Source organism: Mesoplodon mirus (assembly GCF_964341445.2).
Source record: "Mesoplodon mirus genome assembly, chromosome: 14".
NCBI lineage: Eukaryota > Metazoa > Chordata > Mammalia > Artiodactyla > Ziphiidae > Mesoplodon > Mesoplodon mirus.
The window spans coordinates 73,391,558-73,463,646 of record NC_138990.1 but is presented as its reverse complement, the minus strand read 5'-3'; positions in this window follow the sequence as shown (position 1 = coordinate 73,463,646).

The following is a 72,089-nucleotide window of genomic DNA, read 5'->3' as shown; positions in this document are numbered from 1 at the left end:
TTTACTCAGGTCGGTGCATCAGTGCTTGTGGACAATGGCCCTGTCCATTTCCTCACAGTTATAATTCTGAAATGCTACATCCCACTCCTTTATCCTCAATCAATGCCTCTCATGTGTACATCCAATTCAAGATTCCACTTCTGGGTTTCAATCCTCCGTGGACCCGCAGCAGTCTACTCCACATCCTTTCTCTCTTGCTAGTCTCTTCAAACCACCTTCCTCTCCTGCTCTTTCCACAGAAACTTGTTCCCTTCCTTTCTTACCTTTTGAACAGTTTTCCAATAAGTCTCCATTTATCACCATTTCTCAGTTGCCCATCCCCCAAATATTGTTCCACACTAAAGATTTCCAGTGATAATTATTGGAGATGTTTTAGAAAATAGTTGTATAATACTATTCATTTGCCACCTGTAGTTAGCTGTTGAAAAAGCCACATTGGAAATGAATAGCATTGTGCTTTTTTTCCCCTCAGACATGTGAAAATGTGATTTTGTGACAGTTTTGTGAGGGGTGAGAATTTTGCCTTCTTTTCCCCTTCATGAAATGGTCTCTGGTGTCAACATTGCCTATGAAGTGAGTAAAGGCCCTTGAGTTACAGCAGCCATATCAATTCTTTTTTAATCAAGGAAAGAAGGATAAGATGAAATCTCCCTCAGGTGCTAAAAAGATACCAGTTTATTTAAAGAAAGTATTTATACCCTTTGCTAATTACTTAGGTGTGCTCACACTGATACCAGCACAGAACTTTATACCCTTCAAGCATCTTCAATATATCATTAAATTAAATTCATAAAGAAATGTGGGTTTAAATCAGAAACATGCTTCAGCAATCGGGACTATAATATCTTTCGACTTTCTCACATTTTTTTAACAGAAGAAAAGAAAACTAATAGAGTTCTCCTGAGAGGCAAAGAACATTTATCAACTGGGCATATATTCTCAGCATAAATATAGCATGACTGCCCTCCTTTGACTGGAGTTTTGAAGCAGAGAAAGTATCCCATTATCCCACCTATTTTACTCAGTAAAAAAGAATTTGATTAACAGAAAAATACAGACTGACCAATATAGAGAAAGAACTTTAATCTACCCTTCTCAGATTTAGTAATGGACTATTTCTTGCCCAGATTCTTTTCTGAATTTTCTACATCCCCAAGGAAATCTCTATTTTCTCCTTCTTTCTTTCAGGGAATATTTACTGAGTGCCTTCTATGTGTAAAGAACTATAGTAGGGCATGGAGGTAAAAGCAGAGCACAATAGAGATAGGACCTCTACCTTGATGGGATATTATATGACTGTCTCCCCAGTTCACTATTTAGTTACACTTTGTGATGAGTGTTGGATAAAGGAGGATGGTAGGGTATAATAAGGGCATATAGCAGAAGGACCTGGAAGGTTGGCAAATGCTTTCTTTAGGAAATGAAAAGGCAGAAATTAATTATTAAGCATGTGGAGCCGGATGGGGATTTCCAGGATAAGGGAACAGAACATGAGAAGGCTCTGGGTCAGGAAGGAGCATGGGCACTAAAGGGTCTGGGATTCAGAGTGAGCAGGAGAGAGGTTCAAGCCCTGTCATTCAGGATTTGAGACTGTGTTAAGGATTTTTGATATTTAACTTTAGAGCAGTGGGAAGTTAATTAGAAAAAATTAGAAGTTAATTGGAAAATAGTTTGGAAGAGGAAATATCAATTAAGAGGCCATGTGGTCAAGGGGAAGAGATCATGGTAGCTTCATCTAGAACAATGAGACTGTCGGAGGAAAGAAGTGGAGAGCCAAAAGAAATTTAGGAGGTAAGACCACCAGGAAGTGGTAAACACTTGGAGATGGGAGGTGAGAGACAGAATGCACGGTTGCCCTAGGGAAAAGTAGAAGATTCTGTTTGGGGTGGGAGGGATGATGAGTTCAGCTTTTGAGAAATAGACTTTGCCTGTGAAATTGGAGGGGGGTTGGGGTGAGGGTGTCCCATATGAGTCTGAAGGGGCTTCCACGCTAGAGAAATACAATTACAAGTCATCACTGTAGTCATTCTATAATGCAGACCGTACTTAAAGCCAGGGGCGTAAGTAACATTTCCTGGGGGAAGAAACATAGCCTGCGAAGAGAAGAGGGATAGGACAAAGCTTTGAAACTCAAACATCTAAAGATTAGGGGGAAAAGAGTGAGTTGATAAAGGCAATTGAATAGAAGTATCCAGACTCATAGAAAAAAAAAATCCAGAAGATATCGTGTCATAAACCAAGGGAAGAATATGTTGTTCATTTAGGAGAGAGGAATACCATGTCAGAAGAGGCTGAGGGGGTCACAAAAAATGAAGACCAAGAATTCATGTAGGTTATTGTCGGCCCTTCTGAGAGCTGAATTGATTCAATGATGAAACTCAGGTAGAGTGGGTTGAAGGGTAAGGAAATAAAGACAATGTCAAAAAACTTTTAGAGAGATGAGTAACTAACCTTCCCATAATATTCTGGCCATGTCTGGGAGTGTCCTAAGCTCCGAATCCTCAGGGAAAAACAAAAGTACCATTTCACACACTGTCATAGCCACCTAGTCCCCCAGCCTCTGTCTCCCCCTCCATACTCCATCACCTCTCCCACTCCGCAGAAATTCCTGTTCCAACCCTGCCTTCTAACTTCGTGCCCACTCACCTCTCTCGCCTACACTTTACTCCTTAGACTCTGAGCGTCTGAGTAAGAGTAGACTCCGTTGGCAATTTCATAGGCAGGGGACACTGTTATAATGTGATTGTTCAGACGTATTCTGCAGACACATTTAACTCATGAGCCTCACAGTTCAAACGACTGATGGCTGATAATTTCTTAAGAAAAGGCGGAAGGACTTGATTTTTTAATGTAATAGGGAGTTAAAGAAAAAATGTCACCGTTCACTTGTGCTACCTCAACCATAACTGTACTGCATTGAAATTGTCCTTATCTATTCAATAACTAACTGTATCTTGTCATGTAAAGGCTCTGACATGACAATTAACATCTCTGTTATTCTGCAAGTAAAATTAAATCGCTCACTAGTAAAATAGAATAAAGACAACCAGAAAAGGCAGATATGTCACCTATCTTTTTACCCCCATTCTATCCCCGTGTGCCTTTTTCCTCTATAACTTACAGAGAGAATGGGGGGAAAGACTTTAGACATTTGTCCCATTAGGTAATAGAGGATTCGCCCACCAAAGCATATTCAGACCTATCAAGTTACCCTGCTTATTGTAAGGAGACAAGGGTAGGCAAAATGCTACACATGGAGCCCAACACAGTTCACCTTTCCAAAAGCCCCTCCTGTGTCCTTCCCAGTATGTCTTCAAGGATTAAGTAAAGTGTATTCAGGACCTACCTGTGCCAGGCACTATAATAGGTGTATTATGTACATTCCCTCCATGGGTGATCGGTTGGTATTTCTGTTCTCGTTTTTCAGATATGGCTAAACTAAAGAAGTTAAACAATTTGCCCAGGGTCAGCCAACCGTTAAACAGATAATGGCTAAATGTCTCCAAAAGTGACAGTCTTTCTACCCCACCATGCTGCCTTCCTAAGGGAAAGTTATTTTCAAACTGAAGAACTAAATCAATGTGAATTATTAAATTATATATACATATATATATATATATATATATATATATATATATTCTAGGATATATATATCCTAGTATGTATATATACACATTAGTGTATAGTGTGTATACACACACACACACACACACACACATACACACACACTAGAATCCATGGGTGGGCTGTATAGTGTCAGGTTTAGGAGACTAGACTCTGGAACCATATTCCTTGGGTTCAAATCCCAGCTTTACTTCTTACTAGCTGTGTGACTGTGTGACCTTGACATTGAGTGAGTTACTCAACTTCTTTGTACCTCAATTTCTTCATCTGTTAAATGGTGATACCAATGTTCCAAACTCAAAGAGCTTCTGAGGATTTTATATATATCTTTAAATACAGCAAATTAATAGTAAATATCATAAAAGTATTTGCTAATATCACCATATTATGAACCCAAATTAGTAGTCAGTACCTCTAGCTCCAATGGTCATAGGTTAAGATTCCTAGAAAGGTCCATTAGATTTGCAAAAAGAAAACAAAAACAAAACTTTCCATTCTATGCAGGTAAAATAACCATGTAGGCCAGAAACCTGCAACTCCAGCTGTGCATCCAAATCACTTCCAAAGCTGGGAATGTTGGCCCTAATTCTAAAATATCTGATTGAGTTGGTGTGAAGTAGGGCTTTGAAAGGTAGATTTTAGCACTCTCCACCTGCTGTACCACCATGGCTGAGAACTACCAATATAACATTGAAAAATATCCACTTTCATTGTAATCAGGAAAAAATCAGATTAAAATAGCATGCTTCCTTTCTTTTTTTAAAAAAATCAAGAATGTGATCCACTAAAATGTTAACAGCATTTACCTTAGGGTGGTAGAAGCATGGGCAATGTTTACCTTCTATTTTATTTTTTATGAAGTTTTAAAAATTTTACCATTCACTTATATATTCATTCCACATATCTGTTTTGGTACTACAAGCTTGGCACATTTTAGGCACTGAAGACGTGACCCATAACAAAACAGTCTCTGCACTTGTGGGCTTACAATGTTGGGATGGGGGAACGGATTAAATAAAGAAAAATAGAATATAAGGTCAGCCTGTGGTATATGCAATGAAGGAACAGAGAAAGATGATTGAGAGTAACTCCTGGGCTATGATATTTAGGATGGCCAAAGATCTCTCAGAGAGGTGATATTTGAGCAGGGACCTGAATGAAACTAAGGCCCCAGCCATGAGCATCACAGGGAGAAGAGAATGAATATTCCAAGGCCCTGAGTGTTGTAAACATACATTTCTTTTATAATCAGATTAAAAAACATAGGTTATTTCATTTTGCTGAAAAAGGAAAAAAAAATTTCAAGACCCTAGAATGTTCCCAAGCCCTGGATGGACCTCCATCATCAAACTGACCTCCCTGACACCCTGAGTATCAACTATGAAATAAGGGGGTGGCCCTGAACATCCACCCTTGGTTTTATAGCACTAGTTTCAAAAGCAAATTATGCAAGGGACTAGGGTGGTTTCCTTCACTCACCAACATCTAAGAGGAAAACGTGAGTCAGCGCCATTACCTTTCCACGTCAAGGAATAGCTGCTGGATGCTTGCACGGTGCCCAGCAACTGAGGGGTGTGTGGTGTGTAAGAGAAGCATGAAACATATTGCTGGCTATTGTTTAAGCAATCCCAACAAAAATGCTACATGTCTGGAATTAGACATGTAGAGACTGCGAAACTGAGTGCAGTTCAGGTCTAAACTGCTACATGTGCAGATGACCGCGAGAGAAAGGGTACTCGGACGGCGGGCTCCAGAGGCCATGAACTGTGATGGACACTAAGGAGGAAGGACAGTCACTGACCAACCCCTCTAGCCCCCTTTTACCTAAATACATTGTTTTTATTTAGTCCAGGAAAAGCAATAGAAGTGTCATGGTCATGAAAATCCCAACAAGGACAAGTATCAGGCATTTTCCATTGCTAGGAATAGAGAACCCTCTCAAGGTCATGAAAGGAGACTGATGTCATGGACATTAGGAATCCAAGGACAGGAAAAACAGCAGAGCTGACCCTCGACTTGGAAACCAGGATGCAGTCACAAAGACCACTCCTTCAAACCTTTAGGGCCTGTAGGGTTTCATCTTTACTTCTCAGCTCATTTGACCTAGCCCCGTGGCTCAGCTGTTTCCTCAGCCCTTTATGACTTCAGTGTGGGTGTGATATTGGGAAAGCAGTCCCAGCACTAATTCTATACAGCCCTGACCTTTCCTCTCAAGAGTACATCCTAGATGGCAAATTCTTTCTGTTCCTGCTTCAATTCTCTAAGAGAAAAAGTATGATTGACTTGGCCAGGCCTTGTTGTAGACCACTAAGCTGCCCAGGGTCAGGAGGCCACCTGTGTTCTAGTCAGCTGTGACAGAGGGTGGGCCCTGAGTAGGGGTACCTGGGTGTGGCAGTCTAAGAATCCTGCCTAGTTCTGATTAAAACAGGACCACAGCTTTTAGAATGTGTGAAAAGATCCACTGGGCCTACCAGGTATTTCTAAGAAAGATGAAGAAGGTCATAGTTTATGCTGTCAGTCACCATCTGCTCTGGTCTAAAGGGGTACATATTTGCTGGTAAAGGATTTTGAGGGACAGATTTTAGGGATTCAAGGGACTTGCATGGAGAAGTTAAAGAAACAATCTCAGAGTACTAAAAAGTTCCCTTACCAGAGTTTAAACCAAATTTCCTCTATCCAGATGGCTTCCAAGGCCAAGAGGGAGGGAAGTCCTGCTGGCTTTTTATGTTGGTCTTGATTGTTGTTAATGATCCCCAGCTGTAAGGCTCCCACATCTCTTTAACCTCTCTCTGGTTAGCCTCACATCTCTGCATCTCTTGCAGGGAAAATGGAACACAAAACATAGCACCCATTTCCCCAGCAGAGCATGTACTGTACAACACAGGAGGTCAGCTCCCAAATGGACCCCGAGTACTGCTCAGTTAGCATTGCCAGGACCTTTCATTCATCCTAGAAGAAGCCAACCTCAGCATTCTCATTCCTGGAGGCAGCGTGGAGCCATGCCAACTGCCAGCAGGAGAGCAGGGGCATGCGGTCACCTGAGGCCCATGCAAAGAGCGTTCTCTTTTGGATGAATAGGAATCACTGCCAGGCAAGAGCAAAATTTTCAGGGATGAGCTATGCATCAGGGATTCTGCTTCTGAAATGGGACCCTTGGCCACATAAATTTTCTGCACAGGAGTGTGCAGCTAAAGTAGCAATGTATTCTCTTATTCACTCATAAAAAAACCTTTTCCTCAGTTGGCTATGGCCTGCCAACACTGTAGAGGCAGTGAACACAGAGCTGAAACAAGTCACTGTGTGAAGGAGTTCAGAGTCTGGTCAGGGACACACAGTTTGCCTTCACTGCACTGTATGGAAGGTATGCATAGGTGTGAGTGTAACACGGAAGAGGAACACTCTGCTCAGGCTGGGGGCAGCTCTCTGGGAAGGCTTCCTGGAGGAGGTGACATATAAAATGCATTTTGATAGATAAGTAGGATCCAACCAGATTATATATGCACAAACAATCAAAGGAATAAAGGAAAGGAGAGAGGAGACTTCCAGGCAGAGGGAGCATATATGCAAAGATGAGAGGCATGAGAAAATGTGGCACAGGAGAAGAACTGTGAACCCTTCTTAGGGCACATATGACGACCTAAGAAGGATGGGTCAAGAACTGTGGAGAGGCGCCATCATGTATGCCATCCTAGGGAGCAACGCTTTATCCTGGTGTGAAATCCACTTCCAAGAACCTGTTTCTGACTGTTCAAATAAGTGCTGGTCATTGACCTCTCTGACTACCCCCATACCAGACTGTTTACTGAGACTTATAGGCTAGTTAATTATTAAGTGCTTTATTCTGTTTTGTTTTGTTTTTAACTGTTTCCCATGTAAGTTGGTTCTGCCTAACCATAACACCAAATCCAGGAGAGAAGGGAACCCTTTGCTCTCATCCCCAAATAGTAGGCAATGGACAAATAGTTGTTGAAATGAATTGAAAATGTCCCTGAGGGGAGACTGCTGCCTCCGTAGCAATGACCAGCAGAAGCTTTGAACTTCTTTATTGAAAACACTTCCTTCATCCTCCCAACACGTACACGCTTTATAACACATCCACTAAATCTGCACAGTAGCATTCCACTGGTCTCTCTGAGGGTCTTAAGCCCAGTCCAAATGAAATGCCCCCAGGTCCAGGTGAATCTTTTATTCTAGGATTTTAAGAATGGACCCAATAAAGAAAATTTGATTTGCAGGCATGGAAGCAAGTTTCCTTTGTTCTTTCATCTTATTCTGGGCCAGAGGGAGCAAGATCCTCCTGGTGCATTTATTAGAGTTCTCAAGAGGAAGAGAAGAAGGGATGTGAATCTTAACTCTGAAGACCCCAGTCAAGAGGGAGCAGCCCTGGTGGCAACCAGGCCGTTGGAAAAGGAGGCTGGCTTGCAAGCAGGCAGTGATGTTTCCTTCCACCCGGTGTGACAACGGGTCTGTACTGCTTGCCAAAGCATCACCCACGTGGCCTTGCTCGTCTCTTCTCCCAGCCCAACACCTTGGTTCTTCTTCCCCTAATTTCCTACGTCCCGATACCTCTCCAGTATTCTATTTAACATAGTTTTTCTGTCCCTCTTTTGTTAGAGACATAAATATACCTTTAAGTACAAACAATAGAAAAAACAGGATATCTCTGACTGTAGGTACAGGGATGGTTATGTAACTAATATATCTTACTTTGGGCAGTGCTTGTGTCCTGATTCTTGTTTTTTTAGTCAAGCCCTCTATAAAAAGGAGAATGGATTTTGTGTCTATCTGATTCCAATGCCCTTTTTCTTCCCTATTTATCACAAAGAAATTTCAAAAGAAAGGTCATAAAATTCATGTAAAAGTTGTGGTGAGGTTGCTCTATATTTCTAGCATATCTAGCATTTATCTACCAAAAGGCAGAAGCAACTAAAAGAGGAAAGGTAACTAACCTATTTCAGGAACTTCATACATGCTAGCACTTTACACATAGGCTAATTCACTTCCTTCTAACACCTCTAGGAAGAAGGTCTTTCAATAACCAGGATAAAGATGAGGACACTGATATCAATTCAATAAGTGACATTCCGGATTGACACCCAGACCTATCTGACTTCCAAAGTCTGCTCCTTTTCCTGTACCACACAGCAAATAAAAGGCAGATCCCACCCCCATATAAACATGTACCTCCTCTCGGAAAACACTGATTACAAACCTATTGTACACACCACTATTTTAGAGGCCACAGATACAAAGTGGGGAAGACAAGAAAGGAAGAGGGAAAAGTCCCCATTTCCAGGCCTCAGGAAACAGACCATTTGTATACAAAAGCCAGAGCATATAAAGTAAAATAGGAGTACTATTTCAAGTCACACATCAGCCCTGCCGAATGGACAGTTATAAAAATTCTGTCCCAAGAGTTGCTGAGATTTTCCTCAAATGCCAAAAGTCAGTCTGTTAAAAAATCACACCCCTGAGACAGATCTACAATCCCTCCCTGACTCCATGTCATGTTTCCTCAGTTTACTTCCAGTCAAAATGCATATTTTTTCCCCACTGCTCCTAGGGCTGGGGGTCAGCCCAACTAATGAACATCAAGCTGTCTTTTTTCCCTGCCATCAACAATGGACAGATAACAAAATGCAGGTTCTGATCCTGGCATGTTTATTGTTGGTGATGATATATAAACTGATGGCCGACAGCTTCATTTTCTCTAACCTGGGAAGGCCCTGCTGGGAGAATTGGGGAAGAAAAAAACTTTTGATTTTGACTAGGAGTAAAACAGTTGGATAAACATGACATGACATGGGTGTCAGAGTGCATAATGTAACCGCGTGAGCCCAGATGGGACTAGAGAACACACAGGCAGGGATAGAATGCATGGAACAGAGATTCAGGCATGGATTTATAACCCTCTGTATTCTTACGAGATTGTGACATATTAGAATGGAGTTTTGACTGAAAGGCAAAAGTGGGAAAAGCCTTGAAAATGAACAGTCTTTCAAACTTTACTATGTTTTGATAAAATAAAGCGAGATAAAAACTAAAAATGACTAAGTAATTTTGGCTCTAAGGATGTAAGCCAAGGACATGTAGCACTCAGGGTCATGACGGAAGATGTGGACTTGAAAGAGGAAACTGGGCTAGTGCGTGTTTTTGACACAGTGACAGCTGAATTAGAACATGAGGTGAAGTGCAAATGGACACTGGATTAAGGCTTTCACTGTAGTTCTGCCAGAACACGTGGGTGAGTTACTTCAACTGTTCTAGGCTTCAGTTTCCTTTAGATGTAAGTGGTCCTTCCTCACACTTAGCTCAGATGGCTCATCCCAGGCAAGCAAACCAGTGTCAGCCTTAGCTCTTGCTATTGGAGGAGCTGGGTTCCACCTTCTTCATTTATTATAAAGTAATTTCTGATCAAGTTTGGAATATAGAGTAATGTACTAGATAGCACAGGCTATAGCCAAAATTTTCTTCTCGCCACAGTTCCTTAGAGCAGTGTTTTTATTTAGCCTTTTATAGATTGCAAACAACTTTGATATCCTGATCAAAGAAAGGGAACTTATTCCAGGGGAAAAAAAAATGCTCCTATGTACAAAATGCCAGATATAATTACGAAGTTCAAGGATTCCTGGAAACTAAGGGAATATAGGACCTAGAAGCAGTAAAAATTCACTGAGTTTCATGGGTACCATCAGCTAATAGCTCCCTCTTAGCCCCATATACCTGTTACTGAATTTATTTCCATATTCTACATTACTACTACTTAGAACAGGATTCCATGGCTTTGGTTGTTGCTTTGCAACCTCTAATAAACATAGTGAATGAGGAAGGCTCCTTTCCTCCTCCCATTTTGGAGTCCTTGTGTTTCTGCTGGCTACAGCCTTTATACTCCATGAGGGAAATGTACACATTAGGAGAGGTTTCAAATATTCTCAAACCCACAGTGACTATTTTCTTCTGTTTTTCATTCTCTGGCCTTCACCAGTCCTTGTTCTTCACTCTCTGACCAGACATCCTAGTCCCATCTGCCTTCACCTAAGGTCTACCCACCTTAATCAATACCCATCTCACCCCTCCTCTGTCGTGCAGTGGTCCCAAACCATTGGCCAGCAGCATCAATGAAGACAGAGAAGAAAGAAGAGGGCTGCAGCACCTCGGCAGGAGAGCGAGGCTCTCCCTCAGGAATGTGAAGCTGTGGCCAGTGGAATAGTTTGAGACCAATTAAATCAATGTTGCTTTGGCTCCAAGACAGCATTTATTGCTGGAAGAAACTGTCAGCTTAATTTGTGGATGAAGTCAGCTGGCTCAGAGCCAGAAATACTAGCTCCCCAAGTGGAGGGTCAATACGGAAAGAGGTGAAATTAATCCCCTTTGCTGGGTGGTTTTCCTGCAGTTGTGGCTCAGGGTTCAGAATGTGCTGAAGCCTTTCATTTAGGGATGAAGTGTGACCCTCAAGGCTGGTTAGATCAATAATGAGGCTCAGTACCTGTTAATGGAAATAAGAAGGACACATGCTACAGTAAACAGTTTTCTAACTGGAATCTGAACAGCCCTGGACTCCTCAGTATGTTCAACTCAGGGACAGGCACAGACCATCTTCAGCCATACACTTCCATGAGTTGTTTTTCGGACCTTGCTCTTCAAAGTGTGGCTTTGTTAGAAATTTAGAATCTTGAGCCCAGTCCCAGATCTACTGAGTCAGAATCTGCATTTTGAAAAAAACATCAGATAATTCACATGCACGTTGAAAGCTAAGAAGCACTTTATAGAACCCAAAGAAGATAAGACTGTGTTTTCAGAGAACTCTCTAGCAACCCAGACTAAGTCATTTTCTCATTTGATGGGTGAAAACAAATGTAATTAGTTTGTTTCAGTGGTGAGAATATGGCTTTTCAATGAGGAGAACAGAGCCAGAAAAAATGTGGCACCTGGATGTTTCATCTAAGCACTGGATGCATGGGTGCAGGTAGTTGTCTCAGCTGCACAGAGAAGGCAAGAGGGTTCCTAGCTGCAAGCAGAAGAAGAATAAAACAGTAGCAGATCTCTCTGAAAGTGAAGCTTGTTGGGAGGTTGGGATTCAATTACTTCAATTATTTTCATCCCACTTTAGGCCTTCAGAAAACTCTCCTCTAATTAGTGTCTGTGAAGGGTTTCTACATATGATCAACGGTGATGGAGCTGCATGATCAAGGACCCTGCTCTCCATTCATCACAAGGCCCATAGATTATAGCAGATCTAATAGACAGTCAGGCATGATATGTTGTCCATGGAACTGTCACTTGTGATAGATGAATTACATAAGTCTCGATGTTTTAGGGACTCTGGTGAAGTGTCAGATCAAACAAAGCCATCAAAAACTTAGAGAAAGGGGCAAAAAGAAATATATTAAGAACTTCCCAGCACTCATACAATTCTGATATATGAAGCAAAAAAATCCCAATTGTCAAGTTACTACACTTATACTAGGAAAATACTGTAAGATATGGGATCCAATTACAAAAATTCTTCTGAAATGTCTTGGAAGTCTTTATTCTCCTCATAATAACAGCTATAAGAATCAATGAAAATTTCAATCTCCCTAGTAGTTTAGAATTTTCTCCAAGCCCTTTCATTGTTCATAGCCTTGCAGTTATGTGAGCATCTCTAAATTAATTCATATTCAGTTGTTCAACAAGACAACTATTTATAGTTACAAGGCAAACGTCCGTGGGCAGAAACAAACAAAGGGCAAAAAAAAAAAAAAACAATTCATCAGACTCTGGTTTTTAACGCCACAGATAATCTTAGGGAAAGCAACATAAGGAAAATGATAGATAGACATCACTATAACAAGTGTAAACCTCAAATAAGAGAAAAACATCAGGCTGAACACAGCACCAGACTCACAACTAGACACTATCGAAAAAACAGTTGGTCAAATGCCAACTACTCAAACGACCCAAGGTTTTCATACTCTGCACTTATTTGGAGGGTCAACAGTCTCTCACGCAGACCTGCCCAGAGCATTGTGTACGTGAGCAGAAACACAAAGGAGAGTTGCTTTCCTAGTGCTCTTTCACTATATGTGTTTTAAGGCCTAAACACTTTGTAATTCACTTATTATTTTATGTATTTGTGATGCAGCAGAATGTTAAGATTGATATAAATACATTAGGGGCCTTCCCGAGTCCTGGTGGATGAGAGGAGGAGCTAGCCCTGCTCAGATCTATGCAGAGGGTTCCAGACTTGGGGTAATGAGCAAGTGGGGATTGGAAGGAGTGAGCTCAGGGGGCGGGCAGGCCCAGATGATGAAGAGTGTGTTGGCCATGGAAGCGGGTTTTAATTTTATTCCGAGTGGAATGGGAAGACTTTGGAGGTTTATTGTTGTTGTCGTTTGTTTGTTTAATGAGGAGAGAAATGGTTATATTAAAAATGTTCACTCTAGGGGGCTTCCCTGGTGGCGCAGTGGTTGAGAGTCCACCTGCCGATGCAGGGGACATGGGTTCGTGCCCCGGTCCGGGAAGATCCCACATGCCGCGGAGCGGCTAGGCCCGTGAGCCATGGCCGCTGAGCCTGCGCGTCCGGAGCCTGTGCTCCGCAACGGGAGAGGCCACAACAGTGAGAGGCCCGCGAACCACAAAAAAAAAAAAAAAAAAAAAAAGTTCACTCTAAAAAAAAATAAATAAATAAGTACATTAGGGGCCAATTATCTCTAAGATGAGGCCACAGCTAGAGTTCTTCCTTAAGTTTCATGTGTATCAGAGGTTCCCCTTTACTATTTTTTTTTTTTTTTTTTTTTTGCGGCACGCAGGCCTCTCACTGCTGTGGCCCCTCCCGCTGAGGAGCACAGGCTCCAGACGCGCAGGCTCAGCGGCCGTGGCCCACGGGCCCAGCTGCTCCACGTCATGCGGGATCCTCCCGGACCAGGGCACGAACCCGCGTCCCCTGTATCGGCAGGCGGACTCCCAACCACTGCGCCACCAGGGAAGCCCCCCCTTTACTATTTTAATCATTAAATTTTCATTCTTAAATTGCTTTATACCAGTTAATCCATGAGGAACTCTTGCCCTAATGAAGGTCTATTTTGAAGGCCTGCTCTTCTCTCATCTGCTTGCTGATACACATACAGGAAATCCTCTCATGTCAATATTAGAACATGGTTTAAAAAACAAAGTGGTAGCCAACGTTTGTGTAAGAACTTAACACAGCCCTCACCCGAGGTCTTAAGAAAGTTTTAAAATAGACACATGGAGACATAACGACGTGTCTGTCGCCAGTCTTCCAGCTCTCAAAGATTCCAGTGATGAGCAGCATTCTTTTTCCCTGAAGCAAACTGAATAGAATGTACAAAAAAAGGCAGAATATATTCCCGATGCTTGACTAAGTATAAACACATGCTGTAATAAGATATGACCCTAATAATAATGTCTCCAATGGATCCTGCTTCACTCAATATTAAGGTATTCATTAAGTTTGAAGACTCATTAAAGAAGCACTCGAATACCCCTTTTCCAACGGAGTATCCAGGAAATAGGTACAGGAATCCAATGGGATACAATCATTTTTAATACTGAAGCCCAGTAGTAAGAAAAGACACTATGGAGAGCACAGGAACACTGGGAATAAAGAACTTATGAAACATACAAATCCAATACTAGCATTTACCCACTCTCTTGCTATTCTTACTGAGGAAGGTCACAGGAAAACCTGGCCTTTTCCAAGCTTATCAAAAGCTCCTCATTAAGGACGGATGCTAACACAGACACTGGGTTAACCGCTCATTGCAAAATACATCGAATTAATCCTTTAGTTAGGATTCCAGATTTCTATTCATCATCAGCTAGACATGGAAATTTTGCCTTCCTACCCTGTATGGGTGGTAGCTTAACTGAAATATGATAATGTATGAACTACCAGAAAAAACTTCAGGAAATGTTCATGTGTCCATAAGTCAGAAGATTAGAAGAAAAAGAAATAATGTGAAATTTCGACCCTCTAGCTACTATATCAGAGTTGCTGGTAGTGACCTTTCAGGATAAGATGGCAAGTCATCAGCTGATGCCCCTCAAATCCAGAGCAAGGCATTCCAGAATAATTTTACTACATCTTTCTTCTACAGAGGCCATCAATCCTAAACTACTTCAACAGCTTCTATAACAACATATTCTATAGCTCTGGAATTACTAGACACTGTCTGAATTCTTAGTGATTTATTCTACAAACATTTGTTGATTGTCTATAATGGGTTAGACACCGTTCTAAGAGCTGAGATTGATGTAAGGTATTAGCTTCAAAAAACATATAGTTTTGCTAGGGGATACAGGTCTATAACAAAGGAATTAGTGATGAGTATTATAAAAAAATTTAAAGTTAGTTAAGATGGAAAGGCAGGAGTTTCACTAGCAACAAAGAAAGGGGAAAAACACCCTCAACAGAAGGAACAGAACCATAAAAGAGCCCCCCCCAAAAAAAGAAAAAGAAATATCCAGAGACTGGCAAGCCATTCAACTGGTCTGTAGTACACGATGTGTTGGAGACAGGAGAGGGGAACATAAGGCTGGAGGTAAAGGTTGGGACCAACCTGTGTGAAGCACAGAGAAGAGCCAACCCAGGTTTTCTGAGCAGAGGAGCAACATGGTATACTTGGTGTTACATATACGAGAAGCCGTGCTATTCCATTCAGTTTTTCTTTCCTTTAAAACTTGGACTAGTGATTTGTTTCAATTGCTGTATGCTATATTGCTTGAAAGGAGTGGAGCCCAAAGGAGGTTTTGTTCAATAAGATCTGTTATGAAAAATAATAGGGGAAGGGTAAGGTGGGACGAAGTGAGAGAGTGGCATGGACATATATACACCACCAAATGTAAAATAGATAGCTAGTGGGAAGCAGCCGCATAGCACAGGGAGATCAGCTCGGTGCTTTGTGACCACTTAGAGGGGTGGGATAGGGAGGGTGGGAGGGAGGGAGATGCAAGAGGGAAGAAATATGGGAACATATGTATATGTATAACTGATTCACTTTGTTATAAAGCAGAAACGAACACACCATTGTAAAGCAATTATACTCCAATAAAGATGTTAAAAATAAAATAAAATAAAAGTAAGACAAAAAATAACAATAATAATAAACAATACCAACAACAAAAAACCTCCCCAGAATTATAGAATTTTAGAAATGATAAACACTTCAGAAAGTATCTCTATATTTTCCCAAATGAAGAAACAGAGAACCAAAGAAGCTAAGGAACTTGCAGAAAGTGAATCTGAAAATTAGTAGCAGAAAAGATCATAATCCAGGTCTTCCAACTGCAGTCCTGTAGTACTTTCTAGTACGCTAAAGATGCTTCGTCTCTTTAATAGTTCCCTAATGTAACACTGGTCCCTTACAAAGCCAAATCCTGGACAACCTTAGCCTAAAATAGATAGGCTTGAAAAAAAATTTTTTTTAAACAGAAAATTATTAGGAGTGTTCATTTCGATTTAAAAAATGCATAGATTGGAATTTTTGTTAGTCAGTGGTTCTATGTACCCAAAAGTAATTTGGACTTTTATGACTTTATGTGCAAGAAAAGCCGCAGTCTCGCCAGTACACCATAAAGGAGACTGTAGGCAATAAAACTTGTACTAAAGCACAGAAGTATAAAACAAGTCAATCATTCCAAAGTGCCAGTTTTGAATGAACAAAACGTATATTTTAAAAAGGGGGTGGGGGAGGTGTGCGAAAGGCAAATTATTTTTTCAGAACAAAAATGAAAACAGGTACTGCCCAGATTTAGAACTCTTTTTTAATCCCAGCATGTCAATGCAGCGGGGTTTCCTCCACTCCCAATCAAAACTTTTGCTTGTATTGCACTTTGCCTTTAGAGACCATGGGATAGATAAGTATATTTTTGGCAATGTCCACAAGGGCTGTGTGTATATGTATTCCTGCTTGAATTATTTGGGAAGAACTACCTAGTTTATAATCCACTGGACAATCTGTGGAGAACATTAGAAATGTAATACATACTGGGTTCAACAGGGGTCTAGTCAGCCTGGCATTCTGCTTCTAGAACCAGCCTGGCAAGGTCTCAAAAGTGCTTCTTCACCACATTCTACTCGTAGTTCTTATCCTCATGCCCGCAGCCACTACCCCACTTGAACCCCCCATTTAAGATGACCCCCTAATCTGGTTAAATGCCAGTTGCTTGACTTTATGAAATCTGAAACCCCTGAAATGAGTTCAAAACTTTAAATTAGCTTCGAAATATACTATCTTTTAGGGTAAAGTTACACCATTTTAATAGCTATTATGCAAAATATCTTCAATCCTCTTCCCCTAAATTTATTTTTTCAAGCTTTGAGAAGTCTCTCCAGGTTAACTTCTGGCATTTGTCAAGAAGTCCACTTTCTTGAATCTCATTATAATGTCCTTTTCCCCTTTACTCACTCTGGTTGCCTCCATTATACTTTTTTAGTTGTAGAAGTTTACTGACATGGGATGTGAGTAGAAACCAAAAATGAGATAATGGTTTCTTACCTTTCGTGATCACATACTTAACAACATGGTATTGTCAAACCTGAGTTCTTTCTTACCTAAAACACGCACATACCAAAAAGAAAACAAAAACAACAACAGAAACTTTCAAGAGAGAGATTGGTTAAAGAAGGAAAGAAAATTAGCAAGCTAGATAATGCAAATTGGTAAGTTCTAAAATATGTAAATGATGACCATCCTAGAAGCCACCCCTTCTTGAATCTTTACTATGTGCCCCTAATGAGTTAATCACTTTCCAAATATTCACAAAACACTGATTGTAACCCAATGAGTGAGTTCTTATTAACCTTATTTTTCAGAAAAGAAACCGAAACTCATTGCTGTCAAGTAACTGACTCAAGGCAGACAGCAGGTAAGTGGCACTTTAGCAGGTTTGTCTGATGGCAAAGTCTGTGTGCATAACCTTTACTGTATACCAAGACCTTGGGCTCCAGACACCCTAACATCTCAGCTCCACTGTTACAGCAGAAGGCAGGATTCCATAACCCATAAATTTTGTGGATGCTACTGTTTATGACAAAGAGTGTTCATCATCACCCAGCCTTCTAGGTATATGATGGGATCACAAAAGATCAGTTAGCAACAATTTGTTAGGAAGGGTGACAACAATGCTCTGGCAGGTAAGTGGCTCAGCACCATTCATCCCCTCCCCTCAGAGCAGAGGAAGTTTTGATATGAAGAGAGAGAGAGCTGCAAGGAGGAAGATAATAATTCTCTCCATTTAGAAAACAATTTTAGTACATCTAGATTTTTTTTTTTTTTTTTTTTGCGGTTCACGGGCCTCTCACTGTTGTGGCCTCTCCCATTGCAGAGCACAGGCTCCGGATGCACAGGCTCAGCGGCCATGGCTCACGGGCCCAGCCGCTCCGCGGCATGTGGGATCTTCCCGGACCGGGGCACGAACCCGCGTCCCCTGCATCGGCAGGTGGACTCCCAAATACTGCGCCACCAGGGAAGCCCCTAGATTTTTTAAAGCATGCGATCTCCTTAATTAGATGGGATGACCTCCTCTAGGCCTCTGCTGTGGACACCAAGAGGAATCACAAATTCTTATGAGACACATCCTGAACACTAAGAATCAAACCCATGCCTTGTAAACCTCAACAGAGATGCCAAGGATTCTCATGTAGATCAGAAGCGGTTGAGTCTGCCCCATACTTTCCCTTTTAAAGTTCATGGAACCTACATGATTTTTTTCTAGCAACCGCAATATCGAACTTTCAGTTAGTTCTTTCTCTGGGTTTAATATAGGGTATTAGTTATTATTCCTGCTACGATATGCCTCCCCCCTGCCCAGCACAACATTATCTATCTCATTATCTGCTCTGTACAATATTATCTGTCTGCCTCAATCATCCCATCTATAAAATGGGGTTAATAATATTGGCCCTCATTCACCTTGAACAAATACTGCTGGGAAAAATGAGAATATAAATTAGATTGCTTGCTGCTCTTTGGAAGAAAGTTGCCTTAGAAACACAGGCTTATTATTTCTCCATAGAAAAAGAAAATATATTAGAGTTTGCACAATGTTGCTAGCTCTTTGCACAATGTTGATTTTGCTCTTTTTTAACCCTAGGCAGAAGGACTACATTAATTCCAGTCCCTAGGTGAACCTTTTATTCCATTTTCCACTGGAGGAAAAAAAAAAGTTACTTTGCAAAGAAAGGAAAGAAAGAAAAAAATGTAGTATTCCCAAACCTCATTTACAGAACATTCTGTTCTCCAAATTACAGCACAGCAAGCAGGCAAGTGGGAACTTTTAGAACCCTGCATCCAAGCCAGTTCCACACAGCACCCACTAATACAAAATGGCTTTAATTACTTTAATATAAATCCTGGAAATGTGCAGATGGATTGTAATAATTATGCAAAACTGCGATGGTCCTTTATAGAAACACAGATCTTGCTAGCTTAAAAGAGAATGAAAGGAACACAAGTTCAACACAATATGTCAGGAAGCATATCTACTAAGAAGTCCTGTATTTCAAATGCCAAGCTGTACGTTTCATCTGATGTGGCAGTTGTTATGGAAACTATGCTTTTTGATTGAATAGCAGAATAAATACCTACCTAAAATCAGCATGATGAGCTAGTGCATAAATTAAGAACTCCCCAAGACAACAATTATTTGGAGTTCTTCCTTGAGATAAATTTGGAAAAAAATATTTATGCAATCTATTATAAGTTTAAATTTTTCTGACCTGAATGCTCTTCCTTACCTAGAACAGTTAAACCTGCTTCACTCTGTGTGTGAGTGTGACTGTGTGTTTATTCCCCAAACACACTCACTCACACCCTTGTACATTTAAGGCTTAGTGAGTGAAAAGATCTGATGTTTTGCCAAAGAGACAAAATTTTTTTAAAAATCACATTTCTTCACTTTCCTTCTAAATTAGTACAGGAGAAGCCTTGGGAAACGAAGGTTGAGTTATTATCATTGTCATTTTAAAATCAAGTGCGTCATATATAAATGTGGAAAAATCCCCAGGCATGAGAGAAAGGTCAGTTAAACATGGTTTCATATTTTCACGGGTCTGATATTAGACTGTTGCTGATTCCTATTGATATTAGCAACCTTTCATAAATCATAATACAGATACTTGTAACTTTCTGTGGAGATATAATTCACCCATTTGCTGACTTAATTAAAGGCTCACTGTATAAAGTACGAAATAAATATATTGAGGTTTGTTTTCCTCTCCTACATTTTACATGGAATGATATGGCAAGGAAAAAGTGAGTGCAACAGGCACCCATATCACAAACTTCTCCATAATGGGCATGCATTCGCCCATTGGATCAACATCTTTCAATTTATTAGCATGACAAAGGACACAATTATTTTGGATATGCCTGAATGCAGTTTTCATTAACTTTGCAATGATTTATTAACAAAAGTGTCAGGAATGTAATAAAAGCAGCAGGACTCCTCAAAATGCCAAAATAAAAAAAAAAAATGAAGAATACAGCAGAATTTCCCAACACGCCTTACGGCATCAGGTCAATAAGGTTGCCTGATTCCATCAAAAGCATCACCATGGTGAGTGAACTCTGCAATTAACAAAGAGTAAGCACAAAAAATGCTAATATCTCATTTGAATGTAATTATGCACAGATTACTGTTCACTGGAACAAGAAAAGGGATTTTAATTGTCATCCAAAGTTACATGCAAACCCTGGATTCTAGTTAACTTTTTTTTTTTTTTTTTTGGTTGAGGGGTTCATGTACGAATAAAGCATGCAGTTCACAAATTCTTATGTTCAGGGACATTGTAAAAGGCATTGCCTTTGTTAAAGGGATAGAACTTGCAAAGTTTTAAAATAACATAATTCCATGTATGTTGGCAAGGTTAGTTTGTAATAAGTTTCACCATCGTTTGCATTTTAATACTATTTGATCTCATTTACATGTTTAAATTTGTTCCTGTAATAAAATTCATTAGTATGTTTATCATAACCACATAATGAATATAGCCCTTATGTAAAATAAAAAATTGAAAGTACATTAGAGACATTACAAGCTGTTTGAAATTACTGTGCTTTGCATATTATACCTTATTAATTAAATTATAAATTATTTATTTATGTATTTCTTTAATCAGGGGCAAGCACTAGAACAATACTATATTAGTATAAGAAACAAAATACAACTCAAAGCTAATTCACACGTGGACCACTTTTACGTGGAGGCGCGCAGATCCATTTTGCCATGGGGTGGCGAATGCCACCCTTCCTGCTGAGCATCCAGGGGTGCAAAATCGCTGCTTAAGGGAGAGTGGAAGGCAACGGATTAGAAATGTTTCTTGGGCCAGTTAAAAACTTAACTTGTCAGTTTATCTCCCTTTGCCTTCTTATTATACTAGTATGATTCGATCAGCTATGCAGATGGAAGCGAAGAGCAAATCATCATAGGAGTTGACACCTTGTCCATTTTACGTCGAGTCCATGGAAAGGAAAATGTAATCTATTCTTTTCTTTATTCTTTTGGTTTCCTTTGTCAGCCATAATAGACAAATGAATGAGACAGAGGAGAAAAAAGGAGGGGAAAAAATAGTGGAAAACAAACCAAGTATCTGGGAAAACAGCACTAAGTTCATTTATCTTATTCATCTTTTAAAATTATTTTTAAAAAGCATATGCAGAATATCTGTGTTCTCTTTCTCATTATGTTTAAATGACCCAGATCTCTTTTCAAGTTAGTTTTTTAATCTCTGGTTTGAGTACCCTGGCTTGATTATGGGCTCAGTCTGTGTCTATACACACAACAGATTCGATTGTTTTGATAAGCAGTTTCTTTTGTCTACCTGGTCAAACAGGAGAAGCCTTGGATTCCGCCTTCAGCCTGGGGAGTCGGGGTGAGGGAGGAGAGGAACAGTCAATGAACTGCCTGCTGTGGAAAGTACATGGGTTTTAGAGTCAAAGAGGTCTGGATTTGAGTCAAAGCAGGCTCCTCTCCTTCCAAATAGCAATAATCCTAACTTACAAAGTTGTTTTGAGAATTAAACAACGAGATTAATAGTCCCAAAGGTTTTAGCAAGGCTACCGTAGTAGGTGTTCAGTAAATGTTAATTCCAGGTCTATGTTCCTGCAGAAACACAACAGAACACTCACTATACCAGAATCTCCTTCTCAGAATTCCACAAGCCTGCATGGCATACTGGAACTCATTTTTAGTAGATGACAGCCTCCAACAAAGGGAAACACAAGCTAAATACTGAGCAGGATAATGTTCAAATCAACTGATAAAAGAGACCAATATAGTTCGCTATTGATATCTCCCTAGATAATAGAAACATTTTATTTTCTTCATCCGTTTTAAGTTTTGTCTGCGATTCTCTCCCATCTCACAGTTTCCCAAATTTGGTAAACACCAGAAGAGAAGAGTAGGTGGGGAAGCATAGCATTAAGAGAAACTGCAGGATGACAAAGAGATCCATTACTATGAGGGTTTGGATTGCTAATGTAACAGGTTCTTTGGCAGATTGCTAAAACTAAATTGCTAAGACTAGAACATATCTGTATTTGCTCCTTCTGGGCACCCAACTAAACCTCGTTTCTGAGCTACCCCACAGTTAAATGGAGTCAAATAACTGAGTTCTGGCTAGATAGTAGACCACTGGATAGACAGAAGTGATATATGCTATTTCTAGAGCTGGTCTCTTTAAAAAAAAAAAAAAAAATCCTACCGATGTGCATGCTATTTCTTTGTCCTCTACCCTCTCAGTCCAGAAAGGAATGAACCAGCCAAGGGCACTGAGTCTTCTGAAGACAGGGTTGGGTGAGCCACTGGATGGAAGGAACCTGGGTCCCTAAATCACTATGTGAAGCAAAGCAGCCCCATTTTAATAGGACTGTGTCAAGAGGGGGACATAGCACCTTGTTGTGTTATGCCACTGAGGAGTTAGACTTTTTGTCCAACCGTTAGCCTACCTTGACTAGCACATGGTCATCCTGAAAGGTAGGTGGTTTTTTTTTTTCTGAAACACTCCTTTTATTAGAATTATAATTCTAGATATAATTAATTTGATTTGTGTCAGAAAAGATGCCTTAAAATTATTTTTTAAATTTTAAATGAAATTTGACAAGATAATACAATCCTGCAAGATTCTTTCAAAAAAGGTGTTTTATCAAACTCTTAGAGGAAAACATAGGCAGAACACTCTATGACATAAATCACAGCAAGATCCTTTTTGACCCACCTCCTAGAGAAATGGAAATAAAAACAAAAATAAACAAATGGGACCTAATGAAACTTAAAAGCTTCTGCACAGCAAAGGAAACCATAAACAAGACGAAAAGACAACCCTCAGAATGGGAGAAAATATTTGCAAATGAAGCAACTGACAAAGGATTAATCTCCAAAAATTTACAAGCAGCTCATGCAGCTCAATATCAAAAAAACAAACAACCCAATCCAAAAATGGGCCGAAGACCTAAATAGACATTTCTCCAAAGAAGATATACAGACTGCCAACAAACACATGAAAGAATGCTCAACATCATTAATCACTAGAGAAATGCAAATCAAAACTACAATGAGATATCATCTCACACTGGTCAGAATGGCCATCATCACAAAATCTAGAAACAATAAATGCTAGAGAGGGTGTGGAGAAAAGGGAACACTCTTGCACTGTTGGTGGGAATGTAAATTGATACAGCCACTATGGAGAACAGTATGGAGGTTCCTTAAAAAACTACAAATAGAACTACCATACGACCCAGCAATCCCACTACTGGGCATATACCCTGAGCAAACCATAATTCAAAAAGAGTCATGTACCAATATGTTCATTGCAGCTCTATTTACAATAGCCAGGACATGGAAGCAACCTAAATGTCCATCAACAGATGAATGGACAAAGAAGATGTGGCACATATATACAATGGAATATTACTCAGCCATAAAAAGAGACGAAATTGAGTTATTTGTAGTGAGGTGGATGGACCTAGAGTCTGTCATACAGAGTGAAGTAAGTCAGAAAGAGAAAAACAAATACCGTATGCTAACACATATATATGGAATCTAAGAAAAAAAAAAAAAAGGTCAGGAAGAACCTAGGGGTAAGATGGGAATAAAGACACAGACCTACTAGAGAATGGACCTGAGGATATGGGGAGGGGGAATGGTAAGCTGTGACAAAGTGAGAGAGTGGCATGGACATATATACAGTACCAAACATAAAATAGATAGCTAGTGGGAAGCAGCCGCATAGCACAGGGAGATCAGCTCGCTGGTTTGTGACCACCTAGAGGGGTGGGAGGGAGGGAGATGCAAGAGGGAGGAGATATGGGGATATATGTATATGTACAGCTGATTCACTTTGTTATAAAGCAGAAACTAACACACCATTGTAAAGCAATTATACTCCAATAAAGATGTTAAAATAAAAAAGGAGTTTTCCGTAGTACTATAGGTATTTTCTTTTTTTTTTTAATACATGGGGTTTTTACATTAGTTTTTATTGAGATATAGTTGACATTTAATATTGTGTAAATTTAAGGTGCACAAAATGTTGATTTGATACATTTCTATACTGCAATTTGATTACTGCCTTGGCATTAGCTGACACCTACTACTCTAGCTATTTTCTAAAGGAATAAATGATCATTAAAACGCATGACTGTATATTGTGCTTTCAAGTAGCACTCTCTATGTAACTACAGGACAGGAAAATTAACCCCTGAGAAAAAAATAAACCAATATACATAGACATTCATTACGGACAAAGCAGATTCACTCAACAAAAGGTCTCATCAAAAACATGTTTCAAATCAGTGTGCTCTGCTTTCCTGAGGGCAAATCTCCAGCCAGAATGCTTCATTAGCAAATAATCAAGACACCCCTACCTTTGTGCTACTTCTGAACTGGGAGCTGTCAGTAGGCCACAAATAAAGGATGGATATAGGAACACACTAATACAAAGCTCTGCAATCCATCAGTACAATAGAAACATAAGTATGTTATGGACCCACTCGGTCATGGAGCAATGTGGGATGCCACGTGGGAAAACAAGGCCAATAGAGACGAGAAACAAAATTGAATTTTATTACATTTCTAATAGTTCAATAGGTAGAGAATCTCCAGATGGTCTGTTCTATCAGTTACTATTTGTATCAGCACCTTTAAAAAAATCTTAAACTATCAGCTGCACCTGTCAATATTGGGCGTAATATAAAGCATCTTTTGTAATCTGTGTGCGTTTTCTCAGTATTCATTTAAGCACCTAACAGCTTTTATTGGTTATGAGCCTATTAGCATGTGGTTGAATGTTCTTCAAGGGTAAGGGCCTTAAGGTCCATTTACAAGTGTATTCAACTTGCTTTACATGATAGCACCCCACAATTCAGATGGCCTATTAATAAACACTTGTGAAGATAAGTATTATGATATACTCACCAGAAAGAGAAACAGTACAAAGACATATGGCTTAGTTCAAGTGAAGGTAAGTTCTAAAGTATTTTAAACCAAGGTGCAGAGCCTATGGCCAATAGATATAGAACAATACACCTTTAGAAGAAATGAAGAAAACATGCAGACATACAGTAAATAATGTACCACCTGGACCTATTTATATCTAGTTATATATTAAAAGGGGGGGTGAAACATAAGACTGTCAATCAGAAGGTGAAAGAAAAATGAGGCTAGGGCAACTCATGTTTTGCTAAGCACCTACTGTGTAATAAGTGTTCTCATTCCCACGATCCCATGGAAACATCACTTTCCAGGGTACCAGTGACCTCACAGTTTTCCACATCCAGCCTGAACCTCCCCACTGAGCTCCAGACCAACTCGTTTGTCCACCTACCGTGTCATAGCTTCACTGGGATGTCCTGGAGGCTTCTCAAATTTTAAGACATGTTAACCTAACCGAGGACCTTCCTGCCTCCCCACACATAGCTCCAGTTTAGCAAATAGCAACTCTCTCTTTGCAGCTTCTCAGGCCAAAACAGAGTTGATCCTTCTTGACTCCTCTCTTTTTTTGTCACCCTCCACATCCAAATCCAGCAGCAAATCCTGTCAGCTCTACCTGCAGAGTTGACGCAGGATCTGACTACATCTCACACCTCCACTGACACCAAACTGCAGTGGGAGTTCTCCTTTTAAAAACAGAAACTAGGGGCTTCCCTGGTGGCGCAGTGGTTGAGAATCTGCCTGCTAATGCAGGGGACACGGGTTCGAGCCCTGGTCTGGGAGGATCCCACATGCCACGGAGCACTAGGCCCATGAGCCACAACTACTGAGCCTGCGAGTCTGGAGCCTGTGCTCCGCAGCAAGAGAGGCCGCGATAGTGAGAGGCCCAAGCACTGCGATGAAGAGTGGCCCCTGCTTGCCACAACTAGAGAAAGCCCTCGCACAGAAATGAAGACCCAACACCGCAAAAATAAATTAATTAATTAATAAAAACTCCTACCCCCAACATTAAAAAAAAAAAAAACAGAAATTAGATCATGTCCTTCGCCTCTTCAAAATGTCCAATCACACTCAAGACAGAGTCTTGAGATTAACCCAGGAGGCCCTGGGTGATCTGGCCACACAGTTACCTCCCTATCTTCCTCCACTCTTCCACTCACTCACTCCTCTCCAGCCACACCAGCCCCTTTATTGTTTCTTCATACATCCCAGGCACATTCCTGCCTCAGGACTCTTGCACCTGCGGTTCCCCTTGCCTAGAACACTATTCTCAGTGAGATTTTTGTTCAATGTCACCTTTCCTGATGATCTTATTTAAAATCCCCATCTTTCTACTTCTTGCCCTAGCATTCTCTATGCCCTTCTTTTTGGCCCATTTTTTTACACAGCACATATTACATGTGTCATTATTTCTTAATTGTCTGTCTTCCCCCCATTAGAATGTAAGCTATATGAGGGTTTGTTTTTCCTATTTTGTTTTCTGCTTTATTTCCAGAGCCAAGAAACGCAAAATGCTTGGAAGGACTATATTATCTTATTTAATTCAAATGGATCCTTTGGGTTAGGAATTATCAGCATTCTCACTTAATAGCTGAAAAAAAAACTGAAACTAAGAAAGAGTAAGTAATTTTCCAAGTAGCAAAAGCAGGAAAAGGCAGATGGATGAAAGAAGCCTCGGTCTGTCTTTGGAGACATATTGTTGTTCCCTCACACCACCTGCCCTTACATAAGAGAAATTACACCTTATTCACTTAAAGCTTTCTTGGGCTCTAAAGTCTGAGATGAGTTAAGAATTTTGTTGTTGTCTTGTTTTATTTTTCCCCTTCCCTAATCCATTTTGTTGTGTTTCTTGGACGTACCTGAGTTTTAAAAATGATTTTTTATGAAAATTGAAATAGAATTACATCAAATAAAAAAGTATTTTCTTCAAAGTTTACACATTATCTAACCAGCAAGAGACTCACTGATGTGAACCAACTTCCTAGGGGATAGCTAAAATTCATAAAGTGTTTCCTTTGATTTCATGCTATATAAGAAAAAAAAGTTTAAAAAATAAGTTCTATGGGCTGACCATAATTTGGATTTTTTCTAATCTCCCTATACTGATAATTCATTTTTCATCTAACAGACACATAAAAAGAGAATAAAAAGAAGGGAAGAGAGAGGAAGGGAGAGGAGGGGCAAGGAAGAATAAAAGAAGGAAGGGAAGGAAAGAGGTATGGAGGAAAAGGGAGAGAGAAAGGGATGAAGGTCAAGAGTGTCCCACTTCACAAGTGAGTAATAGTCATTTGTCTCTCAAAATTTAGAGGAAATTTAAAGAGCTCTTCAAACAGATTTGAGGATCTTTATAGACTATAGTTCAATTCAGAGAACAATTTGTAGTTGAGACTACATGCAGAATAGAAACAAAGGGCCAAGAAATTCAGACTCCACGTCCACAGAAATGAAATAAACTGTTTTGTTGATCTAATTTAGTTTCCAAATAACAACCGAGCGTGTGTCCACGAGTGCACACAAGCACCACGGATGTTTATTGTAAGCCATCTTGAATATTTGGGGAGTTCCATAGTTCTTTGTGATTCTGAAATTGGCATCCCATATCATTAACTTCTTGGATATTATTCTGTATAAAGAGTCACCCTACTAAATTAAAAGATGAAAATTAATTCCTTAAGCTTAGATGTTTACGTAAAATTAAAGGTAATTTTTAATATAAAAAAGATGTAGAAATACTAAATGTTCCACTAACTTCTAAATATTCAGTTTAATACATGGAAACGCATATAGCAGTGAGTATGTTTAAGTCAGGAGGGTGAATTTGAAGCTGCATATATTTCTCTTACAAAAGCCAGTTGCTTCTCAAGGGATCAACCATAGATGTTAAAGCTTCAAAATAAATAAATAAACAAACAAGCAAGCAATACCTTAGCAAAGTTTCAAGTCAAAATAACAACTGGCATTATTACTCTGAAAATTTGAGAACAATTTTTCAATTTTCAATAAGGGCTAGATAAAATGATGTTAAGTTTGATTCACCCCGTTTGCCTCCTAATCATTTTACCCTCTTGCAACATGAAGTGTGAAGCGTGGACCAGCCGCATCTGTCTCACTTGGGAGCTTATAAGAAATGCAGCATCTTGAGGCCACCCCAAACCTACTGAGTCAGACTCTGCATTTTATCAGGATCCCTAAGAGATTCAGATGCACATTAACATTTGAGGAGCATCTGTGTACACTATTGTGCAAAACACTTTTGCTTAGTCAAGTTATGAGAATTAAACTCCCTTTGGACAAACAAAAAAAGGGAGGCATAGGAATAAGCTACTGCAGAACTGGTATATTTGGAGGAAGAGAAGAGACTCTACCTTGGGAACCCTATTTCTCTTGCTTCAGATTTTGTATAGGGAGTAAATGCCAGTGGGAACCTGTATGCAGTAGCTGTAGCTTCTTGAACATTTGATTCAACTGTCTTAAAAGTAGAGTTTTTGAGCTTGGCAAGAGGACCACCATTATCACCTGAATAAAAATAATTTCATTCTCAAGCCTAACATTTAAATGATATAAGATTCCAATTTAATTAGGACAACAATGTGAAGCCAGCTCAAATAAAAAGCAGGAACAATTTTCTAATGGACTTAAATTACAAGCTTGCGACAGGCTATGACAGATGACATGTTTACTTTTCATAGGAGCTAAAGGAATACCTTAGATAAAATGTGAGCTAAAAACAGCAAATCTGGAATTAATGAATTCATTGACTATATATATATAGTCTATTTTATATATATATATATATATATATTTTTTTTTTTTTTTTGGCTGTCTTGGGTCTAGGTTGCTGTGCGTGGGCTTTCTCTAGTTGCGGTGAGTGGGAGCTACTTTGTTGCGGTGCACGGGCTTCTCATTGCGGTGGCTTCTCTTTGTTGCAGAGCATGGGCTTTAGGTGTGCGGGCTTCAGAAGTTGTGGCTTGCAGGCTCAGTAGTTGTGGCGCATGGGCTTAGTTGCTCCGTGGCATGTGGGATCTTCCCAGACCAGGGCTCGAACTGGTGTCCCCTGTATTGGCAGGTGGATTCTTAACCATTGTGCCACCAGGGAAGTCCTGACAATATATTTTTAAAGGACACTTTCTCTTGTAAAGGAAAATAGATATGTAAAGCCAAACAGTTAAAATGGCAAAATCCAATACATTATTGGAGCTTAGTAACGAGTTGGGTATTTGACCTTTCTTCAGAAATTGAAGATGTTCTAATCAGAATTAGCCAGGTGCACACCTGTGTCAAGTGCCATCCTGAAGTTTCACTAAATAGCTTCTATCCCGCCTCTGATCACAATGTCTTCAGATTCCAGGCTTTGACACCTCAGTGACTTCAGTATTGTGGCTAAGCAGTGCCACTTACTTCATTTTCAGTGCATCAAGTTTTGCATGCTTTAACTAGGGGTTTTTTGGCAAAATGTTTAATCTAATAAATTCATGATCTAGCATTTTGTCTTCCTTATCTCGGCCTCCGTCTCCTTAGGAAAGAGTGAATTCAAATAGGACTGCAGAAACTGAGTGGTAAATGAGAATATAAGTGTACACATGCTTGAAGACATCACGGTGAACTAATGACTAATTACTGTGCAATTGAATACTAATGGAGAGACTCATGAAATCAACATGAACAGGAAATGAGCTCCATATGACCAATGGTTCCACAATTAAAATCAAATAAATGCCTAGTAATAGAAAGACTTAAAAGATATTACTACAAGCAGTCAATTATTCTTCAGGTTACACTTTACTAAAAAATAAGCATAATGCTAGGTAGAAGTAGCTAGCTTGATATCTTTTGAAAAGTTAATGTGCATCTGAAATGTGAATTATAGTACTGTAATTATCTTCAAATTAAAGTATGTAAAACTAGTTCAATGGCAAGTCACTTATTAAAGCAAATCAGATAAACATGAATTTCAGGAAGGAAACTTGAGAGGTTAACTTTCTAGGACCCCCTAAATTAATTAATTGTCATTCCAAATGTTTAACTCTTTAAGTCTTGACAATCCAATCAGAAAACTGTCAATAGAAAGCAAGCTTGGGCATTGGGAAAAATAAAAACACACAAACGAAACAAACAAATTTATAAAGCTTTACCTTCATTGCCTAAAGGGCTCATGGCAATTATAAACATTGATTAATAAATTCTACCACCACTTTTAAGAAAATTGCACACATATTTCCTTTAGTTCTATTTCATTTACTTCCTCTTCCACGATCCAATGGCTGAGTGAGGCAGATTGAAATAAACTGCCATGTTTTCTCTTGAAAAGTCTACTCACTTATCAGCTGTGGATCTAATCAAGGACCTAATAAGTCCATAATGGTACATTTGCTTCCCAGGAGAAACCACTGTTTCTCATCATTCTGGAAAATACCCCCTTGCAAGGTGCAACCTAGAGCCAGGGACTCACTGCAGCAGTCTAATAATTTGATTGAGGGCCCTTAGGCAGGGGTAGCTTAAATTACAATTAGAGAGCCCTCACACTGGTGCTAACATCTGTGTACTGAACCACTGTATACTGATTAAAGGTTTTTAAAAGAAAACTAAGTACTTCCCACATTAGAGATGAGTCTAATTCTAATGGTCCTCGTCCTTGGTAGGTAATACTACAACATTCCCTGCTGAGCTTCCTGCTTATCATGAACCCAAAGACTGCACATCCTGGGTAATAACTGCTTAGAAATGTCCACTAGATGCTCAGGTGTAAGTGGACAGAGGGCAGAGCCCTGTGAAGGAAATGAAGGCACTGTCCATTTCATCACTCTCCTAGTGTCTACTTTCCCCCTGAGTTTGCGTCTATGCAGTTGAGGTGTTTTTGTTATTCTGTTAAAAGAGAGATTCTAAGGAGAGGGTCGGAATTCAGAGAAATTGCCACGGGGGCACCTATTAATGAAAGTTGAAATGAATGAGGACCTGCGCACGGCATCCCTGAGTGTCCTCCTGCCTTGTGATTAAATGAATCGTGCGTGCGAGGAAAACAGAGCCAGAAGAGAACAGAGCCACAGAGCTCTCCCCCAACACCCTAGGCATCCCTCTCCTTCCCCCTCCATCCATTAGGGCCTTTTTCAAGCACATGGCTGAAGCAGATGTCCCTGAGAGAACATTTTGTTCCCCGCCCCCCTGCATCCAGGCTCAAACACCTGGGTTGTAATGTAATATGACATCCGGTGGAGGCTATTTTCTTTTTCCTTTTTTAAACTTTCCTTTTATTTGGTTTGCATACAAGGCTAATAATGAGGTTTAAAAAAACTATACACAATCAGTATACAATTACACTCATCGGGGGCCTGACATGTAATTTCTGATAAACTCATATAACTATGAACAGCAAAAGGAACCACGGAGCGCACACAATGTGTGGGGTCATCAGAACACAATGCCAACACAATCTCTGCGTCATGTCTTGTTTCATAGTATTAATCAGTGCAAACATTGTTTGGGAAATGAGAGGGGAGAGAAAGAGCAGTTTCCCAGCTGCTAGTGCTTTGCCATCAAATCTGATAGTTGCATCTAATATAAGAGACTTCAGTAATAAAGCCTAGGACCAACTAATGACTCTTGAGGAGTCTACTTAAACTGTTCAAAATGAAATCAAATAACAGATCCTTGTATATAATCCCAATTCTCCTGATAATTTCACATCAGATGTCTCTTTAGCAATTTGTATATTTTCATAAATTTAGCAAATGTATTAGCATCTTTAACAGCTACAATAGGTGGGTATTGAGTATCCACATTATCTAACTAATCAGTGTTCTAGGCTAGTTAATCGCCGCCATTTTGATTTATTTCAAGTTTTTGAGTCCTACATGTTGAAACATAATTATTTTTCTGCTGATTGTATAGGTAAAGGATGCAATACGGTTTCATTAAGAAAGAATTATCCAGGACCAGAAGATGACAGCCCAGGTCACTGGGGAGCACAATGCAATACTATTGTCAATACTATTGATATGTCTTAGGAAAAGTGAGTCTGGGAAATGCAGAAATGTCACAAGCTTTGTTTTACCTTCCTTTTAATAGAGCATCGCATGACCTGTATGGGAGGGGTTGACTACTTCAAATAGGTTTATGCTATTTTCGATAGGACTTCCAATCGGTGCATTTAGCTGGAAAGCAATTCCTGACTGTATTATTACTGTCGTCATCCTTAAAATGCATTCTATTTATTTTTTTAATTCGCCAGGAGGGGCGAAGGGAAGACAGGAGCAATAAAGAAAAGGAGCCAGTAACATGCCCTTAGGGACCAATAGCAAAGGGAGAAGAATCACAGGAGAAAGGAGATCGGAGATGAAAATGAAAGACATATCTTATTAAACCATCATAATTAAGAAGTAATAGGTATTCATAAAGAGACCCAGGCCCAAAGGCCTGAAGATGTCTATAGCAGCAAGGGCAAGTGTTTTCTAATAGGTAATAATCAACAAATCATCTACATTAAAAAGCAAACCGGATAGCACAAGAAGAGTAGGCAGAGGTCTGCCTTCTCACAGTGCCACCACCTCCAGTCCAGGGCAGACAGACCAAACCGGAAACAAACTAAGCAACAACCGGGGACCTCTTTTCAACTACAGGTAAATTCTGGCAAACACAGAGGTAAAAAGCATTTTATAACAGAGCACCTCACTCCCCATCACCTGTGGCTTATATTATAGGATGGTCCCTGGCTCTGAACCCTGAGATTACAATTGCTACCAGAGATCCAAGGGGTTGGGTCCTGAGGATGAAACTGATTTCACATAATTCATTTCAGCCCAAGACAGGAATTAATTGGATGGACTTTCCGTTCACTCCTGTGCTTTAAGTTAGCTGGACCTAGGAGTACAGAGGAGACAAGGCTGAAGGGAAGGAGAAATACATTTGGTCCTTGGACACCCCCTAGTGTCTATGTGAGCATGAAAGCATCTGGCAGGTATCTCCCTTCCTTTCCTGCTAAATCAAACGAGGGAGCAAGAGTGGTTCCTAAAGATGGACTCCCAGAACTCCAGCCCAGCGGGAAATCTGCTCTCCCCTCACGTTGAGAAGCAAGGTGTAAATCTCAAAACCCCTTTTGGATGCTTCCTAGAATTTCTGCTTGCCGTTACCTTTGTCTTAATGTGGCAGAATTTGTCTCAAGAAAATGTGGAAAATTATGGGTGGGGTCAGGAAAAGCCTATTATTTGCTTCCCAAAAAAAGTGTGGGGGGGATGAACTTCGTACTTAATACACTGGATGCAAATGAAGAAGAGAAATGGAGGGAAAATCTATTTCAGAGAATATATGGTAGTTTGTCTTTCTATAGATAACTTGTGAGTGTTTGAATAAGCGCTGTGATGTATTTATGTTTACTAATGTGATTGGATGTGAATACTGAATAAAGTCTGGGACGACTGCTTGCCACTTCTCTCAGTCAGCGGTTCTTTGGGTGGTATTTCATTTGTGTGATGAAGATATAATTTAAAAGTGGCCTGGAAAAGCTTTAGTGTAAGCGCCTCTGAAAGTTCCCAAACAAATTGCATGTGATTCCCTTTCCATCTAGGTAAATTAATTTTTGTGTGTCCCAGAGTTATCTGTGGACCAGAGTTTCTCTGTTAAAACACTGTTCACATTATGAAGTGTTACCACCAGTTACATATACAGTCATCTCAGAAGTGTAAATGTGCCAGAATGTCATTACTATATTTAGCTGTTGTAAATACCCAGACAGTATCCACAGTTCTAGGGAAAGCATCCCTATATGTGACTTACTGGAACTCCAAAAGACACTTTATATTTTCCTAGTTTTTCTAACATAACGCTTCTCCCTAACTGTTTGGGGGAAATACTCTTGTCATTCTAAACTTTGAAGCATATATTTTGGCAATATAGAGCGCCTTCTCTTGCTGCATCTGGGAGGGCTGCATTTGCAAACTATGCAAGATCTGATTCTTTAAGATCTGATTCTTTACATGTTCACAAAATTTTAAAGGGCAAGGGGTCCTGAGAATCCACCTGATTCATACCCTTCTTTAAGGATTGGGGAGTTCAGAGTGATTCTGTGACTTACCTAAGAGCCACTGGCAAGGTTGCTCCGAGGCTGGAGCAGACACTGCTCAGTCTTGCACACAGACATTTTTGGTCACTGATGTTTCTAAGTGTAAAATGACATAGCGGGAGCTTTATAAATGTGAAGGGGTCATTTGTGGCAAGAAAAGAGAAACCAGATTGCCAGGTGTGTACCCTGCATGTTGGGGACACGTTCCCTAAACAGTGAAGGTATCCAGCCAGTTCCTACAGTCCCCGCCCAGGAAGAGTGTGACTTTGGACTCAACAGCTCTTCTGTCCTTGGTGTTTCATCTGTAACTCACACATGAGACTTACGCTAGAAAGAGAGGAAGGAAATGAGGGGAGAAATGTGAGAAACATCTTGCTTGCCCCTTCACTCCTCACACCCCAGGTCTATGAATGAACAGGTTTTGTTGCTTTCCCCTGCTGGAGACACCCCTGTTTTATTAAATACCAAAGATAGCACTTGCTTCTGGTTACAGCCCATACCAAACAAACTTATTTTTAAAAAGGAATCTTGGGGCTTCCCTGGTGGCACAGTGGTTGAGAGTCCGCCTGCCAATGCAGGGGACACAGGTTCGTGCCCCGGTCCGGGAGGATCCCACATGCGGTGGAGCGGCTGGGCCCGTGAGCCATGGCCGCTGAGCCTGCGAGTCCAGAGCCTGTGCTCCGCAACGGGAGAGGCCACAACAGTGAGAGGCCCACATACTGCAAAAAAAAAAAAGGAATCTTGGCATATGGTAACAAAACCTATATAATTGTCTTGATCTTTAATCTCTATGCCAATGTCTGTTTTACAGATTATGGCCTGAGCCCCTGACAAATCTGCTTAGTGAATTTTTGGCTGACAAATCTGGCAACACAAACGCTGTCTGAAATACATTCAAAAGGCTAAACGTTTTCATAATAGCTACTTTACATAGCCTAGTAGGTTTCCCTTTAGGACACCAATTTGATTTTTTTTTTTAAGTGACAGTGTTAATTTTTATGATTACACACAGAACTGAGATTTTTATTTAATACACTGGGCTTTCTTTTAAAGCTTTTCAAGGGGATCAACCACTTTGCCAACAGACGGGTGTTACAGCAGGGGTGATTATAGTAATTTTTCTTGTAATTGGGAGTCACCATTTGGTTGCCATCTTTCACAAACTCGTTGATTCATCATATAATCCCTTATAATGGGAGTTTGTTGTATGTCACAGGAACGTGCCAAGCAGCCGGGAAATAATAAACAGAGGAACCCCCTGGCTGGTGGGGACCACAAGGGGGTTTTAACATCTGCCCCGTTCTTTAGTCTGAAGTACATTTTACTTAATAGCAGTGAGCAAACACTGAAAGAAGGGTTTTGGAGGCTTGGGGGAGAATCTGTGTTCTCTTTCAAGAGAAGTTGTCTCAAAACACAGATTCTATTACACACCATGACAGCACAGTTTTAAAAAGATAAGAAGGTGTAAGTACTCATTAGAATTATCAAAGCCCCTTCCCATAAAACCAAGAATTTAAGACCAAAGCGAATGCAGCATGTTGTCCCTCGGGTGCACTTATCACAATTTTACTTTTCATCTCACCTTTTGAAGCCCAGTAGTTAGCAAAGTGCTTTACTGGAACAAATGCACAAACGAGGTTACAGGTGGATATTAGACGCTGCATAACATAAGGGGTAGAGGTCAGAGCTGGAAGAGGGAACCCCTGAGTTCTTGGCCCAAATCTGTCATCTTGGGAGAGTCCTGTGAACAAACCAAAGCCTCAAATTCCCTTAATATTACAAGTGAAGAGGAACGCGGCTATGACTCCCAAGACTCCCCAAGAAAGAGGTCGACATAAATAAGAGTAAGTCTAGAAATAATCCGTGAGTTAAAGTGCTAAGTACCAGGCCTCATAGTTTAACTTTATGATTTCTGTTAACACTTTGCCTTCTGCGAACCAGTGAAGTTGGCACAGTCATCTATAATGTGCCTTCCATCTGATGCCATGTGCATATCTCTTTTGGAATTTTCCAAGAGGTTTAGAACAAAGCCGCTCATTTTTATGAAAACTATCTGATGAAACATCTCACCATTTGCTTCTAACGGTTGAGAGGAATGACTTATTTTAACTTATTGTGACTGCTTTTTCTTCCACATAAAGCCCATGACTATTGACAGACACAGCACCTGAAGAGCATTTCAGCTGGACCCAACTTTTGAATATCGATTTAACAAAGAACCTGGATTTGCCTTTTCATTTAGTCATCTAAGTACTGTCTTATGCTCCACACACCATGTTGAATATGCCCAATCTTACTTAGTTCATAAGATCTGAGATAAAGGTCCTTTGTCTCACCAACCATCTGTTACAAATTAGCCACAAAATGAATTAGCCTTAGGTTAGATATCTTCAACAAATCCTTTTAAATAAATAAACATAAAATTCAACTATAAACAAAAAAACCTAACAACATGAATAAACAGTTTGTTTTACCATGTTTAACTCTTATGACAACAAAAATAAATCAAGAATATCCTATTATTGATTAGAAATGAGTATGTGTCATGTACTTTTAGACTGCTGCTTCTCCATGGCTATTTCCAGAATTTAATGTCACATACTCAATGCCTTCAAAAGGCCATTAGTGATACAGCTTTCTGATAGAAGCTATTTGAATAGCAGACCATCAAAGAAGACAGCTGGAAAAATTCAAACCTATTTGGATCTACTAATTCCTTCAGATAACCAAAAATAAAGGCAGGATCCATCCATAGTAATGAAATCTATAAAAGTCAAACAGATAATTTTATGCTTTCTAGGAACCCCTAATCAGTAGGAGACTTTAATTACTTAGTCTTCAAATCTGTCCAGTGACACAGGAATTAATAAGTACATTATTGATTAGTAAATAAACAAGCTTTCAGAATGAGGATAAGAAGTTTGTTTCATAAATTACAATCAACTTTTAATTTATACAAAAGTTAAAAAAAAATTCTTTGTGAAGCTCAGTTCTACTATTTAGATCAGGAGGACATTCCACTGATACTGACTTTTATCCCACTCTTAATGTCCATGACTACAGAACCTACAACATATAAAATTATAAAACTAGCTTACAGGTGCTATGCCATTCTGATATGCCATTCTTTTCCCCAACAGAGGAAAATATTTTCTCAACTGAAGTATATTTAGAAATACTAAATATGCAAGAATCCTTGTCTCTCATGGCTTCCTCTTGTTGGTTACACACATTTCCTTCTGATGAACTACTTGCATCCAGCCAAATGACACTGATCAAATTACAGAGCAAAAAAATTATGCACTCTTTGTCACATCTCTTTATTACAGAGCTAACAACTTATTTAATCCCATTAATAAATTTGGCTTGGTAATGGTTTTATCATTTTCCTCTTTGTTTTCATAAACTTAGGAAAAGAGGGAGGTACATGAAGACAAGGGTGTATTAGGATTGATGTAGCTTCAGGTTTTCCTCTTGAGTTTAAAATCATAAACTATTCACTAATGTGTATTCTTAGGAGCAGCCTGTCAGATCCATTGTGATAATTAATATAATGGCATACTGTAAATGCCACTGTTGTTAAGGTTGTTATCTTGGTGATTGCTGTTGTTTCTGACAATGTTATTAATAACATTACTATGTTAATAATGATACTAACAAACAGTGTTAAACACAAACAACATGATGTCCTTTGTACTACACACACATACTGGAATACTGGAATAAGTGCATTTCCCAGCGAGAAGCTGATCGTCTAAATTGTAAGCGACACCCAAAGTACTTGTCTTCCAAGCATCTATATATTGGATGTGAGTGGGTGAGACTTTGCAAAAGAAGAGCCAGGAAAACAGTTTTACATAATAGCTCTTTAGAGTACAAATTGGAAGTTGGAGGATTGTGAGAAGATTTGAAGAAGAGGAATCTTTGGAGAGGTGAGACAATGTGAATTGAGAGGCTAGTGAGAACCTAAGATTTAGAATGTTCAAATACCAAAGAAGTATATATTATAGCACTGACAATATAATCACTGGACAACTTTATTTTCCTAATGTTTTTCTGATTATAAATGCAATATACTCAAATGTAAAAAGAAAATGTGTTCAATACAGAATCGTATAAAGAAGAAAGCAAGAAGCATGTATAATACTATCAATGGCTAGATAATTTAAATTTTGAGTCATTTATTTTGTAATGGGGAGAATCCTAATCAGATCGACCATTTAAGTGCTTTTCTAATATTGTATCACAATCCGTGAGTGGAAGGTACAATCAGTTTTTTGGTTTATGATCAGCATCCTTTTTAAATAATAGAATGGGAGTTTATGCAGTACAATAGAAGTTTTTATGAAACTTTTATTCATATATATGATGCATGCAGGTACAGGGTCATGATGTGAAATGAATTTCTAAGTGTGGGTCACAGACAAACTGAAACTAACTGCTAAAAGCCTTCAATTGTCATGATTTTAGTTGATTTATTTGAAAAGGGGGAAGGAAATGGTATGGAGCTCTAAAAAATAATGAGACATATTGCACAATGAATTTAATCTTGGTAATGAATACTTTAAGATACTACTTTATTATGATACTGATGGAGACTTCACCTGGTCACATTCATATACACTAGAGGCCACTGAGCAAAAACACACACTGTCTTTAACCTTATGGAGCTCACAAACTAGATATTAATCAAATAACCAAGCAAATACTTGTACAATTTCAGCTGTGATAAATGCCATGGTGCTCAGAGGGTCCATAACAAGGGAATGTAATCTAATTTAATCTAAAGGCAAATTCAGGGAAGGCTGCCCTGAAAAGGCAGCATCACTGCATTTCAGAGGGTAAGTATAAGGTGAAGAGGAGGGAGACATCCCAGACAGATAGGACAGCATCTTCAAATGTCTGGTCACCAGAAGGGTCCCAGGGAGCACAAAGACCAAATAGTCACCCATTCTAGACCTGCTCACAAAGAGACTCTCCCAGGTGCTCTCTGACCTGGATTTAGCATAGATGTAGGTCCAGTGGGAAGAGATAGCATCTTTCCTTGATGATATCAAAGAAAAAGAGCCCAACTGCTTCAAAAAGTTTGGGAGATTCTCTGCTTGAAATATAAACATGGGTGGGTTAGATGATCTTTTATGTAGACTTCCAGTTCTGCTTTTTATTTTGTTTTTGTGTGTTAAATTGTGTTGATAGTTCACCTGTGGATCAGACAGCTGCTGAAAAGGCATAAAATATAAGTGGAGATCTTGAGGATCAATGCTTGTCTTTACGGACAAGTATTCACTTGTACCCCTGGTAATAATTTCTTCATAGAACACCAGTATACCTCTCACAATAATAATAGCCCATCACTGTCTCTGCTTAGGATAAAAAAAAATCTCCTAACCTTTTAAATATGTCTTCCATATACTGAAAGACACACAAATACAGTCTGATCAGCTATAATCTCGAATTCTAAAAACTGTAGGGTAGAGGCACATTTTGGACTCTCGGTTTCTTCTATTCTAAAATCACTTGGCAGCTTTCTAAGTATTTAGCATTAGGAGGCTTTAATTTAAAGAATGCCAAGTTTTCCAAACAGAAGCAAATTTAATTTAAGCAGATAGTTCTGGAAAGCCCAGTCTCTTGAGGTAGAAATGTGTAATAGAGTAGGAAAAAAAAAAAAGAAAGAAAGAAAATTAGGATAGGTGAAGAGAGGGAGTGGGCTGGGGAAAGAAGTTTATTCATTTAATCATTTGCAAAATGAAATATAAAGTACACATTTTGTCATTAGAACTATCTAACAACACTTTCTCAGAGCCATTTTAGTAGATAATTCTCTCTCCAATGTTGGCTACCAAAAATAATTTGTCTTTAAAGCATTGTTTCACATTTGGTCTGAAAATTCATTTATACATACATTCAACTAACACTAATTAGACACATACATAATTATGATTTCAAATATTTACTGACTTATCCTGATATGAAAAAAAATCCCTTCAATCTATTTCCTACATGACAATAGGAATGATTTTGTAAATCTCATTATGACATTCCCTGTTTCGATGGTATTCCTCTGCACTTTAGATAAAAGTCTAAATCCACCTCATGGCTTTTTATAAAGTTCTACAAAAGTCTGGTTCTTGCCTCTTTTCCAGCTTCATCTCACCAGCCCTCAATTACCATGCTCTGGTCACACTGGCCAGCTCTCAGCTCTCACTTACCGCTGAAATCGAGGCCATTTCCTCACAGAGAATAGAATTTTCTCCACTCTTCACTTGTATGATATTTCCCTATTCTTTAGGTCTCCACTTAGATGATGTGATGGAAACACCAATGGAAATTATAGCCCCACCCTGCACTTTTTCTTCATAATATTTACCACAATTTATAATCATGTATATTTTTGAATGAATCTTTTAAACATATATATTGTTTCCCTCCAGTAGACAGTAGGCCCCAGAAGGGCAGAAATCTGTCTGAGTTCTTCAGTACTGTATTCCTAGAGTTTGGCTCAATAAATATCTACAGAATGCCTTTGTTTCAATCCTAGATTCACCACCAATTATTTAGCCTGGCACAAGTCACTTAACCTTTCTGAAATCAATTTTATCATCTAAAAATGACTATAAGACTGCCTTCCTTTTGTATTATATATAGGTTTTTCTTTTAAAAAAAACACCATTGCCTAGAAGAGAATAGGGCTTAGTAAATGAATAAACTTCTCCCCCCCCCCCCCCCCCGGTTTCACTTCCATGCATATCTAAGAATGATTCAACACTCTGTCCAAAATAAAGCAATGATTCACAAGTCTGGCATTTACCAGCCACTAGTTAACTTTTCCCTTCTTACTCCCCAATTAAGAGAAAGCTCATTTTGAGGTTTAATGGAGAGTGTCGCAGGTTCATCAGAGTTCAATTCAGCAGTCTGGAGCAAATCTGTAATAATCCATGACCACACACCAGTTTGTATTTTTCCACTAATAAAACTCAAGAATGGCTATGTTCAAATGGAATTTTGCAGGTCATTAATCCATTCTAAGGACTGACTCTTTTGGCTGTTTAATTGGGAAACAGTGGTGGTAGGAGCAGATTAAGAATCTGGATTTACCTAAAAGATAAGGTGGTAGACTGTTTAAATTTTCTTATTTTATACTTCCAAAGAATTTCTGAATGACTTAAACAGAAAAATTCTAAAAGCTACTGTCACTTTTTAAAATCAAACAGGATTTAGGTAAGATTTGCAATGATTCCATAAAATGCTAAGCTCTGGTGGGCCAGAAAGGTTCTTTCTTATTTGAACCTGAAGAAAAGAGCTTTAGAAAACTGTCCTTTCTCGTTCTGAACTGACCACAGTCCTCTATTTTGCTGCCTCGGAAAGAGACTTATTCCTCTTGTTAGTGACTGGTGGAAACACAGGCATGTGACACAGTTTTGGCCAATGAAATGTAAGCAGATGTCTGGGGTGGGGAGTGGGGCAGGGCAGGGGTAGAGTCTAGGATAGCATTTTCTCTCTTTAAATGGTACATTAGAAAGGGACATTCCCTTTTTCTGCCTCTGGATGTTATGAACTGCAAGATATCTGGTATATGGCAGCTGTTTGGAAATGGCAGCTCAGGGTATGTGGAATAAGAAATATTATTATCGCATTTTACAGAAAAAAAAGGAGTGTACGAACGCAGAAGGACTGGACAGAGTCCAATCTACTCAGGACACAGAAGCCTCAGTTGTCAATTATCTGATAATTCTCCACTGCCCCACTCCCCCATTTCCGTCCCCCATCTTCCAACCAGTCCTGGAAGTTTTAATCTTGGCAAATGCCTACACCAATGCCCAATCACTACCCAAACACCATATTCTTAAATTTAAATTCTAAAGTACCAACTGGAAGAAAGATGGCCATTTACTAATCTCATACTTCAAAGGGGGATACTTGGATAGATGGATGGATAGATGATAGATCTCATATATGCACTTATTTAACATATATTCAATATATGTATAATTAACATATATCTCGCATACATATTTAACATACACACTTTTTTTTTTTTCTTTTGCGGTACGCCGGCCTCTCACTGCTGTGGCCTCTCCCGTTGCGGAGCACAGGCTCCAGACGCGCAGGCTCAGCGACCATGGCTCACGGGCCCAGCCGCTCCGCGGCACGCGGGATCCTCCCGGACCGGGGCATGAACCCCCGTCCCCTGCATCGGCAGGCGGACTCCCAACGACTGCACCACCAGGGAAGCCCTAACATATATACTTTTAACAAATATATTTAACAGGTATTTTTACATATGTATATTTTACACATATATTTTACGAGTGTGGTATGTGTATGTGTATACAGAGATAGAAGAAACAGAGACAGAGACAGAGAGAAAATAGTTGATGGCTTATGGAAATCCAAAACAATACTGGGAACAATCCTTGATCCCCAGAAATTCATAGATTCAGAGGTTATGTGAATGACTAGCCTTGTTCTTTCGCCAGCACACTGATGAAGAAAGTTCAGGAAAGCAGTGTCAGTGAGCAGTTTCCTTATCTCTGAAGAGGTTTTAATGACTAATCGCCCTTCCTCTCCTTTATTTCTCTATCTTCTATGAAATTGTAATGACTGGCCCTAAAGATGATAACTGAATGTCTGCAGTGATTTAATCCTGTCACACACAGTAAAGACACAGCTAGAAACTCTGTCGATATCAGGAAATATCAGATTTCTGTAAGAAAAGAAAACAACTGATCATCTCTAGAAACGTTCAGTTGCAGTTTAAAGTAGATGCATATGAAGCTAAAAACAAACAAGTCATGTACCACAATGTTCACTGCAGCACTATTTACAATCGCCAGGACATGGAAGCAACCTAAGTGTCCATTGACAGATGAATGGATCAAGAAGATGTGGCACCTATATACAATGGAATATTACTCAGACATAAAAAGAAACGAAATTGAGTTATCTGTAGTGAGGTGGATGGACCTAGAGTCTGTCATACAGAGTGAAGTAAGTCAGAAAAAGAAAAATACCGTATGCTAACACATATATATGGAATCTAAAAAAAAAAAAAAAAGGTTCTGAAGAACCTAGGAGCAGGGCAGGAATAAAGATGCAGATGTAGAGAATGGACTTGAGGACACAGGGAGGGAGAAGGGTAATCTGGGACAAAGTGAGGGAGTGGCATGGGCATATATACACTACCAAATGTAAAATAGATAGCTAGTGGGAAGCAGCCACATAGCACAGGGAGATCAGCTAGGTGCTTTGTGACCACCAAGAGGGGTGGGATAGGCAGGGTGGGAGGGAGATGCAAGAGGGAGGGGATATGGGGATATATGTATACGTATAGCTGATTCACTTTGTTATAAAGCAGAAACTAACACATCATTGTAAAGTAATTATACTCCAATAAAGATGTTAAAAAACAAACAAACAAGTCTCCACTGACAGAGTCATTCCAGAATGACCCCCGTTCTGTCTCCATTTTTATCACGGAGCACAGCTGCACTTCAACCACACCTTCAAATGCTAAAGTTAGGAGTGGAATGTTTGATTTTGGTTTTCTACTTTGGTTGAGAAACTTGACATCTTGACTCTCTCTAAATGTAATAATCCTGTGCCTCTGTATCTAGTATTACACCTGGTAAACACGTCTGAGGGTAGGAGTGGCCCCCTCTCTTGACCTGGGACTTGCAGGACGGCAAGGAGTGTGATTTAGAAAACCAAGAATTTGGCATGGAAGTAGCTGGGGTTTTTTTTCTTTTTAAAGAAACATAATTATTGGTACTTCTCATTAATTCATAAATTATGTGCCTCCCTTCCCATCTCTAAACCATTAAACCCCAACCAATGATTGAACCATCTTATCACTAAAAGCAGAATAACTTTCTTTTTTGCCTGTTGGTATATTCCTCTGGACTCCCCTCCCCCTTTTTTCCTACTCTTATCAGTGAGCCAGGAAGAAGTATATGATAAGTTTCAATGTTTAACAAACATCATGTCATACCACAGACCTTATAAATGTCAGCAGTAGGCCTTCAGAATTAAAAAGTATACTGATAATTTATTTTTGTTTTACTAGTGTCTTTTTAAATTCAGGAAACTGGTTTGAATAGGTAGTCTTTTTATGGGTATCAACACATTAACAATAAGAAATATATTGTCTATTATAGGAAAGACATTAAAACAGAATGCTCTGACATCTAGGATTATAATATTGCCAAAATATGTCACTAAACCCAGAATCATATATGTGCAATATGCTGCTTCAAGAAAAATATGGATTTAAAAATCACAGCTTATAAGACATTATAAGCTGTGATTATAAGACTACATTTTAAGATGACATAATAGAGGATATATTAGTCAGTGTTTCTCGTAAATGAATCAACCCATTGCATAATTACAATCATATTTAATCATGAAAGCAAAGTACAGAGAGCAACATAATCTCCTTTCTATTTGGACAATTCATCTCAGACTAGAATTAGCCTGAAAGCAAATCCCTTGAGGGGTGCTTGTCTGGTTATACCTGACCATTCAATAGAAATTAAATGTTTTTAAAATTCTGGGTTTGAACAGAAACGGCTTTCTAAAATAAATGTAGTTTTTTTTTTAATGCAATCACTCAGTGTTTGTTTAATGTTTGATTCACTCAATAGCAATTCCACCCTTAAGCATTTGTGAAGTAGTTTGTGGACATGCTTGCAGTAGTATACTTATGTGCAAAAATCAAACATAAAAACTGATCACATGCTCACAGCTGGAAACCGTGTCAGGCTTTATTCAGGAAGGTATCAGGCATTATCATTTAGCGCTCCCACAGCGGGAGGAAAAATGGTGGCACAGAGGAGAACGATCACATCAGACACACTCCAGGGGTTTCCTTTCCCTACATTGTTCCTCTCCCAAATGTAACTCTTTAAATTTTAAATAGGAAAAGAACACACAGAATCATTGCTCAGAACAAAAAAAGGAGGAGGAGGAGTGGATATGGAGGAAGGAAGTGGTAAAACAAGAAGGAAAACATTTCTCATTAAATAAAGTGAATACTAGAAAGTCCAACAGATACTTTCATGTGTCCTTAAGACCTAAAGAAGCACACATATCAAAGAGGTTTTGAAGATCTACTTTAGTTCAGACAGACCAGTGTTTTCCTCTGCCCTGTTTTACTATTGTTGACCGAACAATTACTCCGTAGTAATCAAGTGCAAATGTATTCAAGAATAGCTAATTGATGAGGTTTTGCCTCATAAACCTATACTAAATGGATACAATATATAGTAATATTGTATTCAGGTGTAAATTCAGGTGAAGACACCTGAACTGGAGCACACTTTATTTTTCCTTTTCCAGAGAAGATGTCATCTTCAAACCCTGTTATCTAATTCTATTTCTTCATAGAAAATTATAATTTAGGAATGAATGTTAACCTTTGAAAATCTGAATCTTCACATTAGTCCTTGTTTAATACAATAAGACCACCATTATTTTAGAAACAATTATTACAGTACTAGGTTTATTTTTCCAGAAAAGCAACATTCAGTAGAGGTTTAGTTTCAGCAAGTGGAGAAATTTCTAAAGAAATGATTGCTGCTTCACAGCAATGGTAGTCCATGCCAATAGACAGCAGTGGTATAACCAGCTCCTGAAGGTCCACAGATGGATGACCCATTCAGTGTTTCTCCTCTGATCTATCTTCTGCACCAACCTCTCTACCTCTGGACATTGCAGGCACTCTTTGGATACTTTGTAGTGGGGACTGAAGAGTGGCCCTTTGAGCCCCAGTCACTTGCCTGTCTACCCTGCTTTGGGAATGGTTTGAGAAAGAAATCTTTATCAGCATGTAATAGCTAAGTAAAGGTAGAAATAGATCTTTGTCCATCAATCCTTTTGTAAATCCCCTACGATTAGAGATGAATCATTCTCATCCTTAAATTTCAATTGGCGAAACTCCAATTTGTCTTTCTTTCGACTCTGTCATAAATACAGAAACTAAGCTGTAAACAGATTAATTACATGTTTAGCCTAAGGTAAATCTTAAATAAAATTTAAATGTGACCTCTAGCCTCCTGACTGCAAGGCTGTGCTTTCCATCAGCTCCTATTCTAAATCCTATGTGTGTGTGTGTGTAAGTATACAGACATATAAATATAGATAGTACATATACATGTGAATAAATGTAGTATATATATATGTGAATACACACACATGCATACAATACATATGTATATATGTATACATATGTATACATATACACACATATCCTTTTAAACTTTTAGTTTTTTTCTAAAAGGAGACAAATACAATAGATCCTTAGGCCAAAATAAGAAGAAAAAAGCTGAATATGTGCATTTTCTTTTTAAACAGGGAATCAGATCAGCCTAACAAGATGTTTCCCTGAAATATTGGCCTCAAATGAGTCCATTCAGCCATGGCAAGGAGAGGTTTCCAGCCAAAACATTTAATTAGTGCCCAATTAAGACAGCCAGAGTGATGTGAAGTCCGGGCTCTGGCCGCGTGCATGCCTCAGGATGGGTAAGCAGCTTAAGTGAGTCTAGTCTGACTAAAAGCTGTCAACTGTCAAACTGTCAGTGGGCCATATGGGTCAGGCAGCATCTCTCTGAAGAATCTGGCTTGTCCACTCATCAGGGGAAAACACCTCCTACACCTTTGGGTTGACAAATACCCAGCAGTTCCTCAAAGTGGGAAGGAATTGAAGTCTTGGTCAGATTAAAGGAAGAGCCATGTCACGTCCCTGTTTCAACTTTCCTGGCATCTCATCAGCTAGAGAAAAAGGTCCAAACTCCTTCACATGGCAGACAACACCCCTGCCTAATTATCTGGCCTCATCTTTCATCCCCCACCCCTCCCACTTTATCCTCAAATGACGCTGAACTGCTTGACATTCGCTCCATGTGCACGTGCACTTCTGGCTCCAAACCTTTGCTGATACTGTACCCTCTGCCAACAACAGCATTCTCTCTTCTCCCTCCACCTCAACTCATTCATCTCTTTCACTCATTTGCTCTTTTATATTAAATTAGGAGTAAGCTGCTACAAGAAGCCTTTCCTACCCATCACCTGTGAATCGACCTCAGGCGGTGTTACAGACCCCTCTCCCATGCTCTCACGAGCCCCTAGGTGTCTAGCCTCCATCTTAACACGTATGAGTCTCATCATGTCTTTATAAGCCCATTTTCTCCTCTTGACTGTACACAGTCTGATGGCAGGAGTGTTTCTTTGGTCTTCATAATCCAAGCATCAAGGGCACTGAATGTTCCTAATAGTTGTAATTGGTAAGAATCAACAAATTAATCATGAAACAATCAAGTTAAAACCATCTTTACTCCATGTGTATTTCCTTCTTTTGTTTCAAAATGTCCCCTTTAGGCAAGCAAATATCACCATGCAACTGGAATGATTTGCCTGTGTAGACATAGGAAGTCAACACACAAGTGAGTCACTGCAACCCTATTGCTCATCCTGGACAGAGGTCAGTGGGTATGCCCTTCCAAGAGGGTACACACAGGGCAGAGAAGCCTGGAATTGAAATTGATTAAGGTATTAGGATGAGTGCTGTCAAATGGAGGAATGTACTGGCAATTAAAGTCAAATAATCTTTAAAATAAATTGTTTTAATTTAGGTATTTTATCATAACCAGGAATCAAATAGGATGTGGAAGATTCTGGAGCAGTGGGGGGATATCTTGGTTCCTGGAAACACCCTAGTCCTCTTCCAGCCTCTTCATCACCAGAAATGTTTTTATGTGAATTTCGGAAAGAAGAAACTGTCAAAGGCAAACTTGAAAAGCAGAAAAGATGGGAAGAGATGCCACCAGAGTTCATTACAGCTTGAAGCCCATGTGTGCGTGTGTATGTCTGTGTCCGTGTGTCTGTGTTGGGGATTGAGGTACAAACTCCCCAGAAACTATTCAGTAAATATTAGGAAAAGATTCAGAAAAGATTGGGATCTTTTCATTCATCTTTCTACTATCTTCTTCAGTAAATGTGCTGCATTAACTCTCTCCAATACAGTCCTATCTCTTCCCCTAAAAACCCCTGGGACCAAAGGGTGTTATCCCTAACAGTTCCTTAAGGAAATGTACTGTTTTCTTGTTTTATTTCTAAGAATTAGTCTATGTCTTTAGAGCAGCTGTGTTAAAATTAGATCAAAGATTAGAAATCCCAAATGTCATTTAATAATGAAATATCATCAAAAATGAAAAAAACTTTAAGAAAACATGCATTAGAAAACAATAAACATTCTCATACTTAGTACTTCCTATGCTCAAAACAAAGGTAGAACCTGTGAATTAATCATTTGATAGAGTATCTTGAAAAAGAGCACATGTAAATGATGTCATTTTGCAAATGCCAACTGTTGGTCACACCTCCCAGTAAAGCTAAATCAGACTATAACTATTACCCAAAAAAGTTAAAGACACATTATTTTAATACATCGATGAAACATGTTGAAAACTAATGCTCTTACACAAACCTGGACAATCGCTTTCATGGCCTGTAAGGAAAGGACCCTAAACACTGCATTGAGTAATTGCACGGAGATATGTGAAAAGTCACATATGCTTCTGCTAGGAATGGGGTTGTGTGGATAAGAAACCGGTGGAAAGAGCCTTATCCTGGTAAAGGTGGAAAAAGGACTAGAATGTAACTATGACTTTCTACCTAAAGTAATGTGTGTTACTACCAAAATGCAATTTTTTCTTCATTCGCAAAGGAGAAAGGCTTGTCTTGCTTCCACCTTCACAGAAAGAATACCTATGTCTGTCAAGAGGACACAGAATCACAAAGTCCATGAAGGACTCTCCAGAGCGCATGCAAACCTGCAGGAGGCAGCCTCTCACCCAGCGGCAGTGAGGGCTGAGTTAGCAGCTGCTTTCCCTCCATACTAATGTTAAACCACACCAGCTGATCGCATCCTCTCCACTCTTCCTGCAGGAGCAGAAACAACCAGAAGCCCTAAGGCTTCCTCCTGGCCTCTCTACCATCTCCAGGGAAAAGATTCCGAGCCGAGTAAGAATACTCAAGCGCAGGATGGGGCTACTTCACCCTTTGTCACCTGCCTCTGCTTCTTCCTTTGCTTGTTTCTCCTTCTTGGGAGGAGGCTATTTGGAAAGACCCAAGAGAGACAGAGAAACTGTGAGCATAAGAATATATAAGTCAGGCAACAAGAAGTGGTGAGAATTTGTGTGTGTGTGTGAGAGAGAGACAGAGAGAGAGACATTTGGTGGCTCGCCTTAAAAGATGCAGATGACATGCAAAACCTAAGAGCCCAAGGACCTCTGCTGCAATCCAGTTAACTGTATCCGGAGAGTAAACCAAAAAACATACTGACTGAGAAACCAAACTCAGGAGAGAAGCAGAAATATAAACCCAAAACAACAAAAAGACACTAGGAAGAAAAAGGGACGAGAGAGAGAAGGAGCCCTTTGATGTCTACCTGGATTTCTCTACCTTCTTGAACATCTAACGGCAAGATTTATTTTCTTCCTGAAAATGGACTGTTTACCGCTCCCAGGTAAAACTTAGGTGTCACACTTAGAATAAGTCCCTGAAATCTCTTTTGCTCCCTCCTGGAGAGAATGTGGGAGGACATGCAGAAAGGAGCCTCTCCTCTCCCTTTCCAGGGAGCATTCCTTCCTTAACTCAGAAGGTAATGAACCATATTGCAAGGAATCCTTAATCTGAGTATACTTTATCTTGCAATGCACAGCATAGGTCAGAAAGGAATCAGAATAGGGCTGTTTGCATAAGCAAAATGGAAGTCCTAGATATGGATGTTGTAAGGGGAAGTTCCCAGATTCTTGGTACTAGGTCTGTATAGTGGGTTAATCATAGTTAGGAAAGAAGCTAAGGTCATGTATCAAATCAACCTCCTACTCAAAGGAACCATAGTGATCAGGTCAGGGCAGAGTGTGGGAAAAACACATGGCATAAAAGTGACTTCAGAATCAGACATCTGAGCTAAGATTTAAAAAAAAAAAAAAAAAAAAGCCAGACACGTGGTTATGGAAGACCTATGACTCAGATTCACAAAACTTCAAGAGCAGGACCACAGAGCCAGGTCACCACCAAAAGAACAATGGTATCTCCATATGTGCGGGTTTAATAGCAAGAGGTGAAAGAACAAAACTAGCAAACTCACATAGGTACTGTTCTAAGATTTAAGATATATCACAGGACCAAAAAGGTACCAAATTCCATAAGCCTTATGAAAGTAATAACAAGCTTTGTGTTGGTAATAACAAAGGATTATAATTGGTCATTAAATTATATATACTAAATAGAGGAAATGAAGCGCTGAGCTTGCTATTGACATATAAATGTTGAATTAGAAAAAAAATAGCCAATTCCCTTGAGTTAGATTAACACAGATGACAGGTCTAGTAAAGCAAACTGAATGAGAACCATCTAGGTGATAAGAATCACAAGGTCTGTAGACTGTATCTAGAATGAAAGAGAAAAAAAGGTGAAAAATGTCTAACGTAGAGAAACCCTGAAAATCAAATGGCAACTGTCAAAGTAGTGAAAGGAATGCAAATTGAAATTTAGCTATATCAAAATTATTCCGGGTTACCTAAAAATGACAGTACTCTTTATAATAGTACCAGAGACTATGCTCAATAAATATTTATATATAGGGCTAAAAATATGGAAGGAAATGTTAACATTAAAAAGAATGAAAGAATTTTAACTATTTCAAGGTATTAAAATAGGTATACAAGACATAAAAGCAATTAAATTTTTAAAAATCAATATTTCTGGTATGTAAGTTTCAAAAAAGTAAGAAAAAACAAGCAGTTAAATAAGTTGTCAGTCAACTAGGAAGAGGCATGAGTGCAGCTTCTAGGATACCTACTATGTTTAGTATCTTGATCTAGGTACATGCAATTTGTAAAAATTCACTGACCTGTACATTTTTCTGAATGAACGATATACTTCAATAAAAAGTTTTCTAAAGAAAAAAAAAATCAGTCATAATGTACATTCCTAAACCCTTGAGTTTATACTCCTAGGGTATTTAAGAGTAAGGCTCAGGCCAAAAACCAATAATGACACCCTAAATTGTAAAGAATACAGTCCTCTAAAAGTGTTGAGAATACCTCACACTTGATCAATATATTTAAAGTCTTAAAAAGCATCTTAAGAGATACTTGTTTGAGCTTCCCTGGTGGCACAGTGGTTGAGAGTCCGCCTGCCAATGGAGGGGACACGGGTTCGTGCCCTGGTCTGGGAAGATCCCACATGTCGCGGAGCGGCTGGGCCCGTGAGCCATGGCCACTGAGCCTGCGCGTCCTGAGCCTGTGCTCTGCAATGGGAGAGGCCACAACAGTGGCCCGCGTACCGCAAAAAAAAAAAAAAAAAAAAAAAAAAAGAGATACTTGTTTGACTCCTAATAAAATGGACAATGTTTGTAAGCAGGGAACTTGATACACAGTGATGTGTGAAGCTGGGTGTGCGTAACTTGAGTGAACTGATTTCAGGAATAAAATGTTCTGCATGTTCAAGTTTTTTGAGACCAACTTAATGACCTAAGAAAGTAGCATTTCTTCTGGTCCCTCGTGTCATAGCATGTGTCCAGTTACAAAATCAGAATTCCCACAATCAAGTCCCAATTCCACCAGTTCTAATCTGCCACTCTGGGTAAAACATTTAACATCGCTGAGTCCATGATTCTTATCCACATAGACTGGGATAACATGGATTGCCCTATTTACCTGCTTGGGTTATTTTGAGTCTTATACAGACAATGTAAGCAAAAGTGCTCTGAAAGCTGTAAAATACTATAACACTGTGTTAAATTAAGTGAACAAGGAGGTCATTAGACTGGGTGGCTCTGATGCCTTAGCAGCCTACATTGGCAAACCAAACCAAAACCTGTAAATGCCTCAAGGTTAAGAAGTCAAAACCTAAGGACAACCAATCACAGCCAACTAGGCTTTCCCAAATAAGGCAACCTTAAACTATAGTCAATCGAAAGATTTCCTTGCTTTGCTTCCACATCTTCCCCGGGCTCCTGTCAGTGGAGCACTCCTAACCAATTCCGGTTTGGTGCTGCCTGATTCAAATTGATTTTTGCTCAAATAAACTCATAAAATTTGTAATATGCTTCAGTTTATCTTTTAACAAGTGTAAAACAATATGACTGTTGGTTCACAACCTTGGGAGTTACCTGGGTGAAATCTGAAACCTGGCAGCCAGAGGGCAAGGAGATACCAAAAAAAGAGGCAGCCCACTCCACACCAGTAGGTGGCAGGTTTAATAAGCAAGGGAACTTATAAACGAGATGAGTAGATCTCCACACCCACCCTCCAGAATCTTAAAGTTTATATCGAGGCCTCAAATGGATTCAAGCAGTCTCAACAACTCACTCTCTCAAGGCTGCATACTTGAAAACAGCTCTCACTGTGGGAACGGTGGGCGAACTGGACATGCCATGGGCAGGCTGGGTCCAGCACTCAGCTCGGGTCAACCAGCGGTCACATCCTCTCAATGACTGACTCCAACAGATTCCCATTTGAACAGCTTAAATTTGATAACCCAACCTGACGGAGCTCCATTTAATTCTCTTCCATCTACTCTGTATACTACTAGCCACATTCAACTTCTTAAAAACATATATTTGATATATTTTGTTCTTGTCTCAAACCTTGAGCAACCTCCTTCTATCTGCAGCCTCAAATCTTTTTTCTTCTTTTTTTTTTTTTTTTGGCGATACACGGGCCTCTCACTGTTGTGGCCTCTCCCTCTGTGGTGCACAGGCTCCGGACGCGCAGGCTCAGCAGCCATGGCTCACGGGCCCAGACGCTCCACGGCATGTGGGATCTTCCCGGACCGGGGCACGAACCCGTGTCCCCTGCATCAGTAGGCGGACTCTCAACCACTGCGCCACCAGGGAAGCCCAGCCTCAAATCTTTGATACTAAGGTCCCAGCCCGCCTAGTCACTCTCATCACCTGTGATGCCCCATTTGGGGCCCAGTGCCACAGGCTTCCAAATCACACCATGTCCCTTCCTACCTCTACAAATTTGCTCCTGTCGTATCCTCCCCTCACTGTGTCCTTCCTGCTCCTCTTCTTTCTGTCAAGTTCTTTAAGGCCCATTTCATATCCTTCCTTTTCCATGAAGCTGCCCCCATGAACTCCAGTCTATTGATCTATTTATCATCCCTGAGTTTCTATGGGTATTATATTCCACATCTAAATTTGCAGTTTGGCTATATGTTTCTCTAAACGTCTGTATGCGTTGACTCCTCTTCTCACCAAACTGTAAAATCACTTTAGAAGAGGAATCATCTCCTATATTTCATTCACCTTTCCCAGTAACTTTCACAGTATTGATAAATGGCGATGACACTGAGGTTCAATAAATATTGGGATTAGCAAAAAATATTCATGGAAGTGAATTAAGTTAGTAATTTTGGAGGGGGCATGGGACAATTACACTGATGTCTGTGAACCAAAGACATTATTTCTCTTATTCATTTCAAATATACCTTCTGAGAAGTGCTTTGAAACTACAGACAAAAATGAACCTACATTAGAAGGACCAGAGAACCAACCTATGTCACTGTGCCCGATATACAGGATTCAGACAAATACAAAAAAATTAATCCATACACAGGACTCAAATAAATACAAAACTAATCCCAAACAAATAAATACAAAAGATTAATAATCCAAGATGTGATTGTGCATCATAAATGCCTAAGGAGTGGCTGACTCATGACAAAGGGAGTTCTGCCAAGTTCTACCGAGGTTAGACTCAGCAAAGCAGGTCACTAAGGATAGAGGAGAGAAGACCCTGATGTTTGTTTACAGAGTCAACAGACCACATGACTGACATCTTGCCCGGGTCAGAGTAAAAAGATACCCTTTTCCTGATAGCTTTTCTTTTCTTCTACTGTTGTATTTAATTTGAAGACTCCTCTCTACGCTTATGCCCATGTGAATAATCGGACTGCCCCATACATGATCTTCTCAGGACTCTGTCTGAGGGGACATTATATGAAAAGACCCCCTCCCAGCCTCCCTTCCATGGAAAACAATTTTGTTGCTGGGATTTCAATGGAAGTTGACATGAAACGTAATTCTACATTTGGAGGGAGGAAAAACAAGACAAAACAAAAAAACAGATTAAGAGCTCATGATTGTGATTTACTTTGGATTTTTAATATGAATACTTTAATTGCTTAATTTTCTTAGCTTTAAGAAAAAAAAAGGATAGAGGAGAAAGACAGGTAAGTGGTCCAAAATTTATCTGCATTTTGGACTTAGCCGTTAGGTACATCTGATTAAACTCCTGCAAAGAGGTCTGACTGTAGGTGGGTGGTGGCACTGAAATTAGCAGGGTGCACACTGTGGAAGGGAGGTGGAAGGGAGGAGAAATGGAAGGAGTGGTATACGGAAGTCACTTCAGTTGGCAAACCTTTGTGATTCTGACTTCTTGCTTTTTTTTTTAACCTTTTTTTCCCTCCACTTTGTACTCAAGCTCAGATTCAAAGCGATGGTTTCATAATAATAAATAAATAATTGTGGAACCAAGAAAAGATCCAAAAGATATCCCAAGAAGGATTACATACTGGGCTTTAGATCTCACTTCAGTGAGAGATAGAAAATAGGTTTGGGTTTGCCTGCCTGGGTGGATGGCTGGAAGGCAGTGACAGACATCCAGTTATAAAGCTCAGGAGGCATTTTTTTCTTGCCACCAGTAGATGTCCGGGCTGACAGGCAATCATGTTTTAAAACATTTCTTTAAGGGATAGTGATGTTTTTTCTTTCCTCTAGGAGGCTTAAATGTACACATATCTTCCCATAGACATTCCTCTAGCTTCAAGAAGAGGCTGGGTTTGGGGAATACCTAGACTCTTACAGAACCATCGCCTTAGAGGACTATGGCTCTGACATCCCCAAGTGCTGCATGTCTTTCAGCACTCGTCTCTAGCCTTCAAGACAGGCCCAGTGAACAAAATGAGAGAAGAGTAGGTGCCCTACAGAGATGATGATTTAGCAAAGATTGCTAATATAAGTTCATGGACTCTTTTTTTTTTTTTTTTACAGTTTTTAAAATGTTTTCACAACTACTATCTCTTTTGATCCTCACACAACCTTATGAAGCCAGCAAAGTAAAGATGATCATCCTCATTGCATTCTCTTTGTGTGAACAAGGCAGAAGTTCAGGGATTCTACCTGCCTAGGCACAGAGCTGCTATACTGCCTGGTGAGACTGGAACCCAGACATGCCAAGTGCATCCGGATACATACAGGCCCCCAAAACAGAAGACTGAGCTCCTTGATCAGTGAGGAGCTCAGGAACTCTCTGGAAAATATGAGACAGACATGGAACCTCCAAACCACGGCTTGAAAGATATATCTAAGGACAACTTCTTCATTTTACAGGTGAAGTCTAATTTGGTTGAATGGTTGGCCCAAACCTATCCATCAAATTCATGTAAAAGTCAGCTCTCCTAACTCCCAGTCCAGTGCTCTTTTCCAGCCACCATGGTGACATCTCCTTCCATTCATCCTGGTTTAAACAAAAAACTCTCCATGTCGGGCTTCCCTGGTGGCGCAGTGGTTGAGAGTCTGCCTGCCGATGCAGGGGATGTGGGTTCGTGCCCCAGTCTGGGAAGATCCCAATGCCGCGGAGCGGCTAGGCCCGTGAGCCATGGCCGCTGAGCCTGCGCGTCTGGAGCCTGTGCTCCGCAACGGGAGAGGCCACAACAGTGAGAGGCCCGCGTACAGCAAACAAACAAACAAACAAACAAAAACTCTCCATGTCAGTGAGACAGGGTAGGATCCACTTATCCTGACAAAGCAAACTGGAGGTTTGAACAAATACCAGAAGAAACTGGGACCTGCAAATGGATGAACTATAGTTAAAAGGCTCTCCCTTGTAAAATAAGAAAAGCTGAGAAGAGGTCTGAGAGGTAGGAGGAAGCACCAGATCCAGAGTTTGTAGGTCCTCATTTGCCTGCTAATCCTGCCCCTCCCTGCAGAATGATTCTGGAAGCCTGGCTGAGGGTCAGTTTCCTCACTTGCAGTAGGTCGGGTGAACAATGCCTGCTTCACTGGGCTGCTAACGAGAAGGTACTGAGATCATGAGTGGGAAAGTTCATTGCAAATGCTGATAAGGTACGTTCATCCTTATTTTCGTGGTTTTGCATTCCTGAATTATCTAGCTAATTGTCCTTCCCTTCACCTGATTTTTGTTTCTGTATATGTGGCCCAGGCTAGCTGTCCAGTGTGAGGATGAAAGGTCATGGCATAATCACTCCCAGATAGACTTTAAAACTGTCCTTTAGCACCCAGGTGCCTCATTTGAGATAGTGAGTGTATATGAGAAGCCAGAATGTGGAACTAAGATACCTCTGAGATGCTGAAAAACAAGGCCTAATAAATAAGCTCAGCCACCTCTGAATATGTCACATAAGAGATTGTTCACCTACGTCTAATGAAGAAAATTGGGGAATATCCACTTTTCAAAGGAACGTGCATATTACAAACAGAGCTAAAACTGAAGAGGCAAGGAAAATGGAGAACTCCCAAATCAAGAGTTTATCAAGATGTCTCCAGCCTTGTCCAGGGTAGAGGACAACTGAACTCCAGGAGTGGAGACAAATCCATAAGGCTATCAGAACCTGAGGACACTGGCTTTTACGATCCAGATAAACTAAGTGGCTGTGAGGCCTTGCTCACCAACAAAAAACAGGGTTTAAACTCCAGCTTTTTAACAAGACTAGCTGCAAATCTTGTTTTAAGTGAATAAACTAGCATTAATTATATATTAGTTTTCTGTGAGCTTGGGTTAGTCCTCCTGACCTTAGTTACCCTGGGAACAGACAGGAGAGGAAACCAGAAGACCTCACCTGTGTACAGGTGTCTGTGTTGAGAATGCCACAAACAGCAAGTTACAGACCCAAGAGAACCAGAAGGAAAGTATGTAACTTGCTATTTGCAGCATCCTCACCAAGGCCACCTGTAAACAGGACCGAGTTACACATGACAGCAGTTAGCCTAGGTGGAGAAATCATGTAACTCCCTCTTCTCTGTGCTTATAATCAATGAGAACTCAACCAGAAATTATACCAACTCGATTTTCCTTGCAAAAAGACTTTTGGTTTCCAAAGTAGGCAAAGATATGCTGACAATACTTGCCTTTTTAAAAATTAGATTATGCTCTTTGTGAGGTACAAGTTAAGCCCAATTCTCCTTTTTTTCTGAGGCATTTTTGAAAATACCTGATATAAGAAATAATGAGGAAAGTGCATAAAAGCAGAGATTTAATGATATTTTATATACCCCCTTGCTAAATTCAAAAAGTGAACAAATATATTCAAGAAAAAAACATTCCAATTAAGGTAGTTGGAATTAAAAGAATTATATTACCTTTTGGTTAACCAGAAAACTCAATTAACCAAAGTCACTTATGCACTACGCTTTTCAGTTAGTGAAGATTTTGAAAAATTTAATAATATAATTATACATCAGAGTTTGTCATGAAGATAATATCCAGTTGTTACAGTACATAATGTGCAGAGAATTTCTTTCAACTGTTATTGTACTGAGTGCTCTTTATTTCAGAAATACTCTAGAGTTAAAGAGGGGAGACATTCTAGTTATTAATCTGAAATCCTTTCAGGATGGGAACATGGCCGTGGGCCAGCAAAATGGAAGGATGCACGGCAATAAAAAAATCAGCAATTCCTTCCTCAAACTTCCTAACCCAAGTGGCCAATTGTTGGTTGTCACTGCATTAATCTAATTGTAACTCTTTCCTATTGAATTTTAAAATACTCGAAATGACTGGGGGGAAAATAGCAACTTGTAAAAATCAAAGGGTTCTACAGTTAATGTTACATTCAAAGGTAATTACTTAACACACGCAAAGCCGAACTGCGCAACCTACAATTCTGCAACTTTCTATCAGCTCTTTTGCTTCTACTTTAAATAAAAGAAATCCCTTTCATTTTGTCAAGAAAACTTTTCTCTACCTCACTACTGCCTGACAAGGGAACAGATGGCAATTTAAGGGGAGAATTTATGAGAGCCACAATCTTAATGTTGCATAAAGGAAAGAAAAAGACTCGCATCAAAACCACTGACAAATGTACTTGCTAATATTAATGCACTCCCCATTCATCCAATATGCTTCCTAATTGCTTTTCTGTACATAATAATGTGGCACCTGCTGCTCAACATTGCAAACGCATCAGGATTTCTCCAAAGTCAAACAGCTCTGCAACTGGCCCTCTCCCAGTGATAAATGTAGAGCACTGTATCACGCACAGTTCCTGTCAGTGGCATAATTAAAATTTTATACTTACAGAAAAAGATAGTAAACAATCAGCTCTTAAATGGAGTCACAAGAGGAACTCTTGTTACAGCCAACTTTATAATTAGTATGCATCATGTACTGCTAATATATCCACGACAAGAAAATAGGGGGAAAATGAGAAACTTGAGCTGTTCCCTTAATGCAATGTTAAACTAAAAGGAAGGAAGGAAGGAAGGAAGGAAGGAATGGAGAAAGGGAGAAAAAAAGAAGAAAAGAAACAATCCACTGTTACTTTACTATTGCATCGAGAGCTTTCTCTCATGTTAGCATGTTTCTTCCCTATAGCTTGTCTATGCTTTCTCAAACAGTGATAAGAATAAGATTGGAGATTAGGAGGAAGAAAATTTTTGTGTGCACACACATCAATGAAAGCACACCCCAAATTCCAATTTTTGTGTAGTATGGGGCTCAGAACACTACAGCCTGCTGACTAAATCCAGCCCACAGACTGTTTTGTTAAGGTCTGTGAATTGAGAATGATTTGGACATTTCTAAATATTGGAATACAAATTAAAAGAAGAAGAATATTTTATGACACTTGAAATTATATAATATCAAATTTCAGTGTCCATAAATAACATTTTATTGGAACACAGCCAAGTTCATTCATTTACATATGGTCTCAGGCTGATTTCCTGCTACAAGGGCAGAGTTGAGAAGTTGCAACAGAGACTGTACGTACGGCCTGAAAGGCCTAAAATATTTACTATCTGGCCCTGTTCAGAGTTTGCTGGCTCCTGAGTGAAGGTATCTGTACTCTAGAGATCTATGCAAGTACAGTCTGTAGCTATTTATATGTGTGTGCACTCATAAACAACGATTAGTGATCAAGGAGACAAAAGTACGGTTCCAGCAAGCTTATATCTGTGTGTGTGCACATGAGCATGTGTGTGAAAGGTGAAAAATTAAAATTCTAAGCGTAATTAAAAAGTAATGTCGGACTTGTGATAAAAATCAAATTATATTAATTATCCATGTGGGCTTTTATTTTGGTTACAATTGTATCTTGCAAAATCTAGGTCATCACTTTTAAATCGAACATTTATGTTCCTATGTCTGTGAAGAGTCCACTTCTTAAACAGCAAAACAGCCAAAACAACAACCCAAACAGTAATAACAAAAGGTTTACTTTCAACTATCATAAAATGTTGAAATAATAAGAGATTTAGTAAAATATCATCACTGTTTAAACCATTTGGCTGTTTTATTTTGACAAGTCTATGACTAAGCCAAAAAAAGAGAAAAGCTATTTGATAAAATTTCTTAGAACTACACAGGTGCGCACACACAAACACACAAAAATACAAATGAATGCATGTAAAACTGGTTAAAGCTAATAAGGCCTATGAATAGTGTCAATCTCAGTTTTCTGGTGTTGCTGTTGTACTATAATCATGTCAGATGTTACCAGTGGGGGAAACGGGATGAAGGGTACACAGGACCTCTCCATACTATTTTTGCATCTTCCTGTGAATCAATAATTATTTAAAAGTACAATTTTTTTTAAGTTATTCGAGAACAAAGACCTTCTCTGGACAATGGGTTGCCTCCTCTAACTAATATGAAATTTATTGTACCTGGATTTTTGTTTAATTGACAGGGAAAAATAAAATAATAATAGAGATAAATAAATACATCTAAAGATTTACACACTCTCCGTATATGAAATAAGGCTGCAACAAATCAATCAGTTTAATTTTTTTTCTGGTGACTAAAGCAGGGGGTGGGGAAGGGGACAGAGAACCAGCAAACGGATTACTTGGTTTGGTGGACAAAGCACCTAGTTAGCTAGCTGACCATTTTGCTTTGCGTGGTTTGTCAAGCGTTCCTTCCCAATAAGTCCGGCCTGCAGGGCCTGATGACTCTTTCTCTGCCCCTCTTTTCACATCCCCCAGGCACATTCCTATTGGCCAGGACCTTTCCCTTACTGTACAATTACCATCTTTTACATCTAGATGAAAATCCTTTTCTTCACAGCTGAAAGCTGAAAGAGAAGGGAATTTGAATCTACAGGATTTTAACTTGCTTTGCTTCACTAGGAAAGCATGCCCCATACAATGTAGTGCCTTTTTAAAATTGCTTGTTCCTTTAAGCAAATAGTATTAATTCCAACACTTTTTAAAAAGAGGGAGAGGACTACCTGTGAATATAAATAAAGTGAGAAATTCCATAACTAAAGATGAAGGTCTAAATCAGAGGCACAGATGCAGATAAAATAATTTGTGTCATGAATGAAAATGTTACACACTTAACTCCTAAGAAAAACAAAACCTTTTTGAAGATAAAACTGCATAAAAATTGCTGATGTGAGTGAGAAATAAAGTATGTTTTTAGTTTTCATGCCAGGAAGAAGATGAGATTCGTTTTTATACCACTCCACAAAGGCTTGCTAGCAACCTGCTTAGAATACAATAGATGGGATTTAAATTTTCTTTTCCTTTACGTGGTTTGCTCATTTGCATGCTAGGCCCCAGAATGGTCTTCCCTCTCTCTGCCATTTCACAGAAACACTGGGATCTGAGCGCTGGGAGCAAACTGAAAGGTACAAGGGTGCTTGTGAGTTCAGCAGAAAGCTCTTTTATCAGTGTATATGCAAGGGAAAAATGTAGTCCTTTCCTCACTTCATTGGGCAACTTTTCCTTTGAGGGACAGCTTCAAAATCTCCTCCCAGAACACCTTTCGGCCCAGAAAAGTGCTCCGGATTCCGCAAAAACACAGAAGCAAGCTCACCATGGGGACTGCTAATGAACAAAGGTGAAATTAGTATTGGTTTAAAGGATTTTTAGGAGAAGGATCACTCTACCTTTCTCCATCCCGGTGACAGTTTCTGAAATTTCTTCATTTAAAATATCATACGTAGCTGTAATTCACACTTACAAGAAAGTCTAAGGGGGCCAGGACATTGGAGAAAAGGAATATGAAGACCTTCTATTCCATTTTAGGACGCTTCAAGTGTACACACATGTCACAACTATCCAACCCACTGACTAATAACATAAAAGAAGAGAAGGAAATAAACACAAGACATAAAATGTAGATGAAACAGGAAATATCAATCCAGTTCCAATGACTGCAGTCAGCTTTTCAAACCTAGAAAGTACATCCTCATCATAAAAAGACATACTGTATATGAAGGGAAATGCTCCCTCATTGCAATATGAAGATCTCAGATGTGATGCCCAATGAAATAATAGAAGGACTATATTCATCAACAGACTTAAAACTGCATGTTATTCTCTGTTACTGACAACTGTTCATAGGAGCTGAAAGAGGTAGGGATGGCATTCCTATGTAAATAAGAGGGAGTGGTACTGGAGTGTTGTTTTTTCCAGCCTTGCAAGAGCCCTCACAGCAGGAAACGTTTTATTGTAATGCAAATGTATTTGATTTCCTCCAAAATCCCCTTTCACTGTCTTTCCTGTCTGAATGTATTATCACACCATATTTGCAATTCTATTAAGCACCATTTTATATTAGCCTAATTTACGTAACCTGCCTAATAGGAATCGGAAATGTTACAGTTATTTTACTGGATCCAATTAGTATTTCATTGTTTTAGCCTGAGCACCATATTGTACAATAGTCCTCAATACTCAGCTAAATGGAATAGGATGTACTCCATGTAATACGATAAATGGAAGCATATGTTTTAAGCTAATTAAAACGCAGTTAAAACCTTCCTGAACTGAAACCAATTGCATCCTTTAATATCTGGTGAGTGACTATTAAAAAAAAAATCTAATAATGAAATGTCATCTTATGGTGAACTTAAGAAAAAAACACAAAAGTTAAGTAGTGAAAATAGCTGGACTAAATTACTAGTGAATTGTTTCCTGGAAACGCATTTTCTCTTTTTATGCCTCACACAGTGAAGAGTGAGTTTTCCCAAGTTAAATACGCAAATTCACAAAACGTGTAAAATTATTGGTTTAAATATATCAGTTAACAAGAGGGTGGAGGAATATTTTTAAGTATTCCTATAATTAAAAATATAGTTTGCGATCCTATTTCTTATTTTAACATCTGTTCAATTTTAAGAAATATATCAAATGTTGCCTTTTGTGCATCTATGTAATAATATATTTAGAAAAAAAGTTACATGATTTCAAATCAAGAAGATTTTGTGACAGGGATAGATTTTACACGTGTACCAAAGGAAACACAAATAAATCAATGGCTTTACACGGGGATGCTATAGTCTGTGAAGACTGACGTTCTGTGTCAAAATTGTGAAGGTAGCAATAGCAATCACTATTTAACACTATAAATATATATCATATATAATATATACATAGTTCCTTATAATACAGGAAAATCTTTTTTCACTAATTTCAGAATTTTGCTACTGAATTCATACTGGGTTGTTATGCTTTTTTAGCTTGGTATTGTTCCCCTAAGAACCACAGGTTCTATTAAAATATAAGTAGGAAATAATCAACTTATATCCAGGAGGAGAAAATACTGACACATAACCCAATTAAAAGCATATTTGCTTCTTAGTTTTTATACAGACACCTCTCAAACCCCATTCCCATGAAGGGAAAATAGTTTTTTAAATTGCAGCTTTGCCATAAATAACTTTCAGAAAAATAAAATAGGTAAAAGAGGTTTTTCACACCTTAAAAGAGAGGCCAAAAGTTTAATGTTTAGCAAGATATCAAATACAATATTTGGAGAAAAAAATCTCATTTTTCACTCATGACAATAGTAAGAAACAGTACTAAAGTGAACTCATGGCCGACTGGAGATTTTTTACGGTAATACAGGATGGTTGCACTAAACATGAGACTGTGCTTTATGTCATTTCTTTTGACTTTGCCATTAACTCCATAACAGCTGGCATCAAATATACTAAATTGTGAAATAATGAGCTTGTATATTGCTAGCAATTACAGAGTTAAGTTAAATAAATTCTTGGAGTACAAAATAAGTGTGCCTTCCACCTGACAATAAATTAAAGGTGACATCTGCCTTAATTTAAAATTGCCTCAGATCATAGATAAAAATCAACAACAACAAAAAATACTGTGATTGAAACCATTTCTCAAAATTTGCCATATATATTTGACTATATCCATTTCATATATGTTTATGACATCTGTCATCTCGATCTATTATTTAAACACTTTATGCATTGCTGAGTTATGAAGTATGTTTGTGATACTATACTTTTGAATTAGAAAGCTCAGATTGTGAATGCTATATATCTTGGTTTCCTTGTCAATATATATATATTTAAACAGAAACTAGATAACCAATCCACAATATTCTTTTAGAGAATGATACCAGAGGGCCTGTGCCTTTAGAAAAACAATACAGTTCCATGTCTGAGGACCAGATTTTGTTGGGATGCTGTTGGTTACCATATAAACATCACTTATTCAGTGAAACTCATACATGTCATGAAATTAATTTTTTTCTTTAATTTTGAAAAAGTATAATTTGAACTATAGATGAATGGACTATGTCCAAAAGGAATTCAGATGGCAGCTGCAGTTAGAAAGAGACTCAAACAGCCAGGAGCTTGATCTGTCAGAATAGAAATACCCTATGAAAATTAATCAGAGGGGGATGGGACAGGTACCAACACAGGACCCCTCTCTTTACACACACACACACACACACACACACACACACATACACACATATACACACTGCAAATATTAAAAGTTAAATAAGAGCCACAGAGCCTTATGGATTTCATAGAGCTGGAAGTGATTTTAAAAAGTGATTAGAGACAGCCTTTTGGTACCTAAGAGGGGAATAAAACTATCTCAACCGATAGTTATATGTTTCCCTTCTGAATATTTTCAGGGATGGAAACATAACTTAAGAGGTAGTTCCTTTTCTGAAAATGTAGCATCTTCCCATCTTGAATCTATTATGCACCCTAAAGTCTTTTGGTGATCTGGAAGGTGTAAGGCCATCTTATAAAGACAATGCGAGCCTTAATATTTCCATCCCAACAAAGCAAGCTATCAGTTTGGAGACAATGACTGACCTCACCATTTCCCATGAATCAATCTGTATTATTGGGTATGAAGGTACAGACTGACATAGATCCGAAGTACTGAAAGCAGACGAGCTCTCAAAGGAACGAAGCTTGTTGGCGAGCCAGAATTTGAATTAAAGTGGAAATTACAAAATATAATAATTAACCATTCTTTCCTTTTTTTTAAAATAAAGAATTTGTTTCTGCTTTATAACAAAATGAATCAGCTATACATATACATGTATCCCCATATCTTCTCCCTCTTGAGTCTCCCTCCCACCCTCCCTATCCCACCCCTCTAGGTGGTCACAAAGCACCATTATTTTCTTAATTGCCTAATTCTCAGACCTCGAGTGGGGTGGACACCAAGGTGAAAATCTGAGGGCTAAAAGAAATGTTTCTCAGCTATTTCTACACCCAAGGTCAAAATCAAAAGCAAGACACCCAATTCAAAATTCTCAACTCTTTTTCAGTTAGCTGTGCATTGATTCCAAAGGATTAGCATATATATGGTGACCAAAATTGATGGCACAGATGGCTGAAATGACCACAAAGTCAGATTTGAGGATATTTATCTGCAAAGCTTTTACTGACTTGGGTGTTCACAGATATACATATTTTGTAACCACAGAGTGACTGAGACAGGCTCTATGGACAAAAAAAGTGGGGATGGGGGGAATGCTGTTAATGAAAATTGTTTCGTTATCAAGTGGACTTTACCTGTTCACTACTGCAAAGAATTTTAGACCAACCTAAACTCTTCTGCTTGCCCAGAACATCTCAGAATTACTGCTAAGAACATCTCTCCTTTTTTACTCTGCACCTTTGTAATAATGCTATCTTATTAAAATAAAAATCATCATCATCATCATCAAAGACAATATTCTGGAGGAAAATGAACAGACTATCTCTAATTGCTTTGGAAACAAGAGGTCAGTGCTGGAATCTGAATTTATAAAAAGTGTACCTCGATGTCTTACATGATTAAATAATCTGACCAGTATGCCCACTAATCTCTTGAATCTGAGTAATATATGAATCTCTCTTTTACTCCTAACTCATAAAACCATAAGGTACCCCACGCACTGGCATTCCTTCTGGCAATGGCCAAAGCTTCAAATGGGCCAGGCCACTTTATTTTTGTTCTGGGTGGAACGTGGATCTGTGGGCAGATGACAAGGTGCTAATGAGGAGCTAATGTCCCTACAGCTGGCAAACTGCCAACCTCAGGATGAGAGGATTAGAGCATTTGTCTGCATTAGTCCTGGACAAAGGAGGGAGGGGCTGGGGGAACGCCAACTCCAGGTTGAATAACTTGACTCACATTGGATCCTGTGTCCCATTCCTAAGGTAAGGGGACCTCTCAGGATAATTACACACTTTTCCTAGGTGGCATGGCGAGCTCTTATGTGGATACACTTGACTTGGTTCTCATTCTAGAATAAACTAGTTAGAATAGGCAAGTTCAGAACCTGTGGCACCTCATCTCCAACTCAGGATATAATCATATTAATGTGGAACCAGGTGAAACTTCTTGAATGCGTTATATTCATTCATCAGGAATGTAAAGTTAGTTTATACAAGTGTCTAGCCAGATCACTTCTTGAATTCAAAATTTATTTTTAAAAGAGAAGGGCACTTTATTTTCTAATTTTGCCATCAAAAATTCACATCATGAGTTTCTAAGCCAGGCGGCTGATTGGAAAAAAAACCCAGAGAGACTTGTAATTTCAATAGAATCATCCTGCCTGAGCACAATACAGCTGAGGTGCTTCCACCTGGATCACTTTCACCCAGGTCTCCCCAACATTGATTTCAATAACAATTATGCCCGTTACATTTTAAAGTCTATCAACATGCTAATTAATGTGGATTTTCACGTACATAAGGAAGTACAAGGAAAGTTTTTAATGGAGATGCAGGTTTGAAGTGATAAAAATAAATACTTTTTCTGGGAAAGATTTTAAAAAGCTTGAAATATGAAAGTAAATATATTTACACACTAAATAATAATCCTAAAGTGCATGCACATTAAGTCACATTATGTAATTTTAAGACATTCCATCTTTTATAAGGACATACAAATATACGTTCATAATAGCTATTTTAGATATATATTCTACATAAAATCATTGCTCCATTCACGGTGGTATTTTGAATTCCCTGCATGATTTGCTAAATAAGGATCATGGTGTGCACACTCCTAGCCACCCCCCCATCCGACACAGGCGTGCAAGTCGTGAGGCTCCCGCTGTAGAAGATGAACCACGTGGTTGAAGCATCCCTACCCTGCAAGATCTCTCCTGGCCCACTTCCCCACTCGCATCCTCTTCCCTAATCTCTACCCTGCTCACCAAGCTTCAACTCCCCTTCGGAGTCTTCTGAACGGGACAGTTTTCACCCCAGGACTTTTAGAGGTGCTGTGTGCAGGGTGCCTGGAATGCTCTCCTTCCCAGTCAGCCTAGCTGGTACCTTTTCACCCTTCAGTCTAAACTAAATTGTCCCTCAAAGAGTTTCCCCTGCCTGCTTTGATCACTCTGTCATAAGAATATTTCTCCTTGAAGTTCTCTAGTTCAACGCTCTATTTTTTCATTCACAACACTTGAACACAATGTTTACTTCCCTCACAGCTGTTTATTTCTGCTTCTATTTGCCCCACTAGGATCATGTGAGCCTTCCTCACCGATGAATCCCCAGGGCCTGGCATAGTACTGTACTCGGTAGTTTCTCAATAACTATTTGTTCTAGCAACGAGTGATTTTAAGACGTTGAATAAGTTCTAAAACATTTTAGGATGCAAGTTTTAAGCATGATATCATCCATAAAGACAAACAATGTTTTTTAGATGTTGAAGAATAGGTGAGTTTTAGGCAAAAGACAAATTCTGTTTAGAGTTACTTCATACATGATTGATGCCAATTTATTGCCATACTGGCATCCAGTATTATACTGAGGACACTTTCTTAGCTTCAGAGTGAGAACTAAAACAACAATAGGTAATATTAACTGAGCATCTTTCAAAGCACTTGTTTTATCTCTCTTAGCCCCCACCTTGTAGATGAAGAAACAGAAGCATTGAGGGGATGTGTTGCCTGCCAGGGACATACAGCCAGGAAGTAACAGAGCTGTGTTTGAGTCTGGACCCTCTGGCTGCAGACACCATGCTCGGAACCACTGCAACATGCTGTCGCCTACAGTCCCGAGTGCACCGCGGCCACTTTTGACAGACTGTCCAACAGCCAGAGGCTCTCATTCCATGTACATGTATGGAACAAATGGGAGAACAAAACAAAGGAGATGGACTTATAGAATCGTGGCACAGGTCCGGTTTGGGGTGGCTTGTGCATGGATTTCCCTCTTTCAGATGGATCTGAATTACAAGCTCCTTCTCATACTCTCACCCTATTTCATACAACATTTGCTTTGTCTGCAGCACTGATCAGTCCAGCTTCTGGTGTCTTATGATCTTTGACTTCCTCTTGCCCTGGCTAGACTTGAGCACTCACAGCTCTCTCTCTCTTTATTTCTCAAAAAGATTCTTATCAGCAAAGCAACCATTATATTGGTTAGGTTGCTACTACTGACCATATGTAAGAAAACTGTAAGCATGTACTAGATCAAGGAGACATAACATGGGGACAAGTGCCCATAGGGCTACATGGAGGTCTGTGTGTGTGTGTGTGTGACTTTCAGAACATGGCTGACACCAGTTGAGGAGACGGCCTAAACAAACACAGACAATTAACTGAAGAAACTTTTGACAGATATTTGAGGGTCACAAAGTGCATGTGGTAAATCAACGCTACACGTCTTGAAGATAAAGGCTGGTGTGATCCCACATGAAGACTACAAAATATCAATATTAACCAGATTATCAGCCTCAGGGCATGAATTCAGTCAGCAGGAAATTTGTGAAGGTAGAGACAATCTGGTTCCATAATGATGCTGAAAACTGGTAAGATAAAAGGACAAGGGAAAGTAGCAATACCCCAAAGAAACTATGTGTTCAATGAAATTGCTGGTTTTGCTTTCATCACTCATGTATAGGATCTCATGAACAATAAATGAAGACTCCAAAAATGACTATCCTGATAAGGGTGGGTAATATCTGAGTTAGCTGATACAATGGGTGGCTAGTTTCATACACCATTTAAATTGTAATAGTGAAACGAAGCAGGACCCTGTGGTCCTTGCCCCCCATGCCCTCAGCCTGCCTTTTGTCTGTGGAAAAACTTTAGCCAAAGAATAAGTTTAATCAGAGAAGTAAGAAAATGCAGAAACAAAGGAAAAGAGTCCAACAAGAGTAAATAATAATAGTTTAGTCATTAAGGATAGTCAAGGACCTTTAGTTCCTCTTCAAGGGCTATAGATAATATTCTGAGCCATATCCTATGAGCTGTCTTATAGATACTAAAACCCTCATCAGGTGGAAGAAGTTAACTACACGATGACCATGACATAGCTGCCACAATTCCTAGATCTGGCCTCAAAAAAACGGGAAAAAACCAACCCTGGAACTGAAGATTAACTGTACTTAAAATACTCAAGATGATGCTGATCAGACTAATGCATGACCAATTTCAAGACGACTGTCAGAGCTGACTGTGCTGTTTCTGCATGTAGCCCCCCACTCTGTTCACCTATAAAAGCTCTTGCCCACCGGTTGTCAGTGGGTGGGAGTCGGCCTTTGGACAGGAGTCCACCCCACCCCCAGGTTGCAGGCCTCAGAAATAAAGCAAACTTTCCTTTCCACCAACCTTGCCTCTTTATTGGCTTCAGAGAAGAGAGCAGCTGGACCCTCACTTTCGGTTACGATAGTATCAGTCAACCTTTGACCCCAAGGTTGACCCTTTTCCCTAGACAGCAAACATTTTCTTAAAAGGCCAGTTAGTATTTTAGGCTTTGCAGGCCATGTGATCTCTGTCACAATTCCTCAACTCTTGTCATCATAGTACAAAAACTGCTGTAAGGCAGGAAAACAGACAACAGAAAAGAGCAGAAAATAAAGAAATGAATGAATGTGGCTGTGTTCCAATAAAACTTTATTTTTGGACACTGAAATTTGAATGTCATATCATTTTCATGTGTCATGAAGTATTATCCTTATTTTGATTATGTTTCAATCATTTCAAAATGTATAAAACATTCTTAGCTAACAGGCTATACAGAGATAGGCAGTGGACCAGATGAGGCCCAGAGGATAGTCTGCTGACCTCTGCTTTCTACTATTACAGAAAAACAAACAAAAACTCTAGAAGGGACTTTTCAAAGGAGGTAAGTCTTTTGGAATATCAGATTTTTTTAAAAGGAATTAACCATATTCTTTATATGTGAATATCATTTTAACCCTTTTAATTCAAGTATGTACATATAGAAAAGTGAGGAATATTCACAAACCAACCACAGTTGTGTGACCACCATGCAGATCAAGAAACAGAACATCAGTCTGGCACCCAGAGGTTCCCCTCATGCTCCTCACCCGTCAGCCACCATCACCACCACTCCAAGGATGGACTCTGACTTCTAAAGGCACAGATTAGTATGTCATGTGGTTTTTTTTGATATGGTCATTTACTTACAAAAAGTTAAATAATGATGTAGGATAAACTATGGTTATACAATAAAAAAAGACAAGTCGCTGCCCTAACTGAAATTTATAATTTTAAAACCACATAATCATAGGCTCTGGGAATGGAGGAGATTTTACACAATATCCATATTTACACCCTTGTATTACACCAGTTTCTCAGAGTAACATAACTAATGTATTTTAATTCAATTGTTCTATCCAAATATTAGTTCGATAAGCAGTATGCACATGTGTATGTGGTCAAAATCTATACATCGATAATATCGACACTGAGTAAAACAATAAATTAAATTTCTGGTTATGCTATAATTGTCAAAGCTCATATCTCCCTCATCTTCATTACATAATTGACAAAGCATTGAATTTTTTTACACTGAGCATCGAGGACTAGCCAATACTTTCAGCTATTGGCACTGCTAATGAAGATGAAGGTCTTTACTACAACTCACAAATGATTAGCCTTCCTGATAAGGTGCAAACTGAATAATACTTAATGATTTTATTAACTGTTTTCTTTTGTTATATATATATCAAGGTATCTCCATGTTTAAGCTTTAGTATCAACTAAATATAAAATAACCCTTTGCTAGTTTTACTGAAGTTACAGCAAAACTTTTTTATATAACAATACAGTAAGGTTGGGCATTTTAACAATCTTAGAGCAGAAATTTTAAAAACTGTATGTGCCGCATTTCTAAACTATGATACAAATACAGGAGCAAAGTTAGATAAAAGGTAAGATCTGGAGCTGTTTTCTCACACCATTTTAGGCAGCCTCCTTTGCAATACTGTCTTATTTTTTTCCCCCCAACAGTGAATGTTTTCACCATAAAGGAATTTTATGCCAGCAAGATATGAAAATGTTTGTTTTAAGGAGAAAAATTAAAACATGTTATTATTTAAGTGTAAATAGCAATGTATAATTTATCCTGAAATAAGCCATTAGTATTTCTAGGTATAAAAATAAACTAATTCCAAAGAGTTAAATGGGATTGGGTAATCCTGCCCAGTGCTCTTCTGGTCTCCACTTTGTGACAAAGCTCTTCCTTTGTGACCTTGACCATGGCAAATTATCTTGAACCTCGGTTTCCTCATCTAAAATGTGATACTGTGAAGTTTCTTTCCTGTTCTAGAAATGTAAGTATTCTCAGCACAAGAAAGTAATTAACGTCCAAGCAAAAGAATGTCTTCTTTCCTGAAATGACTGAATAGAGCACAGTTAAGAAAGAATTAAAATTTAAAAACAATTTTCCTGACATGTTACGAATTCCTCCAATAGTTCAGAGGCTAAGTGTTAAAACACTTCGACATTAAGAAATAAATGAATGTTTCAAATAGTAAGAATACATTCTCCACACAGGCAGTTAAACTTTCCAACTGCTGGCCAAAAAACGTTATCAATTCCACATCTTTTAAAAGTGAGACTTCTGTGGCTGGCCCATACTGATCAGTATAAATTCAGTCCAATTTAAAGCACGGTAACAAGGGGGGCAGTTTCAGACTATTACTTTCAACGGGATTGAGTCCCTAAGGATGACAACGACTGAGTCCCATTGAAAGTAATGGAGTAAGCAATCACATGCCATTACTTTCAAAGAGACACAGTCTCCACTACTCATAATAACATGGTTCTATAAATCTGCCTGACTCATCATCATGAAGAATGAAAATGTAAAAGACTTTCAAAGCTGCAAATGTGCACCCGGAGACCGAAAAAAAAAAATCCTCTTCTCTCTCGCACCCATAACTCATCAAAGTTGAAACCTATTTTAGTGGAGCTAGAAAGGTCCAAGAACCCAGGGCAGGGAGCATGACTCCTAGGAACAGGTTCCTGTCCTTCTCACACCTGCTTTTGAGCAACTGCTGACGTGCTGCTAACTGCTGTCTGTAATCACATGACTGTTTTGTGCCCTTTTTAGTTTTCAAGTATTGGCAACTTAGAGAAGAATAGTTTTGCACCCTCAGAACCACAATTGGTCAAATTCATTACAAATGAGCTTTTTCCTTCTGTTTTAATACATATGTGTTGATTTTCCCAATAAGCGGAAATATCCA